We start from the raw sequence: 72089 nt of genomic DNA on the forward strand, positions 1-72089 counted from the left end.
AATAATAATAATAATAATAATAATAATAATAAACAAGTTCTAAGTTTCTTGTTCATCATGCATGCAGTTTCGTTATTTTCTTCAACTTCTAATGTTCTTGTTCATTAGTTTTAGGTTATTACTTCTTTTTGTTTTGGAAAAATTCCCTAGAATATGTCAACCTTTGGCCTCTCTTCTATAATTAAGGCTAACTTTTTGTTTTGGAAAAATTTGATAGTCTTATGACTTTAACCTCCAACCCATAGTGGTTATCTTCTTTGTTTTCCACCCATAGAGCAGGTGTGTTTTGTGCCCTTAAAGGCTTGTTTGTTTCAAGACCCAAGTGGTCATTTTTTGTTGTAACCCATAGAGGTCCTTTGTCGCCCATTAGAGGCTTTGTTGTGTCCATTAGCAGCTTTGTTGTGACCCATTAGATGGTCAATTTTACACCTATAGTGGTTGTTCTTCAAGACCCAATAGATGGTCTTTTCTATGATCATGGTGATGATTTTTGATGAGACTCATTGTAGTCATTTTCAAAGACCCAAGGTGGTCCACATTTGTTTTTGTTTCTTTCTTTCTCTCTCCCTTCCATATTCACTCTTCCTTATTTTCCTATCATTGCCATCTTCATTCCTTCCATTTAATCTCTTCTTCTTTCCTTTTCTTGGTATACATGAATTGTGTCATAGTACTTCACTTGGCCTTTGGCACAGATGGTATAAGTACACCTCATTGACTTGGTTTTCTTTTCATGCTTGGAATGTTATGCAACCCTTCCAAACTTGAGGGGAGACATGTTCTACAACTTACGTTGGAGTTGTGGTGTTATGGTATAGCTTGGTGGTTGATTCTGATGGTGTTCTGGTATAGCTTGGTGGTTGGTTCCAATGATGTTGTGGTATAACTGCTGTGTATAACAACAAATTTTGGGGTAAAGCTTCAAGAGTAGTGTTGCTGAGATCCGTTGCAAGATCATAACAACAAATATTGTTATTGCTCATAGCACACAAGGTGTTTCCGTGCCAATTTCTAATGCAGGCTCTTCAAGCCTCTTCTTCTCAACTGCTGTGGATATATTCAGCTATGTTCAACTATGTTCAGCTACTTGTAGGCAACACGATGCTTTCTTCACGGCACAATCACAGCAATAGTTCGCTCCTATTCAAACTGAAAATGTTCTTCAACCATTTCTAGTTTTGGGGGGGGGGGGGGTTGTTGGAGTTTAAGATTTAGTTAATGTTGTTAGTTAGGTTGTTAAGAGTTTCGTGGTATTGTTAGGTAATTTGTTAGATGTAATTCTAATATTAATTTTGTTACCTATTGTAATTAGTATAAATAGGTAGATGTTATAATATTCCTTCTCACCTTTTTTACACAATAACAAAAATGTAACCTTACATATCTTTATCTTCTCTCTCTTCTCTCCCTTGCCTTTCGTTACTGTTCTCCAAAGTCAAGATCATCAATGGCGTCATCTTTTACTTCCTATGATTTTCTTCCTCCCTAAACACAAATTCTAACACCATATAACTTGTACAATTGTGCAAAAAAAAAAATGTGTGTGAAAACAAAGCAGGTTCAATCATTTTTATATTTGGAAGGAGAAGGGAAACTGATTTTACAATTTAGAGGGGAAAGGTTAGGTTACTAATTAAATATAACATTGGTTAGATTAATGACATTAACATTTCTAACTTAGAGTTAATGGCAAAAATGCAACTATATAACTATATAAGCCTTTGAAATTACCATGCACGGTAGTTTGGGACTATTATAGAGGGGGGAAAAATGCTACCATAGAAAAAAAAAGCAAAAGTAGGGGGCAACCGCGGAGAAGAAAATGCTTTGTAATATTATGAATAGTGGACACATTTTCAAGTGAATGAGACAAATCAGCAAACATTCCTGGTTCAAGTTGTTGCTCGAACGTTTTCATTACTTTTCTAACAGTGTCCTTCACAATTTGGTCTTTATATGATTGCAAAAACTCATCTGAATGACTACACGACCCACATAATCTCCCTTACACTTTCCTATGATTGAACATTTCTTCAACTTTTCTGATTATTCATAACTTTATAATTTGCATCATCTCCATTAATTTGACTTTCCTTTTGAAACTTCTTACTACTTCCTCAGATCTTCAATAACTGCAACATATTACTACTTTAGGTAGTTTCATATTAATTGCAACATATTACTACTTTAGGTAGTTTCATATTAATTGCAACAATTTCCTTTTTGGTAATAGAAACTAGTTAGATGGACTAAATTACCGTACCCCTTCCTAAATCTAACTAAAACTTTCATCAATTACCTACCTGCATGGGTACTTTTGTACTTACTGTTTATGCTAAAATTTATCACTTATGATGAAATTGAAGTTTGTGGGACGTGTCAACCAGATGACGTTTAAGTCGATGTGACAAAAGAATGCAAAGGGGAGTCAAAGGGGATGAACACACAAAAGTGGTGACGCGGAAAACCCCAATGAAGATGGGTAAAAAACCGCGGGTGGTTGGAGATCCACCAAACTAATATAGTTCACTATCTTTCTTCGTGACTGATCGTCGTTTACAAGAATGCTTAGTTCACTCTAATGTCTTTCTTACAATGTTGTGTAAAAAAACATGTCATTGACCTCTCTCTACCTTTTATATTTTCTTCTTTCTTTGGCTTTTTATCCTAACGAATACAATAATCAATTCACTAATTATTACATTAATCTCTATGCTTGAATCATGGAGAATCTTCTATGCTCACGCTCCCGCGTCTTCAATGTTGTCCTTTCTAACGGTTGAATTTATGGCTTAAAATGCTCTTGCCTTATTGAAAGTTTACTAGCTCTTGCATACAAAAGCATCTCACTAAACCTTGGCTCAATTGATGTACATGGAGGACTCTTCATGGGAATGACTACTAAGGTGGTAGCATGTTTGCTAACCAACCAAGGTAGAGTGTAGGCGTGTGATAGCATGTCTATGAGGATCCTAGTTCTATTAGGATTCATATCTTTAATTGCTTTCTTAGTTCTAATTGTATTAGGAATCATGGTTTTGCCTACGTTCTTAAAACGATTGATTTTACATGATTCAAAGAGTCTAAGGAGTCTAGGACTTAGGGACTTGTCCTAAGCCTATTAGGTTTATGTTTTGTCAAGTAGTATAAATATGGAGTCATGTAGTTCGAATTATTTTACAGAATTAATAAGAATTTTCGAGTCTTTTGGAGTTAAACATTGATTGTTTACAAATCCTCTTGAGTGTTGGTGGCTTAGCCTTTATGCATTCAAAACCCTTAGTATTATTCCTTGTGGTGGCTTAGCCTTTATCATTGAATAATCTAAGTTCTATCCTGGTTACTTAGGTTGAGTTCTTGAAGTGTTCTTGCTTGAGTCTTTGTATTCTTGCTCGAATATTGGTGTTTTCTTGATTGAGTTTGGTTGATCTTGATTTAGTTACTTAGCTTCCGCAACTTATTTGATCTTAATAAGATTAAATACATCACTGCGACGGCGGATTCTTCATCAAAGGTTGATGAAAACGCCCCGTCTTGTGCTGGGTTCATAGCGTCAGATGTGCCACCTGACCCTAAGACTGAGAAGGAAACCCCAGCCACTATCTTGCCAGCTGAAGCGTCAAAGGTGAAGGAAGCTGAGAAGATCCCTGAAGTTTAATTTCTTAGTCCCTTACATCATGCCTGTATCGTTTAAACTTTTAATCAAACTATGTTTTAAGTCACTCAAGGGAGTGACTGTTTGTACTATACTTTTGGGTCACCTATGGGGGTGGCCATAACTCTTTTAATTTCTATCGTTGTTCTTTTTGGGTCGCCTATGGGGTGACCGTTTACTTTGTTGCTTTTGAATTTTAACATAGATAATCTTATGTCTCTACTGTGTGTCACATGCATGTGTCTCGGTCGTTATTCTGATGTTTCTAGAGGATTAGCCAGGCGTCCAATAGGCCATCTTTGGTCGCTCGGACGTATCGTTTGGACTTAATAAGAGTCATCATTGGTCGTTCAGACGTATCGTTTGGACTTAATAAAAGTCGTCACTGGTCGTTCAGACGTGTCGTTTTGGACTAAACGACTTTTAGAATACACATAGGAAATACATAAAACTTACATGTGCCCGTCGGGGAGATGGCTGAAATGTCATCAGCAGCTATGACTTTAAAATGACTGTGCCCCTGTCGTCGCGTCGACTGAGGCAATAGTGGAAATCGTCGGGACGTTAATAAGTTGAATGGGGACAATTTGCCTGCAACTTCAACAAGTACCCAGTGAGAGAACACTATGGTCGCTAACACCTAGCGACCCAAACATTATAGCATTACCAACTATTCTACATTTCTAAGTATATATATGTATCCCTTTTTTTTTTTTAAAGACTGAGAAAACAAACTCGTCACTTGGCTTTCAAAGTAGTATCGTTTGAGGTGTGTGGCATTCCAGCTTCGAGGTACGGAGCTTCCGTCACGTCGGACCAATTGGTAGGCTCCATGGCCTACTACTTTACTGATTTGATATGGTCCTTCCCACTTCTGACCTAACTTGCCAGCGTTAGCCTCTTGTGTGTTCTGGAATACTTTCCTTAGGACCCAATCTCCTTCGACGAAGGACTTGGCTTGGACGTTTTTGTTGAAGCTCCTCGTTACTATTTGCTGCTGTGCCGCCATGCGCACCAGCGTCGCGTCGCGCAATTCCTCAATGGTATCTAGGTCGTTAATCAACTCGTCGTTGTTCCGTCGCTCCGTTGCTAGGCTGCATCTCGCAGTTGGGACGCTCACCTCCGAAGGCAAGACAGCCTCGCAACCATAGACTAGTGAGAACGGAGTTTGTCCGGTGGCGGTGCGCGGTGTCGTGCGGTTAGCCCATAAGATGGAAGGCAACGCCTCCGCCCATTTACCTTTCTTGGCTGCGAGCCGCTTCTTCAAAGAGTCAATGATCGTTTTGTTGCTGGACTCAGCCTGTCCATTGGCTTGCGGGTATCTTGGCGTTGACGTTTGCAGCACTATGCCCCATTCATCGCAGAATCCACTAGTAGAAAAAGGACGATTTGCGTCGACCCATTTGCGTCGCACTGAAACGGAAATGACGCAATAACGTAATTTGCGTCGCATGCAAGGAGGAGTGCGACGCACAAAATGGGTATGTGAGCACCAGTACGAGGTATATGCGTCGCACGTGCCTTTGGTGCGTTGCAAAAGCTCAATGTGCGTCGGACCACCTGAAGCATACGACGCAGATCGTCTCCTCTTTGATAAAAAAAATTCACACTATGTGCGTCGTACTATCCAGTAGTACGTTGCAAAAGAATAAATTGCGTCGGACCCATGGTCCCATCCGACGCAAGCCCACAGCCCAATACTTAAAATATTCTAACATTACAGATTACACGCACTCCTCTCAAGTCTCACCCTCTAACCTAAAACTTCCCTACTCTCTCTCTCTCTAACCGCCGCTACTCCTCTCAAGTCTCCTGCTCACCGCCTCAATCTCTAACCTAACAAAAGTAGATCTCAAGTCTCCTGCTCAAACTATCTCTCTCTCCGGCGATTAATAACGACGAACCGGCGATTAATGACAAAGTAGATCTCAAGTCTCCGACGAGGCAACGCCAGCAACCACTGCCACCGACGAGTCCTTCTTGTATGTTCGATTTTTAATCGATTTTTTTTCCCAAATTAAACGGCGGTTTTATCGCTACTATCTTCTCAAATTCAACAACGAAATTTGAAGAACAACGAGATTTGAAGAAGTTCGAGAACGAAGTTCGATCTTACTTTGGCGATTTAGGTTTTTAATATATTTACTGTAATTTCTTTCTTTTATGTTCGATCTGATTTTGTTATTTTAGGTTCAGTTTTTTAATTTCGTTTTTGTATGTTAGATCTGAATATTCAAGTTTTTAATTTCGTTTCGTCTTTATCATATTTGATGAATTATATCAGTTTAGTTTTCATCTTGAATTGGGATTTTGATTTTTTTTTTTATCTTTTCTCATTTCAGCAATGTCGTATTGTGCTCGAGTATGAGTGAGTAGCAGCAATTGATAGCAAACAGGAAGAAGACACCAATTTTTTTATTTCAGCAATTTCCATATGGTCTGTAATTATTTTTTTTATTTTCTGTAATTTTCTGTAAATCCTGTGTTTTTTTAGTTTTTTTTCTTTGTAAACAGATGATTGGATTCATTTGCAATAGAACTTTTGTTTTGGACACAATGCAGATTTATTTTTGCAATAGTGTAAATTTAAGTTTTTTATTCTATTTGAGATTCTGATGTTTGAAGGAGAATTTTTTTTTTTGATATAAAAGGTATGATGTGCGTCGCATATAGTGAAGGATGCGACGCAAAAATTTTTTTTTTAACCAAAAAATAGCTGATTTGCGTCGCACACAGTGATTCATGCGACGCAAATCAGTTAAAAATGGCTGGGGATGGAATTGGGGGGCTGGCAAGATCCATTTGCGTCGTATCGTATAGAGGTGCGACGCAAATAGCTGAACCATCTGCGTCGTTTCTGCATACGACGCAGATCGTTTATGAGTCATTTGCGTCGAGGGCTTTGGCGTCGCACCAGAGTCCGACGCAAATAGGCGCCTCACATCCGACGCAAATTGCCTTTTCTGTAGTAGTGATCGTTTTGTTTCGTTGCTAATGAACTGCGACCCATTGTCGCATACTATCTCGGACGGGACGCCAAATCTGCAAATGATGTTAGTGTATATAAAGGAAATCACTTCCTTATCGCGCACCTGTTGAAAAGAACCTGCCTGAATCCACTTAGAAAAATAGTCAGTTAGTGCCAACATAAAGACCTTCTGACCTAGGGCTGGAGGTAATTTACCAACTATGTCCATGCCCCACTTCATGAAAGGCCAAGGTGTTAGAGTAGGATGCAAAAGTTCACAAGGTTTGTGCGTCATACCTGCATGTCGTTGACAACTATCACATTTGGCGACATACCTTATTGCGTCCTTGCTCATTGTTGGCCAATAATAGCCCTTGCGCAATACTCTATTAGACAAGCTGCGTCCTCCTGAATGATTCCCACAGGTGCCGTCATGCATGTCCTTCAGGACTTGCCCCCACTGCTCCTTTTCCAAACAACGTAGGTAGGGTCCTGCGGCAGACTTTTTGAAGAGTACTCCTTGAATGAGTACGTATCGCGACGCCTTGGATCGAATTCTGCGTGCTTCCGCCTTATCTGTTGGAGTACATCGTTAGCAAGGAAATCATAAAATGGCTTTGTCCAACTGACACTTACTTCCTCGTCGTCAGGGTCGCTTTTTGGTGCGGGATTATCAACATTATTGACGACCCCATGATTCGAGGCTGATCGGTCGTTGTTGCGACGGCGTCCCCGACACTCCTAGTCATAGCAGGGTTTGTCAAATGAATGATAGGGACGGACATAAACGAAACGTCCCTTAAAGAAGATCCAAGATTGGCCAATGCATCCGCTTGTGTATTCTGGTCCCTAGGTATCTGCAAAATGTCAAACGAATTAAACACTTTACTTTTACTCTAGCTATTTCTAAATACATGGCCATTTTAGAGTCTTTTGCTGCGAATTCGCCTTTGACTTGGCTGACTATCAACAGTGAATCGCTAAAGACTTTTAATGCTTTCGCTCCCATGTCCTCGGCTAACGTCATTCCGGCTATGAGCGCCTCGTACTCGGCTTCATTATTCATTATTTTAAATTCACAACAAATGGCTCGCACTATCTTCCCCCCTTGTGGTGACTTTAGCACAATGCCTAGACCTGCACCACGAAAATTAGAAGATCCATCAACAAACAATATCCAATAGTTGTCGTTCACTTGGTTAATCCTCGCGACTTCGTCTTCTGCGAGCTTTTCCAGCTCTGGGCTAAAGTCTGCCACAAAATCTGCCAAAGCTTGTGATTTGACAGCGGTTCTGGGATGAAACTGGATATCGTACGCGCTGAATGCTATTGCCCACTTGCTCATGCGACCTGTCAATTCCGGATGTCGCAAGACAGACTTGATAGGATAATTAGTAGAGGTGATCATGGGCCGGGCCGGGCCGCGGCCAAAAAAATTTGCCCATTGGCCGGGCCGGGCCTAAATTCGGTCCGAATTTTTGTGTCCAAAGCCCGCTATTTCAGGCCGGGCTTAGCGGGCTTTTGCGGGCCAAAACGGACCAGGCCAAAAAATAGACTAAAAAGTCGTTTTTAGCTTGCCCAAAGCCCGCCCAAAAATAAAAAAAAAAAACGACCGGGCCCGGCCCGCGGGCCGAAAAAATTCTGCCCAAAACCCGGCCCAAAAACGGGTCGGGCCGGGTCAAAATGATCACCTCTAATAATTAGTCATAACGACAACAGTATGCGTTTCGAAATAGTGCCTAAGTTTCTTAACAGCTACGACTATGGCTAAAATGAGCTTTTCTAATGAAGAATACCTGGTCTCCGCGTCTAGCAGAGACTTACTGACATAGAAGATTGGTAGCTGCTGGCTCTCCGCTTCCCGCGTCAGGACAGCGCTGACGGACACGTTACTTACCGCGAGATAGAGCTGCAACGTTTCCCCGATATTTGGCTTTGACAATGATGGCGGTGATGCTTAGTAGCTTTTAAGTTTTTGCAGTGCGTCTTCATGTTGTTGCGTCCATTCGAAGCCCTTGTTCTTTCTCAGGACGTCATATAATAGGTGACACTTCTCAGATGACCGGGATATGAAACGATTCAACGCAGCTACGCGACCAGTCAACTTTCGCACTTCCTTGACGCTTCGTGGGGACTGAATGTTGACGATGGCTTCTATATGGTCTTGGCTGGCTTCAATTCCTCATTGCGTCATGACGTACCCTAGAAATTTTCCTGCGGACACTCCAAAGGTGCATTTAGTAGGGTTTAATTTCATGCCATACCTTCGTAATACGTCGAAAGCCTCCGACAGATGTGAATGTGATCGCCTGCTTGCTTGGATTTGACGAGCATATCGTCGATGTACACTTCCATAGTGTCACCCAGTTGATCTTTAAACATTTGATTAACCAGCGCTGATATGTGGCACCTGCATTTTTCAAACCAAAAGGCATAACCTTGTAACAATATATACCTTTATCGTAACAACGCGGTCTTTCTTGGTCGTCCGGATGCATCAATATTTGGTTGTACCGGAATACGCGTCCATGAACGTTAAAACTCGTGACCGGTCCGTCGCGTCGACCATTGCATCTATATGAGGAGAGGAAATGGATCCTTGGGACATGCTTTGTTAGATCTGTGAAGTCGATGCAGACTCTCCACTTCCCGTTCTTTTTGCTGACCACCACGACGTTGGCTAGCCAATCTGGGTATTTACTTCGCGGATCTTTCCGGTATCGATCAATTTCTGGACCTCATCATTGATGACTTGGTTCCTTTCAGGAGCGAACTTGTGTCTTTTCTGCTTTACAGGCTTGTGAGCGGGGTCGACGTTGAGTTTATGCGTGATGACGTCAGGACTGATTCCTGTCATGTCTTCAGGGACCAAGCAAAACAATCTTGGTTAGCTTTCAAAAATCGACTAACTGACCTCGTATCTCTTGTGACAATGTCGCTCCGATTCGAACGACGCGATCGGGGATGGATGGATCGAGCATCACTTCATCCACGTCCTGCTCGCTGGGCGCGTCGGGCGTGACCCATCCTTTAATTGCTAGATAGTCGCTTTTGGGGGTTTGAGTGACGAACTATAGCATTCCCTTGCAGACTTCTGCTCGCCCTTTATTTCTTGGACGCCCCATTTGGTAGGAAACTTCAGTGACTGATGATAGGTTGACGGGAAAACTTTCATCTTATGTATCCATGGGGTACCGAGAATGATATTGTACGCTGATGGGCAGTCCACAACGTTGAACCTGGTTGGAGGTTGACCCTTTGGCTAGTGTGCAGTGTGATCTCTCCGACAGTATGTTGACCTCTCCACTGAAACCTACTAAAACAGTAGATTTTTAGTAATATCTTTATCACAGACCCATACCTTCGAGGGCGCTTTTGAATATGATGTTGGCTGAGCTGCCCCCATCGACCAACACTCGCTTCAACAAGCAGTTGCTGACAGTCAGGGATATGACTAATCCGTCATGATGCTCCACGTCGCAGACGTCGTCATTGTCAAAGGTTATCGCCATCGCTTCGAGCTTGTGCTCCTTCGCTGACCTGCAAGATTTATAAACGGCGGACGAGGGGGTACCCTCTCTTGCTAGCCTTTTGGCTGCAGAATACGTTAGTCCACATACATCAGATCCACCAGAGATGACTTAATTACCTTTACATGTGTGGGCGACGCAGGAGGGTCGGACTGCGCGTATTTCTTCCAAAGGACGCTTTACCTTTGTCGCTCAAGAGGTCCTTAAGATGCCCCTTATTGAGCATGAACGCAACTTCTCGTCGCAACGCAATGCACTCCTCCGTCTTATGACCATTGTCATGATGGAACTGACACCATTTTGACTGATCTTTTTGCGCTTCCGGACGGTCGCTCTTCTTCGGCCAACGAACTGGCGCTCCGATTTTAGATAAGGCATTCACAACGCCTCCGACGTCAACGGAAAATCCGTAGGAGTCTAAGCAGGGAAGGTTGGCGACTCCGTCCTTGCGCTGTTACCTGCACTTTCGACAACAGTCAGTAACATTGTTTACCTGGTTTGAACGGCTATAAGGGTGACTTCGCCAGTTGTTCTTCTTAGGGACAAAGGCCTTCCGATCCGCGGGAGTATCTGGTGCGCGTCGGGTGGATATGGTGTTGAGGATGGCATCGTCTTCCTCCAACCTCATCTGTGCTAATGCTCCGACTTGACTTCCTGAACGTCTGGCACGGTACTTCGTCAGAAGATTGTATAGCTTCGACCGCAAGATTAATCCTTTCCTGAAACATTCAATAGCAGTCTTAGTATCAAGATTTTAATGCTAATCATTTCTTTGTTAAAGCGATTATAATAATGCGAACGATTCTTTGGGTCCTGCACGACGCCATATAGGTCGCTCGTTTGCTTTTCAGGCTGCGACTGCCTTCAAACTTCTCATAGAACTTATTGACGAGGGTGGAGAAATTGCCAATGCTTCCTGGCTTGAGAGATCCCAACCACTTGAGAGCGGGACCGGTGAGCGTGGCTCCAAACGACTTGCACATGCATGCCTCTACCAAATGCCAGGGAATTGACGCTTGCCACATCCGTTGTTTGTATTGCGCGACGTGCTCGCCTGGATCGGTTGAACCATCATAAGTAGCAGCAGGTAGGCAGGTTGAGCTTCTTGGGGAGCAGGCCCTTGAGATCCTATCAACGAAGGTGATCTGCGTAGCCGTCGGGTGTCCACGATGCCTGGGTTGGGGCTCCGGGGAGCTGGGACATGAGCTTCATCAAGCGCTTGTTTTGCTTTTCGATTTGAGCCATGCGCTTTGTCATAAGATTCGCTTCTCCTCCCTTGGTCGTTCTCTTCATTGTTCAAGGGCTCTTCTCCTCGGGCTCTTCGTCATTTTCAGGCTCTTCATCATCGACTCAGAGAGATTCCCCAAAAGGGATGTCGTTCAGATTTTCTCGACCCGGGTTTCGAGCCCTTGGACGATGCTAACTCCTCTTGCAATTTCTGGATCCTCTCCTGCGATGTCGTAAGTCGGTAGTAGACGCTCGTTAGCTTGCTTATTTCGAGCATTTCTGCTCTCATTTGCTCGTACATGCCTTCGCATTTCCTCGAGGTTAGGTGTTTCTCCCATTTGACGGATTTGGATAGTAGATGGTCTGGTTATGCCCCACGGTGGGCGCCAAATTGTTTATGCTAAAATTTATCACTTATGATGAAATTGAAGTTTGTGGGACGTGTCAACCAGATGACGTTTAAGTCGATGCGACAAAAGAATGCAAAGGGGAGTCAAAGGGGATGAACACACAAAAGTGGTGACGCGGAAAACCCCAATGAAGATGGGTAAAAAACCGCGGGTGGTTGGAGATCCACCAAACTAATATAGTTCACTATCTTTCTTCGTGACTGATCGTCGTTTACAAGAATGCTTAGTTCACTCTAATGTCTTTCTCACAATGTTGCGTAAAAAAAACATGTCATTGACCTCTCGCTACCTTTTATATGCCTTCTTCTTTCTTTGGCTTTTTCTCCTAACGAATACAAAAATTCCATCTACAAGCAGCAGTACGTTAAAGCACTAGCAACAAACACCTGTGACTGGTACATGCATCCCAAGTTTCATTAATAATGAGATCAGTACAAAAGAATACCACAGAGGTATCACTGAATAGATTCCAGCTCTCCATTCGCCTTAAAGCGTCCAATGCCTTTGTCTTGTGATTTTCATCATATTCATCACCTTCCATAGATTGAATCTCATTCTTCACTTCTTGCATTCTCCCGTCAAGTTCAATAATATCAGATCCAAAATTGTATATATCAATGAAAGGTCACGATATTTGCAAATTTTTCTACACCAAAAAATTATTATACTCAAGCACAAGAAAGAAATAATGAATCCAATGGCTGAGAAAAACAAAGTAACAAACAAAAGCTTCAGTAGCTAAAAGTTTACCTTAACAAAGAGCAAGCTTAATTTTCCTTCGTTTGCAATGTTTAAACGAAAAAAGCTCATATATATCAATTTCTGCCAGAAGGATATCAATAGCCTCATGTTCTTTCTGCAAGGTTTAGAGACATTCATTGTGAAAGCACATTCAAAAGCAATAATATCATTTTATACCTAATTATGATCTACTAGATAACGATTTCTGCTAGAAGATTATCAATAGCCTCATCTTCTTTCACATTCGAAAGCAAAAATATCATTTTATACCTAACAATAATTTACTAAGTTCTAACTTCCAAACACATTCGAAAGCAACCTAATAACATCACATAGCAACATCAATAAATGGAGGGGGGAAACACGAGCAACAACATCAGCTGGCATATGACATGGCGGTGTGGCGTTAGTGACAATCGCACCACAGCAGCCCACAAACGAAGACAGAGGAACAAGACAATAACGTAATAACAACAAGCAATAGCAACAACTGCGAATAGCTACCACCACAACAATAACTAGAAAAATAGTAATAACATTAGAGAATACAAGACCAGAGCACTACCTAGTAGCGTCGACTTAAGGTGGCTTCATCACACTCGGGACAACAGTAGCAGTAGCACAGCAGCAACAACACAACAACAATACTAACACAAGCATAGGAGAACGGACGATACCAAGGTAAGATAACTTCATCCCACTCAACCACCGAGAGGAGAGAGAGGAAATACTACTGACCTCATCGAGGAGCACCACCAACGACACCAGCGAGTAACCACAACAACAGCGACACCACCGACAGAACATAACCGGCGGTAGAAGAGAGGAGTAGATGGCGGTAGCGAGCGCAACCACAACAACCGAACAACAGAACTGCACAGCAGTAATACGAAAGGAAATAAGAATAGCGGTGGCAGCACCGAGTCACCGGCGAGCAAGAATTGACGGCAACAAAAGCCACAACAAGAATCCGCTTTTATAGCGTCTGACATTAGCGTCCGTCAACGAAACCAGACGGTATTTGAAATTAGCGTCCGTATTTAGAAAGTTAGCGTCCGCTCAAATACCAGACAGAAAATACCGTCCGTCTACAGAGTTCAGCGTCCGTTTTTTGTCGGACGGTAAATTTAGCGTCCGCTAGGCAGACGCTAATTTGGGCCAGGCGGACGCTAAATACGCGGCTATAATATCAGCAAAACTCGACCCTCCAACCAGATTTCGACGACAACTCTACAGAACTCCAAACCCTAACCTCCACGTTCTCTCTCCGACGAACCGCGGTACATTTACTCTCTCTGGCGAATCGCCGCGCCTCCACTGTCGCCGGAGGATCGCCGCCGCCGTACGTTCACTTCAAACTAAGGTTTGCACAGTGCGGCCGTGCATTTACTCTTTCCGCATCTCTCTTTCGTCTCTATTGTAGCTCCGCCTGCCGCCGTCAACGCCCTTCCGCTGCCGCCGCCGGAGCATCATTGGCGCCCTTCCGCCGCCGGCGTCACTATCGCTTCTACAATTGCTTAAGGTATGAACTTCTACCTTATTTTTGTTAATTTTGGCTTGAATTCCTTGTTGATTGGGGTTTTTGGTATATTTGATTTGGTGTTGTTGTTGTGAGTGATGATTATTGTTGTTGGTGTTTTTAATTGCATTGTTGTTGTTGTTGGTGTTTTCAATTGCATTGTGGTTGTTGTTAAGTGAATTTGTTGTTGTTGGTGTAAAGTAAATTTGTTGTTGTTGTTGTTGTTGTTAAGTGAACTTGTGGTTGATAATTGAATCAAGAATGCACTTGCAATGGTCTCTTTGAAAGAGACAGAGAAAGCAACAAACACAAACAAGTTGATAACATATGACTTCAATCCCACTCCTAAGTCCTAACCTTACCTCAAATCAAAAATCCAAAGTTACATTAGTGCATCATATTTATGACTTTTAGTCTTTTACTAAAGAAACAATAAATTTATAATAGAACTCCATAACAAAAGTAATGGAGTATTACTACTAAAGTTCAAAGAAGTATTTTTGCCCTGCCCCACACTTTACTCCACCTCGTCTCTCTCAAATTCCTGCCAATACTATTCTATATTCCAATATGGACGTTAGCAAATCCAACAAATTAAAATTGATGGGATCATAACACATCAAAGGAATAAAGTTAAATTTGATAATAAATGGGAAAAGAAAGATGGAGATATGGGATCACTGATCCATTACATACACATCTGTCACAAAGTAATGTGTTTAATCATAAGTAATGGTCCAAACTATATCGGGCTAGAATTTACTGTATTTACCGATTAGTATTAATTATTAAATGGAATTTGGTTTGCATGATTACAATGTTTTGCTGATTACAAATTATGTTTAGTAATTCTTATTATTCATAAATTGTCTAATATTTGTCTACTGCATATCGTATGTACTTCTATTAACAAGTAATGAATATAGTGAATTGATATTTTCTAGTTGTATGTAGAGTTTTAAATTATGAAAAGGAAGGAACGTAGATGGATGTATAACAGACTTGATGGACGTTCCCTTAGAACTGAGTTTGTGAAAGGGGTTGATAAGTTCATTGAGTTTTGTTTACAACATCCACATTTAAATGACGGTGACAAGATAAAATGTCCATGCATGAGGTGTAATAACTTGCGTTACTTGGATGTGGACACGGTCAAAGTACATTTGTACAGTAAGGGTTTTAAACCGAATTACTTTGACTGGTTATGTCATGGTGAACATGCTACGGGGTCCTCTTCATCTTTCGCTCAGTCAAATCCGTATGTGGATATGGTTGTGGATGCTTTAGGGAATACTGAAGATCATGCCATGCTTGCCGGTTTAAACTCAGTTGAAGAAGAACCGAATGGTGAGCAAAGAAGTTTTTCGACCTTCTCAAGGCAGCCGAGAATCCCTTGTATGAAGGGAGCAAGATGTCCGTGTTGAAGATGGCTTCTAGAATCATAAGTTTAAAGTGTGAGTATAACCTACCACACAGGTGTGTTGATGGGTTTCTCAGTTTATTGAATGAGGTGATACCCCAGAACAACAACATGGGAAGAACTTCTACGACACAAAGAAAGTTCTAAAGGGTTTGGAGTTCCTCATGAGAGGATACATGCATGTCCTAAAGGTTGTATGTTGTTTTGGAAGGGCGATGCTCACTTAGATAAGTGTAGTGTATGCGGTAATGATCGGTATAAGAAAACTTCAAAGGACAAGCTTATTCCTGCAAAGTTGTTAATCTACTTTCCAATCACACCGAGGTTGCAGAGGTTATTTGCAACTAAGAACATCTCTCAGGAAATGACATGGCATGCCGACAATCCTCGAATGCAAGGTACCTTAGCACATCCAAGTGACAGTGAAGCATGGAAACACTTTGATAGAACCTTTCCCGATTTCGCCGCTGAGGCTCGAAATGTTAGACTCGGGCTGTGCACCGACGGATTTTCTCCATATGGTAAGTTCGGAGGGCAATATTCATGCTGGCCAGTTATCCTCACACCATACAATTTGCCTCCATCCATGTGCATGAAGAAACCATTCATGTTTCTTTCTTTGCTCGTTCCGAGGCCTAAAAATCCCAAAGGAAACTTGGATGTGTTTATGCAACCTCTAGTTGAAGAGTTGAAGCAGTTGTGGCATATTGGGGCTATGACCTATGATGTTTCAAGGAAGCAAAATTTCAACCTTCGAGCAGCGCTGCTTTGGACAATTAGTGACTTTCGCTCTTATGGTATGTTTCCGTGGATGGTCTACTGCTGGAAAGAAGGCATGTCCTTATTGCATGGATAAAAGCAAGGCATTCTTGGCGCTTGAACATGGGGGTAAAGTGACATGGTTCGATTGTCATCGACAATTTCTTCATTCTGACCACCCATTTCGAAGGAATAAGACTGCTTTTTGTAAGAATAGGGTTGAGAATGGCGTAGCTCCTCACATAATGTCTGGAGAGGAACTTGGGCAGTGCGTGAAGGACTTACCTAAAGCAACTGATGGTCCCGAGGCGCTGAACCGATTGAAGAAGGATAAAAAAGGTTGGTTGAAACAGAATTTTTTGGGGAGCTTCCATATTGGAAAGATTTGATTATCCGTCACAACTTAGATGTCATGCATGTTGAGAAGAATTTTTTCGACCAACTCATTAACACTATGATGGATGTGATGGGTCAAACTTCAGACACCCTTAGTGCAAGAAAGGACATGGCACGTGTTTGCAAACGTCGGGAAATAGAGCTTGTTGATGATGGTGTGGGGAATTTGGCCATGCCTAAAGCACCTTACACACTCGACAAGGCTCAGAAAAAGGTATTTTGTGAGTGGGTACGTGACTTGAAGTTTCCAGATGGCTTTGCATCGAACTTGAGTAGATGCGTTGATCTTAGTCATAGTAAATTGCAAGGATTGAAGAGCCATGACTGTCATGTATTCATGGAGAGGTTGTTGCCGGTTGGTCTAAAAGAATTGCTTCCTTTGCATGTTTGGAAGGCGATAACCGAAATAAGTCAATTCTTTCGAGACTTGTGTGCGTCCACAATCAAAGTCAGTGAGATGAAGCGCTTAGAGAACAACATCGCTGAGATCTTATGCAAGTTGGAAAAAATCTTTCCTCCATCATTTTTTAATTCAATGGAGCACTTGCCGGTTCACTTGCCTTATGAAGCAAAAGTTGGTGGCCCCGTCCAGTATAGGTGGATGTACCCTTTTGAAAGGTAACTGAATTTGTTTTAAGTGTCATACAATACTGAATTTATACATAAAGTGCTAATCCTTACCTTACTGACAGGTTGCTTAACCACTTAAAACGTAAAGTGGGAAACAAAGCACGTGTTGAAGGTTCAATATGCAATGCCTACCTAACTGAGGAGATAGGGAACTTCTGCTCCAACTACTTTCAGCCCGGGGTTGACACAAAATCAAGGGACTTAGGAAGAAATGTCAATCCTGATGTCGTTAGCACACATGGTCTTGGTGTCCCCGAGTTGTTCAGGAAGACTGCGGTCGACCGGGAACAGATGGTCGTTTGCGATGGTTGCAAGACAAGGAGTACGATCGAGCACATCTTTACGTACTTGCAAACAGTGGCATCTTAAGTGATTATGAAAGGTAATTTGGTGAGAAGTTGTAGACCCATTGAGTTACATTCTACTTGTCCTTTGCCTAACGTGTGTGACATTACTTACTCAAGGCGATTCGAGGATTATATTGTCAATTAAGACCGAACATTGCTAAGGATGATGTGTGGAGCAAATGCGAAGCCGATTTCCCTAGTTGGTTCAAGACAAATGTTAGTTTCGTACATTATTTGTTATAACCATCGAGATATATTCATGTACTAACTTAGTCCCTAAAATCAGGTACTTCATGCCATGACAAGTGACGATGTCACTCGAGCTCTTGCTATGGGTCCTTCCAGACAAGTGAGAATGTGGAATCAGTTCTTTGTGAATGGATATAACTTTCATACACAGGAATATGGCAAGAACAAGTCAACTATGAATTATGGTGTATGTGTACAAGCTGCTGATAGAGCTGATTACTTTGGCATTTTGGAGGAGGTTATCGAACTGGTGTACCATGGTAATTTGGTGTTTATAAGACAATTTTGTTCAAGTGCAATTGGATGGACTCGGACAAGGGTATGAACATTCATGAACAGTACAAACTTGTGGAAGTCAATCACACCAAGAATACCCAAAATATGATCCGTTTGTATTGTCGTACCAAGTTAGCCAAGTATACTACGCGTTGTATCCCAGTCTTAGGAGGGATAAAGTGCAATGGTGAGCTGTGTTTAAAACGAAGGCAAGGTCCGAAGTTGATGCCCCGGTTGATTTGGATGTTCTCCAGGAGGAAATAACTGATACCGCTGCAGTTCTTTGTGCTCCGGATGAGATACCAGATTATGATGCTGGTGACGACAACAATAATGAAGAGATCATGGAATTTGAGGCGCCGAATGAACAAGGAGAACCAAGTGAATTGAAAGCAGCGACGAGACTGGTGATTTGCTGACGATGATGATGACGAGGATGATTTGTTTGATGTCGTTTAGTGTATTTTGTTACCTTATGTAGTTTGCTTTTGTTGTAAGACAATATGTTTGTCATTTTATCGCTTTGTCGTATTCTATGTGTAAGACATATTATTTATTTTTATTATATGTGTTTTAGTTAATTATGTTTTTAATTTGAAGCTTTTTCCAAATTGATTAATTATGTGATTTTCAATATTTTGTACTACGGTTTTGTAATTTGTTTATGATTAATTTCATTGTTTATTGATTATAATATGTGAATAATTTCAAGCTTTTGCAGATGTCATCAGGTGCCGGATCTCGAGGTTGTCCTCGTGATGGGGGTAGTGGTAGAGAGGGGCCTGAGCCTCAGCCTGAGCGTGATGGCGAGTTGGAGAGGGACGAGAAAAAGGAGTTGGACCCCAATGGACTTTGGTAAGTTATATTATATATGAGCGTACTATTTTATTACTTTTAATAGATTTTCTTGGTGTTGTTCACTTGGTTTTGATTGCTTTTTATCAGGTTTGAAGACAACGGAGTCATTCGCGAGATGACTAAATGGTTCAAGCAACATTTCCATCATCCATGGAGGAACTGTCGCAGGTTGATGACGACACAAAAAACCAATGGTTCTATCTTTTCAAGGTGAAATCGTATTTGTTAAGTTTATAATATGTAAACTAACCCGTTGTGATTGGTGTTCTTATATATGTAAACTAACCCTTTATACTTAAGTTTATAATATTTAAACTAACCTTTTGTGATTGGTTTCTTATATACATGTAAAACACATATAAATGGAGGGAGGAGCTTCAATCCCAAGTGATGTCTACATTCGACAGAAAAATGGCCAAAAGATTGAAAGATAATCACCACTCGATAGTAAAGAAGAAGGGTGGTGTATGTCCGACATGGTTGTCTCTGAGCATTCACGAGCAGATGATGAAGAATGCTCAAGACAAGGAATTCAAAGCACGATCTCAGAAGGCTAGCAAGAACCGGCGAGGAGGTGACTTGACCAGCAGCGTACCTCCTTCTCATTGCCTGGGCTCCATTTCCTCAGCAGAGCGCGCCAAGAGATTGGTAAGTGTAACTTGTTTTGAATACATGTAATCCATAAACTTTATTTAATTAATGTGTTTGAACGTGTAGGCCGCACAACGTGGAGGGTAGCTGCCTTCCGCTGTGGACTTGTTCATGGACACACACATGAGGGATGAGTCTGGAACAAAGGTGCCGATCAATGACAAAGTCCAACAAATCAAGGTAATTGAAATAATATAGGATCATACATTTTCATAGAGATAGGATTATAGGAACATGAAACCCAAAAAAGGACTCGAAATGGCTTAGTTTCTCTTATTTTCAATGTTTAAGTGTGTTAAACTTGTTTAGAATCATACAACCAAGTAATAGAAAGGTTAAATGAGTATTGTAGGACTTGCATGAGGCATTAAAACTTGAAATAGGCATAGAGGTAGGATTATAGGAACATGAAACCCAAAAAAGGGCTCCAAATGGCTTAGTTTCTCTCATTTTCAATGGATAAGTGTCTTAAACATGTTTAGAATCATACAACCAAGTAATAGAAAGGTTAAATGAGTCTTCTAGGACTTGCATGAGGCATTAAAACTTGAAATAAGCATAGAGGTAGGATTATAGGAACATGAAACCCAAAAAAGGGATCCAAATGGCTTAGTTTCTCTCATTTTCAATGGCTAAGTGTCTTAAACTTGTTTTGAATCATACAACCGGCACCGACGCGCGAGAAGAGAGAGAAGAGGGAGGTCGATTTATGGGGTTGGGGTTTGTTTCATGGGGGAGACAGAAAGGAGGATGGGTTTGCTTCTTTTTTCTGGATTTTCAACAATAAGGGTTTGGGTGAGAGTGCCACGGGTCATTTGAGATAAGTTTGGGTTTTGGGTTTCTAAAAGCGACCGACAATATAAATGGAAGGGAAATCGACTTTGATTTCCTTAATTTGCGAAATACCGCTCAACTAATAATTAAATAACTAAAATCCAAAATATATAATAATAATAATAATAATAATAATAATAATAATAATAATAATAATAATAATAATAATAATAATAATAATAATAATAATAATAATAATAATAATAATAATAATAGTAGTAGTAGTAGTAGTAGTAGTAGTAATAGTAGTAGTAGTAAGAACCTCGTAAAATTAAACAAATAAATATATTACAAATACGATAATAAAATTCATACTCCAACTCAAATAAAATAAAAGTTTTTGGAACATAATAATTAACTTAATAAACGCTCTTAAAAACAGGGCTATTATAGACGGAGTGAGTGAGGTCATTGAAACCAATTGAGAGGTCGATGGAGTGAGTGAGGACGAGTGAGAAAGCGAAGGAAGGCGGAGGGACGGACGACGGAAGCCAAGGACGGTGGAGGTCCACAGAGGGAGGGACGATGCGCGCGAGAGAGGGTTATATTGAGAGAGAGTTCAATTGAGGGAAAAGTGAGATCGAATATTATTTTAATGTAGATATATTATTGGGAGGGTTATTTTAATGTTCCTAAGTGTTACTGTTTTAAAAGTGTTACCTATTTTAAAGTTATAGTGTTACTATTTTGCAAGTGTTACCTATTGTAAAATTCATAGAGTTACAATTTAACAAGTGTTACTATGAAATGTTACATTTTGAGAAAGTGTTACCTTAAATGTTACAAATAATTAAAGTGTTACAAAAGTGTTACTTAATATATAGAAAATCTACAATTTGAAAAGTGTTACCTAAATGTGTTACTTAAGGTTAATTATATAGTAGTGTTTTAACTGCAACCCTTGGCATAGCATCCCTTAATAATTTTGAACGGCTGCGGTTATTGACCGCATCGCTTAATAATTAAGGATTGCAGTTTTGGTCAAAATCACAACCCTTTATCCATTAAGGGCTATTGAAAGAGAGAGGAAAGATGTTTTGAAGGCAAAAACAATGTGCGGACAAGCAAAGGGATGTCAGAGAAAAAACACCCCAAACTTTGCAACAATTACAATGATGTCATGTGAACAATATATTTCATGCTTTTCAGACTCATATCACTATTCCTAAGCATTTTGGGAAACTTCTCGCTTTTAGTAGGTGTAAGATTTAAGATTATTTACTTGCACACAAAATAAGTTAATATGTAGATTTGAACCTATAACCTATAATTTGAAAAGTAAAGATATATTTTCTAGCTGTATACTATTTAATATCTTAACTATTGTTATTAATATCTCGATCCTCACCTTATGATTTCGTGACCCGAAAGGACCTCAATAACTCGATCCTACGTAGAATCTCAATTTAGTAGGATCTTCCGATCTCACTCAACTAAAAAGATTCACAAGGTAGAATCTTAATACGATTTCATGATCTTTTGATTCAACGATCTCACATATAATAGTTTCTACTATGAGATTCGGATACATGTTGCTCAAATCTTAAAGTATTGAACTACTATCTTTGTTTGAGAATAAAAAAAAATCATTATTAGAGTGTTAACTAAAAACATAAATACTATAGCGTAACTTTCACTCTTTATCCAATTTGCATAATCTCAAATTCTTACAATCCGATTCTACATGTCTCTATGATCCAAAGTAAGATCTTAGTCCTAACAATAATATTGGTTTTAATAAATAATAATAGAATATCAATCATACACTTAACATGTATATATACATAAATAATAATATTTGTTCATGTGTTGTTGCAAAAAAAAAAATATATGACATTAAAAAGTATCAATAATTAGTATTACAAACAATAACCTTGATGTATTTATCCCTCGGGCCAATTACTAGTTACGTATGCCAAAGACAAAAAGGCTTTAATCCAGTTGTTTATGGCTAACTGGCTAAGTCATGCATGTTGAAGTGAATGAACGACGAAAGGATAATAGGATTATAGGCAAGACTGTGCTGTCTGGTAGGGGAGGGTAAAACGAAATACAACCATTTTTGTACTTTTTAGTGGATTTGATCCTACAACTTAATTTGAGATTGTGTGATGGTAGATCAAACATTGCTTCGTAACTTCTACCTCGATTAACTAAAGGTGGTAAATAGGTTGTTCAAGTCAGGTACACGTCAAGTCATTTTAGGTCGGTCATGTCCATCTCAAAAGTCAAAGCTTTTTATTAGTTAGGTTTTATTTTATAATGTAACGGTGAATCGTCCTTTTATTTAAATGTTAAATATTCTTTTGTAATGTAACGGTAAACTGCAAACAAAGATTAAACCTTTTCATATGTCAAGTCATTTCAGGTAGGTCATGTTTGTGTCAACTTTATCTTCGGATTCAGTTCGAATCAGTTCTGGTGTAATCGGGCATATTGTGAATCTACAATATTTCAGGCCGATTGAGTTTGGGTTAGATGACTCGGGTATATATCAGGTCGAGCTAAGTCAAGTTGGGTCATTATTGAATTTTTTTGTCAGTCTTTGTTCAGGTCGATTTTTGTTCATCATGTTTTCATATTGTCAATAATTCCATTGAATTTATGTTTATATTTGAAATCTTGTACACAAAAATAGAGAATCGATATTTCATTTACTAGAGTTGAGATTATTACTCAATTACTACCAGTCTACCAGTCATGATTTTTTTCTTGACAAATGATATTACCAGTCATGTTTGAGTTATTCTAGTTGATGTAAAATTGTCTCAAGACACTAAGTGTGAGTTGTCTTCGACTCTAACTAATTTCTGTCGAAGTAGATCATAAATATTCAGGTCTATTTCAAGTCGAGTATTTTTCGTTCAAATTTTTTCATGCTCGGGTTATTTTCTGGTCTAACCATTTTTGGATGGTGGTCATGCTTATAATTTCCAGAACTATTTCGTATCGGATAGCTTCAATTTGGTTTAGCTTCAAGTACATGTTGTATTTGATTTTGGTTCAATTTCGAGTCCGGCCGGTTCAGATCAGACCACTTATTTCAGGTTTTCTTTCAACTTTGAATCATTGTTTCGGGATATAAAGATCCTAGGTCTAATAATCTAGGTACGAGTTAGTTTTGCCGATTGTACTATAAACTTTAAAAGATACTCATAGATGCTTATAGAACCATTTTTATCCTATTAACCCACACAATTGATCTTACTCACACTAGAGTCAAAAAGGTCAAATTTAAACGTGATTGTAAAACCTAAAAAATCACACATAATATATATTTCCTTTTATATTCAGAAGAATTTATGATCAAAATTTATACCTATCTGGCTATCTCCCACAAAAATAAATAGTTAGAGAGGGACGGATGGGCTATCGCATATCAACTCTGCAGCTTCCCTGACCCCTGTCGACTGGATCCAAACTCTTAATCACCAAGTAATACACTCAAAACCGAGTAAATATATATTTGTGTATATATAATATATTACTCTTTGACATTTAACACACCCTTCCTCTTTCCTTCCAACTCCAAAGGGCCCTAACCCCTTAAAAGGAGCAAATTTTAAAGGTTCATATAAAACCCACCTTCCATCTGCTACACATACCATCACATTCGGGGACACATCCCGATTATCCCATACGCCCATACACTCCATTTTAATCACAACCAACACTTAAAACAATGGAATTCTTCAAGAAAGCCAAGGCAGTTCGTCTTAGGAGCCAGCACCACAAGTACTTAACAGCCGCAGAAGACGAAGAAAGCGTCAAACAAAGCCGCAATGGCTCATCAAAGAGCGCACGTTGGATCGTCGAGCCAGTCGAAGGGAAACCCAATGTCATACGCCTTAAGAACTCTTACAGTTCAAAATATTTATCAGCTTCGGACGAACCATTCCTATTGGGGTGGACTGGAAGACGTGTCCTCCAGTCCTCCCCTAGGCTCCGACTCGACCCTGCAGTCGAGTGGGAGCCTATTAATGAAGGATCACAAGTCAAACTAGGAACACGCAATGGAAACTTCTTAAGAGGTAATGGTGGGGTTCCACCTTGGAATAATTCAGTCACACATGATGTACCATCTAGGAATTCTACCCAAGATTGGATCATGTGGACCGTTGATGTTCTTGAGGTGGACTATCAATCTATGGATGAGATTGAACATAAAGGGAGTATTATTAAGGAAATGGTGGGAAGTAATGTAGAGGATCATAGCTCATTGTCTAGAAAATCTTCTTATTCTTCTGCTACAGAGTCAACAATGGAGGTGGATAAAGATTTTTATGAGGTTCAATCACCTGTTGCTACTCCTAAGTCTGCTAGATCTGTGCGTACTTCTTCTAAATTTGAGGTGAGTTTTTTTTTTCAATTTCCTAATTTCCCAGATTTTGCTTAATTAAGGATATAAAAATTAGTAGTTTGGTTTAACATTGTATATTTTCATAATTGTGATTGAAAACTTTCACTTTCAACGCAATGTCATATGGCCCTTACCTCTTAGTAAGGATACTTTTGCAATTGGAGAGGACAACTCACATGTCCTACAAATTGATTACACTTTTCTTTTATTAAAATGAATGTCTTTTTGACTTTACAAAAATAATTGAAGTGTTTTATACAATTTTGATTGCACTACGACATCATGTGCATCTTTTTTGCCTGGATTTATGAGAACTGAAGTAAATTTTGGTGGAGTTGATTAGTACTGGTTTTAGCTTATTATACATATTAAGACCTCTTTAGTTCTAAAACTTATTTTCATAAGGTGAAGACAAGGCAACGTCATTGCACTCCCTTCATTACATTTATTTATTTTATGATTTTCAATCCAAAAAAAAATTCGGCAATAAAGAAATTTGATGAGAGAATTTATTAGAATTTTTTTTAAAAAAGAAGGGGTATTAATTAGTGTGTGGTTTGGTTTGAGTATGAATTAGCCAAAGTTGATGGAAATTATCTTCTTACTTGATAAGACTAGTAAAGTAGTCTCCAAGGTGGTTAAGAAAGCACTCAAATTAGTAGAAAAAGTATTTAGAGCAATAAAATGATGGAGAAAGCAAAATTAGGTGTAGATATTGGACATGGGTAAAAAAAGCATGTCATAAAGCCATCAATTTCTAGCTTAAATGATCCCTAATCTAAATAATCTTGCTATCCCATGTCCTTTTGATAACTTTAGAATTTGTCAAACTTGTAACACAATACATTAGTTATAACTTATAACAAGTTGTGTTGTCCACTCATTGTTCTAATTGATTCGATTTGGTTAATATATAAAATAAAAATCTAGTAATGGATGCCTTTTCATGGGACCTTTTGAGTTTTGATGAGTTGGCAATAATTGCAAACTTGATATCATGGTTAAATGAATTCTAAGTATATTCACAACTTGCATATCTATATTACTCTGTTATTATAAAGTCTTCGTTTGTCCTAATATTGTTGTCACATAGTATTAGTAGTATATCCTTGGCACAAATTTTAAAAGCAGTGAAAAGGTAGAGCGCAAAAATTAGGGAGGAAGGTCAGTGTGATGCCTAACATAGTAAATTGTATTCCTTCCGTTGTTTAAAAGTTTCTAATTTGACTTGTAGATATTTTAAAGTACATCTTTCATTGTGCATATCACTAATTATATTTTTGTGAAAATTATTAAAATTTGATATCATCAAAGTACTAATCGAGTCAAATCAAATAAGACCTCATATGACTGTTTTTTCTTATGTATTGAGAACTATTTGAAAGATTCTATATTATTCCAAATAGTGCCAAGATTCCAAATAGAAACATTGGTAAGTAACGGAGGGAGTGGAAATTCAACATAAAAAGGAAAATGCCATGATCATTAACCATTTCCGACTCCCCTGTTCCTCTGATTGACTGTTAATAACCACCTTAAACTTGCCTCTTCTGCTAATGTAATAACCTGAAAACTAATCATTTATGTTTTCTTCACATGTTGCCAGGTTCCATCAACTCCTAGTCCAAGGGCTAGTCGTACAGCATCAGAGAAATCCACTCCAATCTCTCCCCATATCCAAAATATGCGCAACGAGTCTCAGGTAGTTAAACCACTTCTTCACTAATTCTATCTTTGTACTAGTGTACTTAATCTCAATTCAACCGACGCTAACAAATTAATCTGTCATTTTTTTTTCTTGTTGGTATTGAACTCAGCATTCCAATTCTTTCAACAAGCTCAAATCCATGTTAAATGGTCTACAAGATCTACTTAATGACACTGAAGAAGTCGATACAAACGCAGAAGTGGAGTCAGAAACCTCTGCAGAAGTAGCCTCATACCACCCTCACCAACTCGACGTTATAATGGCCAAACAAACTCTTAAAGAAATGAGTCACATGGACTTTAAAACTATGTTATCCTCTGGAAGAGACAAGAAGTTGGAGAAGTCCATCAATATCCTTGTTGCTGATGCTAAAGTATCATATCTCGGCCAAGTCCCTAAGGAGGTCGCCAACCTTCAAGCCCAGCTTAAGTCTATGAGACATGACCATGAGTTGGCAAATAAACATTTGAGTGAATACACAACATTTTCTTCTAGGAGATTAGAGATTAAGGCCGAACTTAAGAAGGATGCGGCTAAGGCTCATGAGTTGGAGACTCGAGAGGATGGCTTCGCCAACATGTTGGTGACAGCAAGAGCTAAGAGGGATGATTTATTGAAGCAACTTGAGGAAGTTGACAGTAGGATCAGAGCTGCAGAAAGAAAACAGGCTGATAACGCGGTGGATATTGAAGAGCTTATTTCGAGGATAGAAGAGAAGAGTCAAACCCTTAGGGAGATGGAGAGGACAGACAAATCATGGCAAGTGAAAAAAGTTGAAGCCGAGAAGACATTGGAGAGTGTAGAGGAAGATTGGGTTAAGATGAAGAGTTTGCTTCAAGATGTTTGATTGTGGCTTTATCTATTTGAAAGATCAAACTTCCTTTTTTTTTCCTATGCAATTTTGGGTAATCCTGTATTATATTTTTTGATTTTTTGTACAATAAAGACGATTATATACATGTTCTACTCGTCCCTCTTCAATATAATAATCTTTTTGACCTAAGAGATCTATATATCATGATAAAGAATGGAATGTGTAGATATGTTCCAATCATGCATAATTATGCTATGGTCCTGTTAAACAATAATATTGTCTTCTGAAATTTATAGAACTCAGAGAAGTCCCATAGTCGTGCCTGCTTCAAAGAACCTTTAACAAGTACATCTTGAAAATAATAACATAACAAAGATTACAAGGACTTCCCTCCTTTGTACCCAAAAAGGAGAACCAAAAGAAAACAGAGAAATTACTTGTTGCCATTTCTATGATGTTATAAGTTGCAGAAGGAAAATAGAACAAGTTTTGACATAGAATAGTATATTTTCTATATTTGATTTGATTAAATTTCCAAATAGTTCTTGGCCTATCTGTAAGAGACGTTGAGGTTTCGAGATTATGAGATCAAATGTGTCTGACCTATTACGAGTAAAAAAAATTGAAATATTTATAACTAGCTAAAAGATTATACATTAAGCAATATCCAATAATCATTATCTGATTGAGTCCTGATTTTATTTTAGCTCCCTAAATAAATAATCTTCTATATATTATAAAATAATATATACTATTTTCTAAGATTATGCTTATTTGTGCTTATTTTAATAGTATCTAATAAAAGATTATGCTTTATTGACCTATTATGCTTATTATTTGTCTTTAATGAAGCATAAAAAAGTAGTCTTAGATAAAGTGTTCCATATTCTAGAATATTTCACGCAAGAAAAGTTTTCAAATTTGACAGTATTGATCAACCTAAATACATTAGTCATTTTGACCCGAAGTTTCCCACCCCTTTCCTTCCAAAGTAAAGGCTAAAAACTATGATCAACATAAAAGACCTTTTCCTTCCCACCTTTTCCACCTTTCTCAAACATGGAGTTCTTCCTAAGAGCAAAGGTCTTCCGGCTAAAAAGCAGCCACCAGAGCAAGTACTTGTTAGCTGATCAAGACGAAGAAACAGTCAAGCTAACACGCGAGATATCCTTCCAAAACACGCGTTGGTCCTACGAACTTGTTGAGGGAAAAACCAATGTCATCCGCCTCAGGAGCTGCCAGAGCTGGAAGTACCTAGCCGCGTCAGAAGAGCATTACCTGCTTGGCATGACAGGAAAGCGAGTTGCACAACGACCTTGGCTCGGTCCTACAGTCGAATGGGAGCCAATCCAAGAAGGGCCTTACATCAAACTCAAGAGTCATACAGGAACATTCTTAAGGGCAAATAAAGGACTTCCTCCTTGGAGGAACACCATTACACATGATCTAGCAGGTCATTGGACAGCATCTGAAAGCATGATTTTGTGGATTGTTGATATTGTTGAGATTGATCTTAAGTCAACAAATGGTGATTCTAAATTTAAGGAAAGGGATATTAGTGGAAATGGTGTTCCTTCTTTGTTAAGCAATGTAGTGGATCAGAAGTCTTTGTCATTGTCAAGCACTTCTTCTTTGTCAACTGGGGATGATGGCTCTGCTGTGAATGTTCCTTCCTCTATTGAGGTATCTTCAAACACCAAAATTCTCATGTTTTGTTTTTCTTCAATTTTATGAAATATTAAAAATATATTTATGATTAGTAAAAATCATCATGATCATCTAATAAATATTTTTATCAAGTTAATATGCTAGTAGCTTATATAATATGGAATTTAATCAGGTACGAAATCCTGCCCTGACAGAATCTGAATATATTTTGTTTTATCTAACATGTAATGATGTAAGATCAATCACAAATGATAAATTCTATACCAGATCTAAAAATCCAATTGTGTAAATTACCAAATGATTTCAGAGTTCAGACATGATTTTATGTCCAAGAAAGACAAGCACTCTGCCTTGTTCAGAATCTCAATTCGCTCACTGATCATTGCAATTATTTATGATATGGATGTTTGTACTGAATTCATTTTGGTTTTGGGGGCTCAAACTTATATTATGTCCTTAATCACAGCACTCTGCCTCCTTTAGCCAACTGAAGTCCATGTTAGCTGGTTTAGATGATGTAATTGATGAAGTAGATTCACAAGGAGAAACATCAGATACTGAAGGTGTTCTTCCACTAAAATTAAAGATGGCCAAACAAACACTCGAAGAATTGATGGACATGGATTTCGATGCCATAATGTCTTTAGGGAGATACAAAGAGCTAGAAAACGCGGTAAATATGCTTGTTGCTGATGCAAGAACATCGCTCCAAAAAACAATTTCTTACGACCTTACTAATCTACAAGAGCAACTTAAGGCCATGAAAATTGAACATGACTCGGCCACAAAGGACTTGGTCGAATATGCTACATTTGCTAATCAGAGAATGGAGATCAAGGCCGAGCTAGAGAAGGAAGTGGCAAAGGCTTGTGTGCTAGAGGGTGATCTCGAGATATGGTTTAGCAACGAGTTTGTAGATGAAAGTGATAAGACAGACGAGTTGTTGAAGCAACTAGAAGAAACAGAAAACAGCATCAAGGCTGTGGAAGTGCTCAAAACTAGAATCGAGAAGAAAAGCAAGAGATTAGAGGAAATGGAATTGGAGGAGGAATTATTGCAAGCAAGGAAAGTTAAAGCTGAAAAAAGATTAGACAAAGTAAAGAAAGAGTGGGGTAAGGCTAAGAGTTCATTTCAGAAAGTTTTGTACATTTAGAGGATTCCATTTTGCAGCTATTCATTTAATTCAAAGATATTTTTTCATTATTAGTAGTAAATATATATACTCCTACCATTCTATATATAACCTCCTGAATCTCTTTCTTCCAAAAATGAACATTGAGGATGAAATGTTTGAACATGTTATGCAAACTTTTGTACAAGACAGGCCACACCTTAAACAAATGGTGTGGCTAGTTAATAAAAAGGCCCAAATTAGGCCTTATAATGAAACCCACGTTCGCTAAAGAAAAGCCTAAGAGTAAATCCGTCTTCAAAGAGGTTACTTTTGATAGCACGAGTTACTTTTGAACATGTTATGATAAAATATTACTGTTTTGTGTTAGGAAGAGACAAGAGGAGAATTGGAGAGAATTAATTTTGTTATTAGAGAAAGCCAAAGGCACGTACGGCTAATAATTACATATATAATGATGCATCAGGCTATATTCATGGAAAAATTGGCACTTGTTGTGTTCAAAAAATAATTACTGTAAACCAAGCAAGCCATAAATTTTAATCACTGTCATTTGATCACTCCTTTACAGAATATGATTCTAACAACTTATGAACCTATATAGGTATAATACGAGTATTAATTTATTATAACAAGGTTTACTACATGAAGTATAATAAGAATAGGATTTTGAGAATTATTACGAAAAGATAGAGTTGATTTTCAGTAAATCAAGAAATTCAATAATACATAGTTTTTTTATGGCAAGCAACCGTCCTAAATGTTCCTCTTTCTACTTCATATTAACTTACTACTAGTTAGCATTATAAGATAGGACTTCTTATCTGATTATTATGGTCGTTATATTAGTTATTAAAATATTTGAAGTTTTCACCAAAGCGAAAGTATTGCTACATAAGAAAAAACATAGAGAGGAATTTGTATCTTAATTAGCACATTTATCTTAATTAAAACAGTCAAGTGTTGAAAAACGAAGAGGATTCAGGAACAGCTTCTTGATTGGCTTGTTATATAGACTAGATTATGGAATTCTCATTACATATCTATCTTGTAACGTTTTTATTCCTATTTCTCATCGGATTTTGATTTTCTTGTACTCATATTATATAAAGCACTAGCACCACAAGTGTAAGAATAGTGCCTTGAATGGTGCCTTAGCTTGAAGGTGTTTGGTAGAATCCGTGAAGAAGGAATGACATAAGGCTGACTTTGAATGCACATATCTCTCAATCTATAAATGGTTTTGATATGATTCAAATTGGAGGTGATAGCTTGTTCCAAGAGCTTTCCAACGATAGGTCATATGCTCAATTCCGCTAAGAAACGAGAAAGTTATGATCGTTTTACGAAGAGCTGACGAGAGCTGACCGCGACTCGCGGCCATAACCGCGACTCGCGGTTTTGTGGATAGATTGCGACGAGTGTTTTCATTAATTGTTATTAGACAGGTTAAATTTCCGATTTACCCTTAGGTCGTTTATGCGACTAAGATAGTCTATATATAACATCTGTAACTCTGTATTCCTTAGGTCATCATCATCATCAATAAAATATTCTCCCTCTCTCTGCCGTGGACGTAGCCAAATTGGTGAACCACGTAAATCTGTTGTCTGTTTTTATTGCTTTTGAATTCATTATTTGTTTCTCTCTCACATCCGTTATAACAAATTGGTATCAAGAGCTTTGGTGATCGATCTGTGTGAGAAAGATGTCTGGGATGAATGTCAAAATTGATAAATTTACTGGGAGGAATAGTTTTAATCTGTGGCAAATCAAGATGCGGGCTTTACTGAAGCAACAGGGGTTGTGGGCACCGTTGGCCAAGAAGGCAACGGATTCAGTCACTGCTGAGATGGAAATTCTGGAGGAAAAGGCGCATTCAATAATTATGTTGTGTCTGTCTGACGACATAATTACTGAAGTTGCGGAGCAGGAAACTGCTGCTGGTCTCTGGTTGAAGTTAGAGAGTTTATACATGACGAAATCTCTAACCAACAAGTTGATGATGAAACAACGTCTGTTTAGCCTGCGTATGCAGGAAGGTACGTCTCTAAGGGATCACTTAGATAAATTGAATACTATCTTACTAGATCTTCGTAATATTGATGTTAAAGTAGATGATGAGGATGCTGCTTTAATTCTGTTAGTATCTTTGCCTTCGTCGTATGAGAATTTTGTGGATTCTTTTATTGTTGGGAAAGATAGTCTGTCATTAGAAGAAGTAAGATCTGCACTTCACACTAGAGAGATTCGTCATAAGGCGTCTGGTACAAGTATAGTCGATCAGGCTGCTGGATTAGTAGCCAGTAGTAATGGACAGGAGAATTCGGGGGAAAAATCCAGGAAACCGTTTTCTAGAGGTCTTAAATCTAGTGATGTATGTAATTACTGTAAGGAAACGGGACATTGGAAAAGGGAGTGTCCTAAGAAAAAGAAGCAGGAGGACAAGAATGAAGGTTCTGCTGCTTTGGCAGAAACTAGAGGTGATTCTGAGGAAGATCTGGCCCTAGTAGCTAATAGTCAGTCACATTGTAAGGATGTGTGAGTTCTTGATTCTGGTGCGTCTTGTCATATGTGTTCGCGCAGGGAGTGGTTTATGAACTATAAACAGGTTGATGGAAGTGTTACTATGGCCAACAGTGAGGTCTGTAAGACAGTTGGTATAGGGTCCATCAGAATTAGGACATGTGATGGCAAAGTCTGTACTTTGAATAATGTTAGGCATGTTCCACAGGTCACAAAGAATCTGATTTCACTTAGTCTGTTAGACAAGAAAGGGTTCAGTTTCAAAGGTGAGGGTGGAGGGTTGTATGTCTATAGGGGTTCAAAGATGATTTTGAAAGGGGTTAAACGGGAGACATTGTATGTGTTACAAGGGTCTACGTTATCTGAGTCTGGGGTTGCTACATTGGCTGTTTGTGATAGTGTTGAGAAACGAGTGGAGCACAGAGGCACTCTAGGTTGGAGTGGTGGTTCACGCCAGGGAGAAATCTGTCAACACTTGCAATCTGAATCTGAAATTCCGTGTTCTTCGTCATCAAAGGGTCAGTCAAACTTGGCTCCTGGTCAGCATGAAATCTTTGGGAACTCTCCCCAAAAGGACGGTTGTGAAGACATGGTGGGTTTTGCACTGTATGTCGGAGAGGTGAATATTTTTGGGCCGTCCAAGGAAGGTGTTACTTGTGCTAGGAAAGAATATAAGGAACACATCTGTTCGAATCTGATTTCACAGGGTAAGTTTCAAGGTTGCTTGGACTTACCAGCTGATCGTGATTATTAGTGGCCCTTAGGGGGCTAATCTGGTCTGGGGTCCTTAGGGACTAATCTGTTCTGGTTGTCGTTTGGGACAAATCTGGTTGAAGGGAGATTCTGGGCGTTGTGATCAATGCATCTGTTTTGGAGTTTATGATGAGAGGATTCAAGTCAAGGTGGAGATTTGTAAGAATAGTGCCTTGAATGGTGCCTTAGCTTGAAGGTGTTTGGTAGAATCCGTGAAGAAGGAATGACATAAGGCTGACTTTGAATGCACATATCTCTCAATCTATAAATGGTTTTGATATGATTCAAATTGGAGGTGATAGCTTGTTCCAAGAGCTTTCCAACGATAGGTCATATGCTCAATTCCGCTAAGAAACGAGAAAGTTATGATCGTTTTACGAAGAGCTGACGAGAGCTGACCGCGACTCGCGGCCATAACCGCGACTCGCGGTTTTGTGGATAGATTGCGACGAGTATTTTCATTAATTGTTATTAGACAGGTTAAATTTCCGATTTACCCTTAGGTCGTTTATGCGACTAAGATAGTCTATATATAACATCTGTAACTCTGTATTCCTTAGGTCATCATCATCAATAAAATATTCTCCCTCTCTCTGCCGTGGACGTAGCCAAATTGGTGAACCACGTAAATCTGTTGTCTGTTTTTATTGCTTTTGAATTCATTATTTGTTTCTCTCTCACATCCGTTATAACAACAAGTCCACAGCAATACAACATTGAATAAACTCATGAACATTTAAGCTTCCCCTACGTCCTAAATATTTTTAGCTTAGCACTCCAAAGTCCAAACGTTTTTCATTTAGCTAGCATCACTGCTCACACCATCATCAAGAACTGAAGAACACCACTAAGACTACCACCCTATCGCGCCGACGACGATGACCACTCCTCGCATTCCTATCGGCTACAGATTTCGACCAACAGTTCAAGAAACTCTTATCAAATATCTTAAACCTAAAATTTCTGGTAAAATATTACCTGAGGCGGATAATCCAATACGCGAAGTGAATATCTATAGTTGTCATCCTTCTGAGCTCTTTAAAGATTTGGAAGACAACGATGAAGATGAAATCGAACGCTACTTTTATACCACGTTAAAGAAAGTTAACGAGAGTGGAAGAAACTACAATCGAAAGATTAATAAAGTTGGTAAATGGGACGGGGAGTATCCAAAGAAGATCCTTGACGTTCATGGCCAAGTTATAGGCTTTGATAAATATTTCAAATATGTACCAATAGAAATACAAGAGATTGATAAGACAATGGAATGGAAGATGCATGAGTACTCTATTAAACCAGAACTTTTACCGCAAGGTATTGCTGAAGAAAAGAAGAATTTGGTAGTATGTCGAATGGTGATGACAATGAAGGAGAATAACCAAGCCAAAAACAAGACTAGAGTGATTCGTTTGAGCAAAGCACAGCCTCTTTCTTGTAGTAACGCCGTCCCGAATATGATGATGATAGTTACGTGAATATGATGGTGGATATGTCACAAACGAATTACGACATACTCGGGAAGAACTTAGAAGATGATCTCGATAATTGGAAATATTATCATACAATGTTGTCCTAATTTTAATAGTAGTACCGATTATTTCACTTAATTCATATTGTAATTTTTAATTGTGTCCTATATTTTAGTTGTAGTTACAACTGACAGTGAGTGGTTTTTTGTTTTACCAACTCAATAGTGCATTTTCATGTTAGTGGTTAGTGGGAATTTGCTCTACAAGCATGACATCTCTCGTTCCTAGTTGATAGGCTTCAATTATGTTGTTTGGTGTTACTCTGTATTTCCATCTTCTAGTGCAATGAGCAATATTTCTTTTTCTATACTTTACTCTTACTGTTAGTAAGTCAGTTTCCCCAACATCTTTGGCTAGCTTAGTCTTGTCTCTATTGGTTTTTAAAATTAAGTATCAAAGTCTGAAATTATTTGGTAATTTACACTATTGGTTTTTATATTTCTGGCAAAGTATTTATGCTTGATCTTACATGTAAGATAAAACAAAATTTATTCAGATTCCGTCGTTGTAGGATTTTGTACCTGATAAAATTTCATATTATATAAGCTACTAGCATATGAACTTGATAAAAATGTTTGTATAGATGATTATGATGCTAACTATCATGAAAATATCATAAAATTTGAAGACTAACAAAATATGAGAATTTTTGGTGTCTTTGATGATACCTCAAAAGAGGAAGGAAGTCAAGGAACATTTATAGCATACCCTCGTAATCCCCAGTTAACAAAGAACATCTGCTTGACAATATATAACAGAGATTTTTGATCCACCATATTGCTTAAAAAAAATAAGGAACATCATTTGTACTACTGTAATGGTGTTCCTACGAGGAAGTCCTGTGTTTGCCTTGAAGTCTGAAGAATGTTGATTTATGATTTGAGAGTTTAATCAAATCCAATATATATAAGGGGATAAGAAGTTCATGTGGGAATTCTCAGAAAAATTTGATTAAATTTAATTAGATTAAGATTTAACTATCATGAAAATATCATAAACGAGGATAGGGATTAAATTGGGCAGTAATTTCTTTAATTAAAAAGTGATACATTTTTCTTTAGAATTTTGTTTTAGTATAATGCAATTCTTTTAAAAAAATATCCACTAAAAATTTGAAAGGAAAATTTTTAACGAGAGAGTCACGTGTGTAACTTTTGATTCTTGTTTTAGTATAATGTAATAGGTAGATAGAGATTGATCAAGTATTCTACTAATATATTTTTTGAACTAAATATGTATGTGTTTGATTTCCGAACTTGAAGTCTTAAGAAAAGTGATGGACATTTAATTCAAAAAAACGAACATGATAAAAAATATTTATATTAGTTGAAAAAAAAAATGCATGCACATTTAGTTTAAAAATTAACAAAAAATTCTCATATATTAAATCCTAAGTTATGTCTTTATTCAAGTTTAGTAGTTTAACTGACTCATATTAAAACTTTAGTACCCTGAGATTATAAGACAATCAACATTTTAGATTCGAGGCTATGTTAATTTTTTGTCAGAGCCATGTGGTTAACATAATTTGTTAAAGATAGGTACTCATTGTATATTATCATTAAACACGAATAATTTTAAGTTCAAACTATTGTCAGTAACTTTGTGTAATAAAAAATTTAGAAATTGCATAATATAGGGGTTTGATCCCGAGACCTCAAGTACATCTACTAAGGTCTTAACCACTAGGCTAAGTTGTATTTAGTGTTATTATCATAAAGTATTATATCAATAAATGAAATTTTTTCTTACCCGGTGCATAACCCAGACCTAATAACTAGTTAAGTATTGAATAGTGAACATCATGACCCTAACAGATCGAATTCTAAAAAGCCAACCCTCGGGCCATTAAAGTTGGACTTTTTAGTAACTTCAGGACACTAAAATAAAAATATGAGAAGTTTAGCCACTAAACTTTGATTAGGTAATACCTCAATGCCCTAAAGTTAGAATTTTTTATTAAAACAATTCTTTATGTATATATGAATAAGTAAGGAGGGTTGGGAAATATTTGTGGTTGGATAATGACATGTACTTCTGAATTTGACATTGATATATCGTCATAAATAAAAGTTGTATCTTTTCGGCTGAATAATGACTTGTAAAATGAATAGTCATGAGTTTGAGGCCTCTTACAATACTTTTTATCTACACGTTTGTGAGTAACAACTTTTAAAGAAATGGCATGACATATCGCCAGGTAAACATTTGAGAGGAGTCAGCGCATAAAGCGTGTCATTTGTGATGTATGAGCTTGCATGTTTTTTTAGTATTCTAAATGAAACAAAACTATATATTACTTGACGTTGATATCTTGTCACAAATAAATACACCAGCTTGATTGCAAAGGCGGATATCTTCCGTCTAGAGCTGTCGGTTTGGTTAATGAATTACTGGTTGAACTGAAACAACTGAAATTTAAATTGAATAAAACTGAACTGAGAGTAACTGTAACTGAAATCAACTGAAAAATGATGACTGAAACTGAAACAAACTGTAAATGAAAAACCAAAACTAAACTGTAACTGAACTGAAATCGATCAACTGAACTGAATTGAATATGTAACTGAATTAACTGAACTGATTCAAACTGAAATTGAAATCGAACTAAACTTAAATCAATTTAAGCTAAAATTGTTTTAAACTGACTTTTAACTTTGCCCGAACCAAATTCACATATTACCCAAATCCATGATAGTACTCCAATTGACATTTAATTTATCATGATAATTTTTTATTAAGACTTGAATCTATGACATATAACTTAAATTTCTTGATAATTTTCAACTATGTCAAGCTCGCTGCTTTAATACTCTTAACTCAATTGAAATTTTACTCAATTTAATACTCCAAACTATGTCAAGTGATTATAACAAAATATGTAACTTTTTTCATATTGGACAGTGGATGTATCTGGGTTCATGAAAAGTACATTACCTTTTAGATATCTTGGAGTACCCATCTGCTCTAAAAAGATATCTAAAGCTTAATGTGTTGTAATTGTGGATAAAATCACCGCAAGAATCAGGATATGGAGCACAAGGAACTTATAACACTGCCAGATCTCAGCTCATAAATTCTGTTTTCATGAGCTTCCACAGGTTTTCATACTGCCCAAGAATCAAGAGTATACTGAAGCAAGTGATGCAATTTTGCAAAGCATTTCTTTGGAGTGGTACTGCCTACAACAATAATAAACCTGTTGCAATTGCTTGGGAAAGTTTATGTATGCACCTGGAATGTGGTATGCTTAGGAAAAATATATATGGGCTATTGCATCTAAGTAAGACAATGTATGCATAAAATGGATTAGCTCAATTTATTTGAAAGTGGAGAATTGGTGGAGCTATGTTCCTAAACTGGAAACCAGCTGGTATTGGAAACAAATCTGTCAAGTGAAAGAAACATTGAAGAGTTTTTACTTTGAAGTTGAGATGGGCACAATAATGATTAGATACTCAATTCAAGAAGTGTATGAGAGGATCAAGGGAGAAAAGGAGAAAATCAATTGGGATAAACATGTTTGGAACAGGTTAAGTGTTCCTAAACATAGGTTTATTAACTGGTTAGCAATGTAGTACAGCTAGGTTGGCTCAAATATGGGATCAGTGACTCAGACAGATGCTTAATATGCAAGGATGCAGCTAAGGACCACACACACCTATTTTAATGTAAATATAGTGAATAATGTTGGAAGAGGATTAAGACCTTGTTAGGAATATCTGCTAATAGCACCACTTTTTTTTTTTGAGGGGAGCTAATAGTACCACTTTACAGACACTTGTAAGAGGGTATGCTAATTGCATAAGGACTAAATTTGTTAAACAGGTAATATATGCAGGCATAGCAACTTTTGGGATTACAGTAAGTGTAATATGTTGTGATGAAATGAAACTTACTTAATTAGCAAAAAAAAAAAAAAAAAAATTTGCAAACAATACTCTAATCACCCGTAAATTTATGAAGTTTATAAATATATTTTAGTATATATATTTATATTTAAATATAATTTAGTATTAAAATAATTAATTTATTTAAAAGTTTGACTATTTGAAAGTCAAAGGAATTATTTTAAGAATTCAAATAGGTTAAAATATTTTGTTTAGGGATGCTTTGAAAAACATTTGAAATACTTTTTGGATTTGAAAAAGAGTCTAAATAGGCTTGAGAAACCCAAATACTATTTAGATTAGAAGAGGGATTTCTAGTTCTATTAGGAGATCCAAACATCAATTTTACTCATCGTTAACTCTATTTAAGCACAATTGCCTTTTCCTAAGCCCACAAGGAAAACACTACATGAATTCATTAAACCCAAATTTTCCCCACATATAATTTTCTCTCTCCTCACTCCCAAAAGAATTGGCGCCCCTATTTCTCCCTCTTTCTCTCTCATGGTTTCTTCTCTCTTTACTTCCAAGCAATGCTTTCTTCCTCAGCAAGTAATCTTCCCTCCTCAATCAAACCACCGCCGACTAACGCCACCGTTGCCACGTCACCACCGCTGGGACCTTTTTCCTTCTGTTTCTTTGTTTTGGTTTGATTACCTTTTGTCCTCCTTAAGTTCTATTTAAAGATTGTATTTTTAAGAATTGTTTTTAGTTTGATTATGTTTAAAAGCTTTAGTTTGATGATTTGATTTTGAATCTAACATTATATAATTTATGTATTGAAGAAATAAAATTTCAGATTTATTTATTATGTTTAGATTGGATTTTTAAATATCAAAGCATGGACTTTTATAGTGTCAAAGATTGGAAAATCATAGTCATATGTTATAAACTATGGAATTGATTTTCTTATAAGTTTAAGTATGTTTAAGCGTGTTTAATGGGAGTTTTAATATATTATATGTTGCTGAAATTTTAAAAAGGATATTATTAATGGAGTTTTAAAGATTTTAATAACTATAGTATGGTAGTACTATGCTAGAAAGTGTTAGTAATTGAAGTTTTAATGATAGAAACGACTTTTAAATATTTTAAAGGATATTTAAAATTTTTTAAGGTTGTTGGAAATTATTTGAGGATGGATTATGAATTTATATTGGTTGTTTTAGGCGGAGAATTTCCCTCTAAGCGACTTTTAAGACTATTAAAGTGGCCTATCAGTTTGTTTACACAAGGTACGTACATACTTACGTATTGATTGATGTAGTATCATGTATAGGAACTATGTGAGTTCATATATGATTGTTATTATGTTGGATTTTGCATGTTTTATGTCATTGTGTGAATATGTTAATTATGAATATTATATTATCAGATTTATATCATGTTTGTATGGAAGATTGATGCAAGTATGTTAGTTAGAAACTTTATTTTATTAATTCACATGGGAAAATTACTATATATATATACTGATATGGATCATGATTCAATCATGTTCTTTCCTTTTATGATTATTTCACTACTCTATGAGGACCGAGGACCTTATGTGGCAAGTTGGTCTTTTTATCTCTATTATATAAGGGAACTAGGGGGAGACACCAAAATATAAAACTCCTATTTTTCCCTCACTAAATATTGAAAATTACATGAAACGAAAAACTAATTACTCTCTCTTCAAAAAAAAAAAGGAAATGAATCCATACATCAGTGACATTACCGGTAATTTCTATTATGGGATACAAGTAACTACATTTAAAAAAAAAAATAGAAAAAAAAATAAAAAAACATTAAGGAGTACAAGTAACTACTTCATTTTTCAAAAAAAATTTAATTGAAAAAAGGCCAAAACAACACAATTGAAACATGTATTTTGAAATAAAAATTCCTAAATTAGGGGAAAAAATCCCATGAACTCCCACTATTCAAATAAATTGTTGCTTCTCTTCTTCTTCCATAATCTCCTTCCTCTTCTCCATCCAAGAAATTTAACCGGTTAATATATTGCTCTTCCTTTACCTCTGTTATATATAAAAGAGACATTGATTAACTCGGTTAGGATTTTTGAACCCATAAATGTCCCTGAGTCTGACTCACAGGTTCGCGTCCTCACTGATGCTAACTAATTACTCCCTCTGTTTCAAAATATAAGGCATTCACGCTTTACAAAAATTTGCTTTGACTATAAGTATCTCTCAAATACGATAAATAAAAATTATTAAAATTATATCATTGGATTCGTCTTGAAAAATACTATAATAATATTGTTTTTTAAAATTTTCTATCAACATAAATCGAGAGTAAATAACGGTCAAAGTTCGACCTCGAACATCGTGCGTGCCTTATATTGTGAAACGGAAGGAGTAGTAATTTGTCTTTTACTAATGAGTCAATCAAATGGTTTGCCGACGTCTGGGATTCGTTCAAGGATGAGATGGAGGATTTAGGAAAATCATCTTTAGGATAAAATAAATGGATAGCCGAGCTTTCTCCTATTGGCTATTGCTAATGTTGTTGCTGGGAGATGTTCAAGGTAAAACATTTATTTTCATATTAGCCAGTATTGCGCTATTTTTACTTAACTAGCAATCGAAATGTATGCATGTGGATGATATTTTTGTCTTTTACTATTTCTTACATTTTTTTGGCTGCTCAACTTGATACTAATAGATTGATCACTTCTGAAACAATATGATTTAGCCGTTTTGGTGTGTTATTTATTTAGTTTGTCTTAATTTTTTGATGTTCCTTGCTAAAACTTAAAAGTTGTACAACAAGTAAACATTATGAGTATTAAAACATGGGTTACAATGTTCTTGAATTTGCTACTCCAAAACTTGGGTTTTAAATTTCTGATTTTTTTTTTCTGGAATGTGGAGAAATAGAAATGTGTTTGACTTTAAGAATTTTTTCCTTGAATAATGCAAAAGTGGGTTTTAATTCCAGAAATATGCCCAAAAAAAAAAATTCCCTGCGTACCGTCCACGTAGGATGGCACGCGAGAAACTATTCTTTTTTTGTTTTTGCCCACGTAAACCGCTACTCATAGTAGCAGTTTATTTTAAAATAAACCGCTACTTTAAGTAGCGGTTTACCTAGGCAAAATGTTGCATGCACATATCAAATTCTGGAGTTGGGGATTTCAGTAAACCGCTACTTCAAGTAGCAGTTTATAAAAATAACAAAAACAAAAAAAAAAATTAATATTAACCGCTACTTCAAGTAGCGGTTTTACTTACGTAGAAAAAAAAAATCTCGCGTGCCGTCCTACGTGGACGGTACGCAGGGAATTTTTTTTTTTTTTTGCGCATATTTCTGGAATTAAAACCCACTTTTGCATTATTCAAGGAAACAATACTCGACTTTAAGGTTTGAAGTTTTTGAGAGACTAAAATGGGTTTTTGAGGTGGGGGGAGAGTTGTGGGGGTGGAAGAGGACATAGAGTTGTGGCTACGGTGGTCGAAGGTTAATAAATAATTTTATTCACTCGCTTATTTTCTTTACTCAATTAATCTAATTTTGATAATAATTACGCACGCATCGCGTGCATATAAGACTAGTACCTTTGAAAGGTAAGTTGGTCGTTGGCTAGGTTCAACAAATAAGGAAGGTTGAATTAAAGAAGGAATTAATTTTGGGTTGTAAGTTGTGTGATCACTTATCTAATCCTAAGAAAAAAATAAACATTATGATTGTTTGATCATGTATTATTTGTGTTGCTTGTGTGTCATAACAAGTAATAAATGGTAAATCACGTAAAGTGAAACTTGAATAGTAATAAGCTTTAGATTGGTGCACTTCTGAAGTATATTGGACAAACAGGAGTTGGGGTACCTGGCGAGCGTGCCATGACTTTTTATGGGATCGAATTGATCACCGTTTCTATTTTTATTTGAAAGGTTCCTCGATATTGTACGTCATGGGAATATGGTGTCGCGCCCGTATTTCGTCTTCCAAAGGGAGGGCTGGTTTAGTTTTTTTTTTTTTTTTTGAATAGTAAAATTAATTCATTAATAAAAAGTCATATGACATCTACATAAGTAATCGAATCAAACAAATACATAAGTTGAATCAAACAAAAATTTCCTTCATAAAAACTATGATCGTCAAACAAATCTTGCAATGTGGAACATCTCCCGCTTATATCGCTGGAAAATACAGCCTTGTTGGAGAGACAATCTAACGATCCCTTGTAGCCGTGAGGATGATTTCCGTCGGATTCATCTGACCGTATTCGAAAAATTGATAACCTTTGTGATCCCGCATAATTCTTCACCAACAAAATAATTTCACGACAATCCATTAGATCTAGTATCCCGGATTGTAACCCGTAGAAATTCCCCCTCTAAAAGAGGAGAAAAACCCTGTCTTTCGAAGGAGGTCGAAAAACCTTGTCTTTCGAAGGAGATCGAAAAACCTTTTCTTACGAAGGAGATCGAAAACCCTTTCTTTCGAGGGAGAAATCGTTATTGGAAACCTACAAACAAATAAAAAAAACAAAGGTGGGGGCTTTCCAACGGTAAAAACCGATGGAAGCCCCTTTAAAAATCAACAATGGAGGCTAGGGTTTTTGAAAGTAGAGAGGAGAGAGGGGAGAGAGAAAATTTTTTTGCGGCATGAGTACCAGGGAGGGCTGGTTTAGTTAGACAACTCGGTCCAATGACTATTCCATTTAAAGTAATAAGAATATTGTTAAAGTTTAATTAAGTAAAAGTTATCTGCAAGTTATTATGTTGTTATTTATTCCTGTTTATTAATTATTAGTATCATGTTAGGATTGTTTATTTAATAGTAGTACTCAGCTTTGTTGATTACGTGTTTTTGTTTGTGTGTGTTGATCATGGCTTTGTCTTATTGTTCTTGTGATGATCCATTTTTGGTGAGCAGACTCTCTAGTGCATTGTGTGAAGATGATGCATCATTGGTTCCGGGAATGGAGAGCTTGTGTAGATTATCGATTATTTATCGTACTTTGGTTGACATACTTTATATTTAGTTTGGTTTTAAATTAACGTTAACGTTGTTCGTTGGTTTTTAGAGTTGACTCTGTTGTAATTAAGTTTCAATTCTAAAGTTAGTTATTATGTTTTCTGCTACAAAATTCTGAATAAGTCGATACGTTATCATACAGGAGATAATGCTTTGATGATTCTCTAATTTTTATATTGAAAAGATATTTTGAAAAAGAGAGAATTATTGGGGTGTTAAAAAGTGATATCTAGGAGCTTTACACTTATTTTAAAATTCAAGGTGCCTAACTAGCTAATTATTTAAAATGAATTTCTTAGAATTGAGTTCCTACTTATTTGTTGTGTTTAAATTAATTTTTGAATCACGTTATTATTCGAAAATTAGTATTCAAAATTCATTTTTCGAAAGTTATATAAGCCTCAAAAAAATATTTATCATACGAAATTAGTTCCAAAAAAAAACTTTTTTTTCTCGAAAATGTTGGTTCCTAATTTTTTTTTGTTATTATTATTGACGTTTTTTATTTATTTATTCGAATATTATAAAATATTAGTATCCATTACTTTAATACTTCTAATTTATTTTATCTATTTATTATTTTGTGAGAGATGGTAATATAGGAAGGGCGTATAGGATAGAAATATTATATGTCTGCATTAAATAGTTAGTTCAGCATGATTATATTTTCTTCCCTGCTAACTGTTTAGATTTTATGCCTATATTATTGGTTGTGCTTACTTATTGTTTATTCCTGGAAATTACATTAAGTGAGAGTACCAACTATTTATGGAAGTGTGATTATTTGTTGTAGATCCCTTGCCATGTTTGACAAACAAGATACTAGAGTAGGAAGCTATCACAACCCTATTGTACTGAGTAATGATGAAGGTGATGGAGATTATGAGCCTGATAATAATAGCTACACCAAACTAGAGTTGATTATGTGTAGTGTGTTAAGAGCGGGAATGGATAGTTATGACAAGGTTCTTCAAGAGTTTTGACCGTGCTAGAGGACACACCATAAGTGACATCTACCATGTTGTTTTCGGACACGAGAGTGATTCGAAGTCGGAGGAGGATGAGTCTCAACCTAAACGAAGATCCACGAGACCTAAAAGATATGTCTACTATAACACTGAGGACATAGACGAGTTTGAATATGAGATCTTCACACCAGAGTTGTACAAGGAATCTAAGGATAAGACTGATAATGTTTCACCTTATATTATTATTTATGTATTTATGTTTAGGAATAATGTTGGATAGTTGGCCAACAGTGTTTAAATTTATTTTATAGTACTTCTGTTTTGTTATAGGAAAATATAATATTATAGTCAAGCCAATTGTTATAAACATCCTATTGGAGAAATAAAATTAAATATTTATTTATTCGAGTGAGCAAGAATTTATTTTGGGAACATGATTGGGAATAATTTTTATTTTATTTTATTATTATGATTATTGAATTCCTATTTGTTGTTATCCACATGTGTATTTTTGATGTGAATATTTTCTTATGAATGATTATGTGGTTGTAATAGGAATATTCTGTGGTGTATTGTGATTATTGCTTGAGAAATTATTTGTTTATGCGATCTTGTTTGATCAAATAAAATGTTACCTTCCTAGAGAATGGCATGTAAGTTATAAATTGAAAAAAAAATAATTATATTAGGTTATAGAATGGTAATAATAACCGACTTAGCTGTTTTTATTCGCCTCTTGGCAGAAAAACTGACTCTGGAAAGAGCTGAGTGTCCCGATTCTGCTAGTGACATGTTTGAGAGATTAGCTAAGGTTAAGCCACAATTCTTTAAGGGGCAAGCTGATCCTATGTTTTTAGAGAATTGGATTAGAGAGTTCGAAAAGATCTTTGGGGCTGTGAATTGTCCTGAGGGCATGAGAGTGGGTCAATCTGTGTTGTACCTTAAGGATGAGGCGGACTTGTAGTGGAGAGAAAATGGAGCTAGACTGAGTGTCGTGGAAGGTTTTACTTGGGATTCTTTTATTACTACCTTAAGGGGGAAGTTCTACCTTGCATTTTTGAGGAAACAGAAGGCCCAAGATTTTATCAACCTTAGAATGGGTAGTATGACCATCTCCGAGTACTATAGCAAGTTCGTAGCACTGTCGAGGTTTGCACCTAAGGTAGTAGCTACTAAGGAGTTAAAGGCTCAGAGGTTTGAGCAAGGTCTGACTAAAGATATACAGTTGGGGTTAAGGGGTGAGACTTTCTCACCACTAGATATTGTGTATGGAAGAGCCGCCCACATTTATGGACTTCAGTCGAGGCGGGACAAAAAGAACGATATAGTAGGTGAGAAGAGGAAGGATTTCAATGCTGGGAAAATCAAGGAAACTTCAAGAGGAACAGAAATGGGAATGAGAATTTCCAAGGGTGAAATAATCAGGGAAACAATAATGGTCAATCTGAGATAGTGTACCACTGTAAGAAGTGTAATAATAACCACCCTGATAAAGAATGTAAGGGAGACCCAGTAACTTGTAACTACTGCCAAAAAAAGGATCATAGGGAGTATAAGTGCTTTGCTTAGAAAAAGAAGGAGCAGAATGGCAATGGGAGTGGTAACCAGGTCAGATCGGGGTTCAACCAGTCGGGAAACCAAGGTTCTAAGCTTGTAGGGTCGCAGAACAACCAAGGGAATTTCAATAAGCCCGCTAGTGAGAATAAAACCAGAATAAGGCTCCAGGTAAATTGTACGTAATGAGTGCAATGAAGCTGAAAGATCTGCCGACGTAGTTTCTGGTACTTTTTCTATTAACTCCATTCTTATTAAAACTTTGTTTGATTCGGGGGTGACCTCTTCTTTTGTTTCATCGTCTATCATTAAGAGTTTAGGGTTAGTGTATTTTAAAGTAATTGACTTGCCTATTATTATACCTACTGGGAGATCATAAGGTGTACTAAATTGTTTAAAAATTTGCCTCTGAAGATAGGAGACTGTGGATTTCCTTCGGATTTAATAAAGTTCAATTTGGGAAACCTAGATGTTATGCTTCGGATGAACTGGTTAGGTTTCTACAAGGCCAGATAGACTGTGAAGTTCAAATGGTAGTCTTGGGAAACCCTTTGGGAAAATTGACCTCCTATAGACATTTTGGGAAGCCGAAGAACTTTGAGATTATTTTTGCAATGCAAGTGAGGAAATTGATGAAGTAGGCATGTGAGCTATTTTTCTGTAGTGTAGAGGATGTGAGTAAAGAAGTTAGGGTGAATATTAAGGATGTTCCAATTGTGAATGAGTTTATGGATGTATTTCCAAGTGAGATTTCGGGTATGCCGCCTACGAGAGCTGTTGAGTTCACCATAGACTTAGTTCCTGGAACTGCACCTATATCAAAAGCACCTTATAGAATGGCGTCGCCTGACAAGATTGTGGTGGTATTCATTGATGATATTCTGATATATTAGAGGAATGAAGTAGAGCATGATGAGCACTTGAGGATTATATTGGAGACACTTAGGAAAAATCAATTATATGTCAAGTTCTCTAAGTATGAGTTCCGTTTGGAGAAAGTAGCATTTCTGGGTCACTTTGTGTCTAAGGAAGGAGTCTCTGTAGATCCTGCTAAGATTCAAGCTGTGAGTGAGTGGCCAACTCTAAAGAATGTGTCAGATATTAGAAGTTTTCTAGGTCTAGCTATCTCCGAGAAATCTCTCACAAATATTGATTTCCAAGGTAGTTGGGAAGACCAATTAGACTTGATTGAGTTTTCATATAACAATAACTATCATGCGAGTATTAAGATGACACCTTTTGAGGCACTGTATGGATGAAAGTGTAGAAGTCCCATTTCCTGGAATGATCTTAGTGAAAATGTAGTATTTGGGACAGAGTTTATTGAGGAAACCGTCAAAAATGTCAAAATAATTCAAGCTAGAATTTAAGCTGCTCAAGATAGGAAAAAGAGTTATACCGATTTATAACAACGAGAAGATGAGTTCACGGTAGGTGATAAAGTGTTTCCGAAAGTATCACCAACTAAGGGAGTGATGAGATTTTGGAAAAAAAAAGGAAGTTAAGTGCTAAACATGTAGGCCCATATGAGATTTTGGAAAAAATTGGGAAGGTAGCTTATAGGTTGGCTTTGGCAATGAAGTTTGAAAAAATGCACGGTGTGTTCCATATTTCCCAACTCAAGCGTTATATCACTGATGAGCTTCATGTTCTAGAGCCTGAGAGGATCCAGATCGATAGTAGCCTCACATACGAGAAAAGACCTGTGGAAATTCTTGACAAGAAGGTGCGTAGTACACGCAATAAGAATGTCAATATCGTGAAAGTGCATTGGTCTAACCACGAGTCTGAAGAGGCAACGTGGGAAGCGGAAGAAGAAATGAAGAAGAAGTATACAGAATTGTTCCTTGAGGTGAGTTACGAAGGCGTAACTCGTTTTCTTTAAGGGTTGTAGAATGCAATAGAATTTCACGCTTTTTACCTATTTTTATGATATTTTTATGCTTATTTTGGCGATTTGCACATGTTGGTGCAAAAATAAATAGCTTCTCTGCATGGACATTGTGTTTAGGAGTAACACGAGTGCGTTCTAAAGTTGGTAAAATGTGCACATGAGTGGCACAAATATTTCTCAAATGAAAGTTGAGTTCAAAATTTTTGGAAATATATGAGTTTTCATGTCAAGTTTCGGGACGAAACTTCTTTTAAGAGGGGTATACTGTAATCCCCCATAAATATATGAATTTTATAAATATATTTTAGTATATATTTATTTATATTTAAATATAATTTAGTATTAAAATAATTTATTTCTTTAAAAGTTTGACTATAAGTCAAAGGAATTATTTTAAGGATTTAAAGAAGTTAAATTATTTTGTTTAGGCATGCTTTGAAAAACATTTGAAATACTTTTTGAATTTGAAAAAGGAGTCTAAATGGGATTGAGGAACCCAAACACTATTTAGATTAGAAAAAGGATTTCTAGTTCTATTAGGAGATCCAAACATCAATTTTACTCATCATTAAACTCTATTTAAGCACAATTGCGTTTTCCTAAGCCTACAAGGAAAACATTATATAAATTCATTAAACCCAAATTTTCCCCACACATAATTTTCTCTCTCTTCACTCCCAAAAGAACTGGCGGCCCTATTTCTCCCTCTTTCTCTCTCATGGTTTCTTCTTTCTTAACTTCCAAGCAACGCTTTCTTCCTCAACAAGTAATCTTCCCTCCTCAATCAAACCACTGCCGACTACTGCCATCGCTGCCACGTCACCACCATTGGCGACCTTTGTCCTTCTGTTCCTTTGTTTTGGTTTGATTACGTTTTGTCCTCCTCAAGTTTCATTTAAAGATCGTGTTTTTAAGAATTGTTTTTAGTTTGATTATGTTTAAAAGCTTTAGTTTGATGATTTGATTTTGAGTCTAAGATTATATAATTTATGTATTGAAGAAATAAAATTTCAGACTTATCTATTATATTTAGATTGGAGTTTTAATTATCAAAGCATGGATTTTTATAGTGTTAAAAATTGGAAAATCATAGTAGTATGTTATAAACAATGAAATTGATTATTCTTATAAGTTTAAGTATGTTTAAGCATGTTTAAAGAGAGTTTTAATATATTATATGTTTCTGGAATTTTAAAAAGGATATTATTAATGGAGCTTTAAAGATTTTAATAACTAGTATGGCAGTACTATGCTAGGAAGTGTTAGTAATTGAAGTTTTAATGATAGAAACGCCTTTTAAATATTTTTAAAGGAGGTTTAAAGTATTGTAAGGTTGTTGGAAATTATTTGAGTATGTATTATGAATTTATATTGGTTGTTTTAGGCGGAGAATTCCGTCTAGGCGACTTGTAAGACTATTGAAGTGGCCTATCAGTTTGTTTACACAAGGTACGTACATACCTACATGTTGATTGATGTAGTATCATGATTTTAAGAAGGAATTTATGTAGTATCATGTGTGGGAACTATGTGAGTTCATATATGATTGTTATTATGTTGGATTTTGCATGTTTTATGTCGTTGTGCGAACATGTTAGTTGGGAGAATGATATTATGAAATTTATATCATGTTTGTATGGAAGATTGATGCAAGCATGTTGGTTGCGAACATGTTAATTAGGAGAAGGCCTTATTATGATTGAATACTCATGATTGTTATTATGATTGAACATGTATATATATATACACACACACACACACACACACACACATATATATATATATACACACATATATATGGATCATGATTGAATACTCATCTTGTTCCCTTTTATGATTATTTCCCTACTCTATGAGGACCGAAGGCCTTATTTGGTAAGTTGATATTTTTATACCTTTGAGATGTAAGTTGGTTGTTGGCTAGGTTCAACAGATAAGGAAGGTTGGATAAAAGAAGAAATTAATCTTGGGTTGTAAGTTGTGTGATCGCTTATCTAATCCTAAGATAAAAATAAAAGATGTGATTGTTTGATCATGTGTTGTCTGTGTTGCTTGTGTGTCATAACAAGTAATAAATGGTAAATCACATAAAGTGAAACTTGGATAGTAATAAGCTTTCGACTGGTGCACGTGTGAAGTATTGGACAAACATGAGTTGGGGGGTACATGGCGAGCGTGTCATGGCTTTTTCAGGGATCAGATTGATCATCGTTCCTATTTTTATTTGAAAGGTTCCTCGATATCATAGGTCATGGGAATACAGAGTCGCGCCCGTATTTCGTCTATCAAAGGGAAGGTTGGTTTAGTTAGACAACTTGTTCTAGTGACTATTTCATTTAAAGTAATAAGAATGTTGTTAAAATGTAGTTCAGTGAAATTTATATGCAAGTATTATGTTGTTATTTATCCCTGCTTACTAATTATTAGTATTATGTTTGGATTGTTTATTTAATGGTAGTACTCAGCTTTGCTGATTATGTGCTTTTGTTTATGTGTATTGATCATGGTTTTGCCTTATTGATCCTGTTATGATCTATTCTTGGTGATCAGACTCTCTAGTGCTATGCATTGTCATCTAAAAGTGTGAAGATGATACATCATTGGGTTCGTGAATAGAGAGCTTGTGTAGATTATCGATTATTTATCGTACTTTGGTTGACATACTTTATATTTAGTTTGGTTTTAACTTAACTTTGACGTCGTTGGTTGTTTTTAGAGTTGACTTAGTTATTAGTTAAATTTCAATTCTAAAGTTAGTTATTATGTTTTCCGCTGCAAAAATCTAAATAAGCCGATACGTTATCACACGGATGATAATGCTTTTATGATTTTATATTGAAAAGGTATTTTGAAAAAGAAAGAATTATCGGGGTGTTACAAATACTTCGTGTTACTACATATAATCTCAGGCACGAAAAATACACATAATTAGTAAGCTATCTAAACTGAGAAAGTTAAATCACTATGTCCAATGATTATAAGTTATATACAAAATAGTCATTGAGCCGCCTTTTGATCAAGTCTTCAATACTTGTATTTTTTCTGCTCATCAAACATCACACTAGTAGAAAAATACCCATCTGATGCGGTCAAAATCGGGCTTACTGATGCGGTTTTGATCCGCATCAGATAGGCCCGCAGCAGCTAACCAAAAAAGCTGAGGCAGTTAAAAAACTGCATCAGTATAGTAAGAATCTGATGCGGTTATGAAGAACCGCATCAGATTGTGTCTCTTTTGAAAAGAAAAAAAAGTTGCGTGCAGCCTAACCAAAGGAGGGAAATGAAACCAAAAAGTAATAGAAGGCAAAATATGTAGAGAAATTAAATAGAAATCTGAATATACAAAATTAGTAAATAACGAAACTATAAATTAGTAGAGAGTGATTTACAAAAATCACCAAACCAAAAATAAACAGAAAATGACAACTAAATTACATTATAATTACAAAAAAAAATACAAAAAAAATTCCAAAGTAATTGTAAAAAAACACCACCAACTAAACGAAACAAAAACTAAAGAAATTGAACATATATCCACCAAAAATTTATACAACAATATAACCAAAAAAAATAGAACAAAATACCGAAATTAAAAAATAAAAATAAAGTGAAACCCAGATGTAGAAAAAAATCTCAAAATAACAATGACAATAAAAAATCATAAATGAAATTAAAAACTTAAAACTAACCTAACCAGAAACGAAAATAAGAAAGTGGAACGAAAATGAAATTAAAAACAAAAAAAATAAACCCAACCCTAGATCTAGCGACGGTTTGTGGCGATGGTTGTTGACAGCGACGAGCAACGGAGGATGATGAAATCGAAGACGGTTGGCGGTGTTTGTGGACAGTTCGTTGGCGGTGCGTTGAGATCGAAGACAGAGGATGATGAAATCGATGATGAAAACGAGAGGAGAGACGAGACGAAAGCGTTGAAGATGAAAATGACGACGAATTTTTGATGAGAGGGAAGAGGAGAGGACGGGAGCCGTTTTGTGAAGTGAGAGGGGGAAGAGGAGTAGAGTTAGGGTACGGTTATGAGAGAGAGGGGGGAAGGGTTATGAGAGAGTTATGACAGAGAGATGGGGGAGGGGTTATGAGAGAGGGGGAGAGGTTAGGCCACACACGGAACATGAACCACGTAAGGAAGACTAACTTAAGAAAAGTACGAAAATCTGATGCGGTCCACCAAACTGAATCAGATTTTAGAAAAACCGCATTAGTTTTTGTAATCTGATGCGGTCCACAAGAAGACCGCATCAGACTGTTCTCTCAGCTTTCCCTCCCATTTTTAATGATAATTTTCGGATGCGGTTTTACAAAAATCGCATCTGTTACTAAGTGACATATAAGGTTTTTTCCACTAATGTCACCTACAATTACAAAGATTAAAAGAACTATAAGGATAATTTTATGAAAACGAATTTAAGCTTATACTTATAGATACCAAATACAAAAGTACCTGCTAATGCTAACATTAGCATGGTTGCAGCACACATACAACAATCTAAACACTTAATGTTCTTTTTTTTTTACTAACTCAATGTCTTCTACAGACTACAATGGTCAAGTCCAAACATGTGATAGTTTCACGAGAGGAAAAAATATTTCAGGAATTAAATAGAAATTAAGACATAATTTAAGCAGAGAATTTGCAATTTATCACCATTCTATATCTAAGCATTATTCACAATACCCATATGATCAGTATCAATCAGAAAATAGGAAGCACTATCAATCCAAAAACATCAACTTCCATCAAAAATCTAATATAAAACAAATGATATTTCATGCAAGCATTTTTACAAACACATAGGGAGCAAAACAAAAACTCAAAAAAAAAGCAAGAAAAGAAAACTTACATATGCACCAAACTGACAATTAAAACACGAAAGCTATCCAGATGAATATTAATCTATGCAATTGTCAAACTCATAATAAAATTTAAAACAACCAAAAGATAAGTTTGTCAAAATTATTGAAAATTGTAAAAAGATTACAGTAGAATTCCCGAAGAATTGAGAAACCTATTAAGTTTCCACAAATCTAAGCATAATAAAAGAAAAATATAAGAAACCTATACGATATTGTAAACTAAATGAAAAATTAAACTACAAAAAAACAAAAACATACACATGAATCTTGAGTAAAAACGAGGAAACACTTCTCGAACAACCTTGAAACGAATGCAAAATTTTATCCTAGATCTGGTTGAAGGAGATAGAGAATGAATGGAATAAAGGTTATAGAGGAGTATTAGAAGAAGAGCTTTCCTTTTTTTATTTCAAAGTTTCATTTCATGGCTAACCGGGAAGATTCCGCTCATTTTAATTTTTTGCGACAAGATTTTGAAAATCAATGGTTGTGGAAGGTGGGTGAAGCAAATCAACGGTGGTAGATGAGGATATGTGTTTTCTTTATTTGGCCAATCACAAGTCACTACTACTACTTGTTTAGGTCTTATATTAATACTTAAGTTATTGGTTATAAACTTATATTAATCTACAGTTATTTCTTCTATTAAGGTAGATTTCATATAACCTTACTTATATAATTATTTATTATTACTCAATTTAAAATAATTTGATGGTATTCACTTAAGTGAACTTATATAAGTTATAACAAGCCTTAATCAATTATAGACGTTAGCTTACAGTATACTTTATATACGAATTCTCGCTTCATATCAATATCTAACTAATAAGCAATAAGATTTACTACGACATAGTAACAATAATTAACTACTTGTTTTAATCAATTAGATGATTTGGGTTTCGAAACGAAATTCATTTAAAGACGATTACCTTATATAGAGTATTGTTATCCTCTATTAAGTTAATTAATTAACTTACATTGATAAATTTGTTGATCCTATCCAATAAGAACTCATTTTAATTCAATTGGATGTTAAGTTTCGAAATGAAGATAACATAATGATGATTATCTTAAACGAACTTACGCCATCTTGAATTAGCTAATTGACTTACATTGATACATAGATCTAATCCAATATCTATGAATTTAACTTAGAGACAATTAACTTAAATGAAGCAGTGTTGTATTGAACCAATCTACCGAGTTACACTGGTCTACATCTGTTGCAACTAAATTAGATGCTTTTGGTTCCGAAATGAATTGAACTTAAATAAAGATGATCAACTTAAGTAGAGTATTGTTATTATCTTGAACTAGTTTATCGACTTACATTGATACACTCATTCCAATAACAACATGTTTCAATTTAAGTAAATGTTCTGAGTTTCAATTACTTTACCGACTTATGTTGATACATTCATCTAATGTAACACCAATTTCGTTTAGTTTGGCTAAGATACATGAGTTTCAAATTGAATATAACTTATTAACGATTAACTTAAATGGAGTATTGCTATCTTGATTTAACTTATCGATTTTCACATAGATACCTTGAACTAATCCACTATTGACTTATTGTACGTCGATTATATGTTTTCAGTTTTCAAATGCATAGAGCTTAATGACTAGTATAGTTATATTAATCCATTGATCTAATATAGTAAGAGTAAGACATTAATCTAATCGACTTTTTAAAAAATGTCTAACTCGTCTTTCGAGGAAGTTTATAAAAATTTATACTGATATGAAACGTCCTTTTTAACCAAACATGATGTAATTTGTATATATACAACTAAAAGTTTGAATGTCGACTTATATAACGTTGTCTTATTCCAAATTGTCGAATATATCAGTCTTGTACACAGATATCGATGTCACTTTCATACACTTTTTTGTCAAGTATAGTACAATCGTTGTTTTCGAGGCAAGTGTCAGACTACACTTATTTGCTACGTTAATTGTAACCGAAACCGAAAAAACAGGTGGTCAAAACCTGACATGAAGTTCCATTTTTATCAAACAAATACAAGAAAATTTTTTTCCGAACCAATGCGATTACTGTCGAACTTATGTGATTTTTGTCAATAACTGAAATAAACTGAAAATAAATGCAACGTGTTTTAATTATCTATGGATTCAACCGCTGTTTGGTTTAACTGTTTGGATAAAACTGGTTTAAACTACAACTGAACTGAAACTAGAAAGAAAAATAACTAAATTAAACTGAACTGAAAAGTAGTTAACTGAACTGAACTATTAATAATTTTAATCGTTATAAACTAAACTGTTATGAACTAAAATATTTAGATATAACCATAACTAAACTGTTGAACTGAATTGACACCTCTAGTTATGTCCTATAGAGAAGTAATTGCAGGCCGATTTTTTAAAAATAATGGCTAAATTGAATAGCTCATCTGTGTAAAAACCAAAGCAAGCTCATTTATTATTCTCTCATTTTAAAGGATGTTGTTATGGCTGAATTTTTTGACAGGATGGCATTGACGCGATGACGCGATGATTCAATGACGTAGTATCATCTGATGTAAGGCCACAGAAGCTGCAAGCCAAAGACATAGCGGAGGATGTACAAATTAAGAGTTGTGCATTGAATGGTAACGGTCAAGCCAAACAAGGCAAGAGCATTTTAAGCCATAAATTCAGCCGTTAGAAAGGACAACATTGAAGACGCAGGAGCGTGAGCATAGAAGATTCTCCATGATTCAAGCATAGAGATTAATGTAATAATTAGTGAATTGATTATTGTATTCGTTAGGAGAAAAAGCCAAAGAAATAAGAAGGCATATAAAAGGTAGAGAGAGGTCAATGACATGTTTTTTACGCAACATTGTGAGAAAGACATTAGAGTGAACTAAGCATTCTTGTAAACGACGATCAGTCACGAAGAAATATAGTGAACTATATTAGTTTGGTGGATCTCCAACCACCCGCGGTTTTTTACCCATCTTCATTGGGGTTTTCCGCGTCACCACTTTTGTGTGTTCATCCCCTTTGACTCCCCTTTGCATTCTTTTGTCGCATCGACTTAACATCATCTGGTTGACACGTCCCACAAACTTCAATTTCATCATAAGTGATAAATTTTAGCATAAACAATTTGGGCCCACCGTGGGGATAACCAGACCATCTACTATTCAAAATCCGTCAAATGGGAGAAACACCTAACCTCGAGGAAATGAGAAGGCAGTACGAGCAAATGAGAGCAGAGATGCTCGAAATAAAGCAAGCTAACGAGCGTCTAACTACCGACTTTACGACATCGCAGGAGAGGATCCAAAGTTCAAGAGGAGTTAGCATCGTCCAGGGTTCGAAAACCCGGCGTCGAGAAAATCTGAACGACATCCCTTTTATGGGGAATCTCTCTGAGTCGGATGATGAAGAGCCTGAAGATGACGAAGAGCCCGAGGACGAAGAGCCCTTGAACAATGAAGAGAACGACCAAGGTGAAGGAGAAGCGAATCTTATGACAAAGCGCATGGCTCAAATCGAAAAGCAAAACAAGCGCTTGATGAAGCTCATGTCCCAGCTCCCGGAGCCCCAACGCCAGGCATCGTGGAACACCCCGACGGCTACGCAGAGGCACCCTTCGTTGATAGGATCTCAAGGGCCGTGCTCCCCAAGAAGCTCAACCTGCCTACGTTAGCTGCTACTTATGATGGTTCAACCGATCCAGGCGAGCACGCCGCGCAATACAAACAACGGATGTGGCAAGCGTCAATTCCCTGGCATTTGGTAGAGGCATGCATGTGCAAGTCGTTTGGAGCCACGCTCACCGGTCCCGCTCTCAAGTGGTTGGGATCTCTCAAGCCAGGAAGCATTGGCAATTTCTCCACGCTCGTCAATAAGTTCTATGAGAAGTTTGAAGGCAGTCGCAGCTTGGAAAAGCAAACGAGCGACCTATATGGCGTCGTGTAGGGACCCAAAGAATCCGTTCGCGATTATTATAATCGCTTTAACAAAGAAATGATTAGCATTAAAAATCTTGATACTAAGACTGCTATTGAATGTTTCAGGAAAGGATCAATCTTGCGGTCGAAGCTATACAATCGTCTGACGAAGTATCCGTGCCAGACGTTCGAGGAAGTCAAGTCGCGAGCATTAGCACAGATGAGGTTAGAGGAAGACGATGCCATCCTCAACACCATATACCCGACGCGCACCAGATACTCCCGCTGATCGGAAGGCCTTTGTCCCTAAGAAGAACAACTGGCGAAGTCACCCTTACAGCCGTTCAAACAGGTAAACAATGTTACTGACGTTGTCGAAAGTGCAGGTAACAGCGCGAGGACGGAGTCGCCAACCTTCCCTGCTCTAGACTCCTACGGATTTTCCGTTAACGTCGGAGGCGTTGTGAATGCCTTATCTAAAATCGGAGCGCCAGTTCGTTGGCCGAAGAAGAGCGACCGTCCGGAAGCACAAAAAGATCAGTCAAAATGGTGTCAGTTCCATCATGACCATGGTCATAAGACGGAGGAGTGCATTGCGTTGCGACGAGAAGTTGCGTTCATGCTAATAAGGGGCATCTTAAGGACCTCTTGAGCGACAAAGGTAAAGCTCCTTTAGAAGAATACCGCGCAGTCCGACCCTCCTGCGTCGCCCGCACAGTAAAGGTAATTAACGTCATCTCTGGTGGATCTGATGTATGTGGACTAACGTATTCCGCAGCCAAAAGGCTAGCAAGAGAGTGCACCCCCTCGTCCATCGTTTATAAATCTTGGAGGTCAGATGAGGAGCGCAAGCTCGAAGCAATGGCGATAACCTTTGACGATGACGACGTCTGCGACGTGGAGCATCATGACGGATAAGTCATATCCCTGACTGTCAGCAACTGCTTGTTGAAGCGAGTTTGGTCGATGGGGGCAGCTCAGCCAACATCATATTCAAAAGCGCCCTCGAAGGTATGGGTCTGTGTGATAAAGATATTACTAAAAAATCTACTGTTTTAGTAGGTTTCAGTGGAGAGGCTCAACATACTATCGGAGAGATCACACTGCCAACGCTAGCAAAGGCGTCAACCTCCCAACAGGTTCAACGTGTGGACTCCCGTCAGCGTACAATATCATTCTCGGTACCCCATGGATACATAAGATGAAGGTCGTCCCTTCAACCTATCATCAGTCACTGAAGTTTCCTACCAAATGGGGCGTCCAAGAAATAAAGGGCGAGCAAAAGTCTGCAAGGGAATGCTATAGTTCGTCACCTCAAACCCCCAAAAGGACTATCTAGCAATTAAAGGATGGGTCAGCGCCCGACGCGCCCAGCGAGCAGGACGTGGATGAAGTGATGCTCGATCCATCCATCCCCGATCGCGTCGTTCGAATCGGAGCGACATTGTCACAAGAGATACGAGGTCAGTTAGTGCTTTTTGAAAGCTAACCAAGATTGTTTTGCTTGGTCCCATGAAGACATGACAGGAATCAGTCCTGACGTCATCACGCATAAACTCAACGTCGACCCCGCTCACAAGCCTGTAAAGCAGAAAAGACGCAAGTTCGCTCCTGAAAGGAACCAAGTCATCAATGACGAGGTCCAGAAATTGATCGATACCGGAAAGATCCGCGAAGTAAAGTACCCAGATTGGCTAGCCAACGTCGTGGTGGTCAGCAAAAAGAACAAGAAGTGGAGAGTCTGCATCGACTTCACAGATCTAAACAAAGCATGTCCCAAGGATCCATTTCCTCTCCCTCATATAGATGCAATGGTCGACGCGACGGCTGGTCACGAGCTTTTAACGTTCATGGACCGTATTCCGGGTACAACCAAATATTGATGCATCCGGACGACCAGGAAAAGACCGCTTTGTTACTGATAAAGGTATATATTGTTACAAGGTTATGCCTTTTGGTTTGAAAAATGCAGGTGCCACGTATCAGCGTGGTCAATCAAATGTTTAAAGATCAACTGGGTGACACTATGGAAGTGTACATCGACGATATGCTCGTCAAATCCAAGCAAGCAGGCGATCACATTCAACATCTGTCGGAGGCTTTCGACGTATTACGAAGGTATGGCATGAAATTAAATCCTACTAAATGCACCTTTGGAGTGTCCGCAGGAAAATTTCTAGGGTACGTCGTGACGCAACGAGGAATTGAGGCCAGCCAAGATCAAATAAAAGCCATCATCAACATTCAGTCCCCACGAAGCGTCAAGGAAGTGCAAAAGTTGCGCGTCGCGTGCGTGCGCTAAATCGTTTCATATCCCGGTCATCTGAGAATGTCATTTATTTTATGACGTCCTGAGAAAGAACAAGGGCTTTCGAGTGGACGCAACAACACGAAGACGCGCTGCAAAAGCTGAAAAGCTACTTAGCGTCGCCGCCATTGCTGTCAAAGCCGAATATCGGGGAAACGTTGCAGCTCTATCTTGCGGTAAGTAACGTGTCCGTCAGCGCTGTCCTGACGCGGGAAGCGGAGAGCCAGCAGCTACCAATCTACTATGTCAGTAAGTCTCTGCTAGACGCGGAGACCAGGTATTCTTCTTAGAAAAGCTCATTTTACATAGTCGTAGCTGTTAAAAAGCTTAGGCACTATTTCGAAACACATACTGTTGTCGTTATGACTAATTATCCTTCAAGTCTGTCTTGCGACACCGAATTGACAGGTCGCATGAGCAAGTGGGCAATAGCACTCAGCGCGTACGACATCCAGTTTCATCCAAGAACGCTGTCAAGTCACAAGCTTTGGCAGATTTTGTGGCAGACTTTAGCCCAGAGCTAGAAAAGTGCAGACGACGAAGTCGCAAGGATTAACCAAGTGAACGACGACTACTGGATATTGTTGTTGATGGATCTTCTAATTTTCGTGGTGCAGGTCTAGGCATTGTGCTAAAGTCACCACAAGGGGGAAGATAGTAGAGCCATTTGTGTGAATTTAGAGCACGAATAATGAAGCCGAGTACGAGGCGCTCATAGCCGGAATGACGTTAGCAGGGACATGGGAGCGAAAGCATTGAAAGTCTTCAGCGATTCACTTGATAGTCAGCCAAGGCAAAGGCGAATTCGCAGCAAAAGACTCTAAAATGGCCATGTATTTAGAAATAGCTCAGAGTAAAAGTAAAGTGTTTAATTCGTTTGACATTTTGCAGATACCTAGGGACCAGAATACACAAGCGGATGCATTGGCCAACCTCGGATCTTCTTTAAGGGACGTTTCGTTTACGTCCGTCCCTATTGTTCATTGGACAAACCCTGCTATCGCTAGGAATATTGAAGACGTTGTCGCAACGACGACCGATCAGCCTCGAGACAATCGTGGGGTCGTCAATAATGTTGGTAATCCTGCACCAGAAAGCGACCCTGACGACGAGGAAGTAAGTGTCAGTTGGACAAAACCATTTTATGATTTCCTTGCTAATGATGTACTCCCAACAGATAAGGCGGAAGCACGCAGAATTCGATTCAAGGCATCGCGATACGTACTCATTTAAGGAGTACTATTCAAAAAGTCTGCTGCAATCCCCTACCTAAGCTGTTTGGAGAAGGAGCAATGGGGGCAAGTCCTGAAGGACATGCATGATGGCACTTGTTGAAGTCATTCAGGAGGACGCAACTTGTCCAACAGAGTATTGCGCATGGGCCATTATTGGCCAACAATGAGGAAAGACGCAATAAGGTATGTTACCAAATGTGATAGTTGTCAACGACATGCAGGTATGACGCACAAACCTTGTGAACTTTTGCACCCTACTCTAACACCTTGGCCTTTCATGAAGTGGGGCATGGACATAGTTGGTAAATTACCTCCAGCCCCAGGTCAGAAGTTCTTTATGTTGGCACTAACTGACTACTTTTCTAAGTGGATTGAAGCAGGTTTTTTTCAACAGGTACGCGATAAGGAAGTGATTTCCTTTATATACACTAACATCATTTGCAGGTTTGGCGTCCCGTCCGAGATAGTATGCGACAACGGGTCACAGTTCATCAGCAATGAGACAAGACGCTTCTGCGATGAATGGGGCATAGCATTGGTAACGTCAACGCCAAGATACCCGCAAGCCAATGGACAGGCTGAGTCCAGCAACAAGACGATCATTGACTCCTTGAAAAAGCGGCTCGCAGCCAAGAAAGGTAAATGGGCAGAGGCGTTGCCTTCCATCTTATGGGCTAACCGCACGACACCGCACACCATTGAGAGGCTGTCTTGCCTTCGGAGGTGAGCGTCCTAACTGCGAGATGCAGCCTAGCGAAGGAGCGACGGAACAACGATGAGTTGATTAATGACATAGATACCATTGAGGAATTGCGCGACGCAGCGCTTGTGCGCATGGCGGCACAGCAGCAAATAGTAGCAAGGCGCTTCAACAAAAACGTCCAAGCTAAGTCCTTCGTCGAAGGAGATTGAGTCCTAAGGAAAGTATTCCAGAACACACAAGAACCTAACGCTGGCAAGTTAGGTCAGAAGTGGGAGGGACCATATCAAATCAGTAAAGTAGTAGGCCATGGAGCCTACCAATTGGTCCGACGTGACGGAAGCTCCGTACCTCGTAGCTGGAATGCCACACACCTCAAACGATACTACTTTTAAAGCCAAGTGACGAGTTTTGTTTTCTCAGTCTTTAAAAAAAAAAAAAAAAAGGATACATATATATACATAGAGATGTAGAATAGTTGGTAATGCTATTATATCTGGGTCGCTAGGTGTTAGCGACCATAGTGTTCTCTCACTGGGTACTTGTTGAAGTTGCAGGCAAATTGTCCCCATTCAACTTATTAACGTCCCGATGATTTCCACTATTGCCTCAGCCGACGCGACGACAGGGGCACAGTCATTTTAAAGTCATAGTTGTTGATGACATTTCAGCCATCTCCCCGACGGGCACATGTAAGTTTTATGTATTTCCTATGTGTATTCTAAAAGTCGTTTAGTCCAAACGACACGTCTGAACGACCAGTGACGACTTTTATTAAGTCCAATTGATACGTCTGAACGACCAATGATGACTCTTATTAAGTCCAAACGATACGTCCGAGCGACCAAAGATGGCCTATTGGACGCCTGGCTAATCCTCTAGAAACGTCAGAATAACGACCGAGACACATGCATGTGACACACAGTAGAGACATAAGATTATCTATGTTAAAAATTCAAAAGCAACAAAGTAAATGGTCACCCCCATATGCGACCCAAAAAGAGCAACAATAGAAATTAAAAGAGTTATGGTCACCCCGACAGGTGACCCAAAAGTATAGTACAAACAGTCACTCCCTTAAGTGACTTATAACATAGTTTGATTAAAAGTTTAAACGATAGAGGCATGACGCAAGGAACTAAGAAATTAAATGTCAGGGATCTTCTCAGCTTCCTTCCCCTCTGATGCTTCAGTTGGCAGGACAGTGGCTGGGGCTTCTTTCTCAGTCTCAGGGTCAAGAGGCACATCTGACGCTATGAACCCAGCACAAGACGGGGCGTTCTCATCAACCTTTGGTGAAGAATCCGCCGTCGCAGCCAAGTCCTCCTCATCCATAAGATCTTTCATTGACCCCATTAATTGGATGTATAGGTCAATGTCCTTCTGTGGCGTCCACGACGCCGTCTTCTTCATTAAAAACTGGTACATCAGCTTAGCCCTGACCCTAGTCGTCACCTCAGCCTCGAGCATGTCCAGCTCGTTCTTCTGTGCGTCGACACTCGCTTGGAGCATCGTGATCTCATGACGAGAAGACTCCTCCAACTTAGTCGCCCTCTGCCTTATCTCTTCTAGCTCCTCCCCATTCTTCTGCAAAGTCTTTTTCATGTCTTCCATGGCCTTCTTGCAAGACTCCACCTCGTCGCTTTTGGACTTCGCGTCCAATTCAGCCTTCTCCATTCTCTGCTTCATGGTCAGATGACCCTTCAGCAGAGAGGAGATCTCCCTCTTAGCCATCAAGAGATGCTGAGAAGACTGCACAAAAGATTTGATACGCATCATTTAGAGAGTCACAAGTTATTGTCGTAAGTAGGCATAATGTCTGAAAAAGGAAATCGGAAGTCTATACCTGAAATAGGAGTTCCAGCCCATCCGACATCATGCGAGGAAGAGTATGTTCCTTGATCCTTTCCATTGCGCTAGGAAAAAGGAACATGTCTGCTTCAGGCCATATGGACCGTTCCAAAGACATGAAGTCATTTGGAACTGTCACAGAATAGGAAGGACCGCTTTTGTCTGGGGGGGCCAGGAAGTCAGTTTTGCGCGTCTTAGAGGCAACGTCCAGCTCGTCGTCCAAGTGAACGACAACCGCTGTGTCCTTCTTAAATAATGCTGACGCACCCTCAGTAGAGGACTCCCTCTTGCGCTTGCGCAGCATCTCAGCCAGTGCCTGCCCATCCAGACTCCCCCTAGGACGCGATTGAGACGAACCTGTCCGGAAGTGATTAAGTCGTTAGTATACAACCTTCCATGGTAGAATCCTACTAAAGAATAAAAAGCAGAGGAATAATCTAAATTAGATAGACTAACCAGAGGCCATAGATGAACAACTGTCTTGAGAAGCAAAAAGAACCCTTCTGAACTGCCTGTCCTCCTCTGACACCTTCAGAAACTTGTCACAGAGACTCTGAGACTCGTCGCAATGCGACAACAGTTTTGGATTAAGACCTGCAGTATAAACGATGTAAGAATGGTGTTAACAACACATCACGAATTTAGAAAAGCTGAAAATAAACACACCTTCAGTATTCCAGCCACCAACCAGAGACGCCTCGGCTTCCCCTAGCGACGATCTCTTCACAAAAACAAACCTGTTTTTCCAACCTCTGTCATTTGACTGTATCCCCCCGACCAGAGGTTCTAACCTCGCCTTTGCATGTAAAGCTATCCTATTTTTTTTTTGGGGACACGACTCTGGGGGTTCGTCAGGTTCAGCATTTCTAATGACAGTACTCTCAGGCAAATTTCCTAAGTCTAAAAACCTTAAAAGGTCCTCTTCTGACATCGTTGACAGTTCGTCCTCATTTTCTACCCTTAATTCTACAGCTTTTTCTTTCCCTTTCGATTTCTCTTGGTTTTTCACAAAAGTCCTTATGCTGCGTCTACTAGGCGCCATGAAAACAGTAGAAGTAGTAGAGCGAATTAAAGGGAAAAGCGCAAAAGTATGGAATTACCTGGTGTCAAGCGATCGATTTTTCCGACGGAGAGAATAATGAAAGTTAAGGAAATTGCCTTACTTAAAGAGACAGAAAGATTTGAAGAAATTGGAAGTGAGGATTGAGTTATTTAAAAACCGCCTTAGTTATTTATGCCAACTAGAAATAATCATGACAATTGGACCAACGGTTATAATTAAAACGACAATTTAAACAAAAACTACCTTTTGCAGTTGGTGACTCTTGAACTACCAAAGATAAACCGCCCAAAGCAGATCTACTGTCCCTCCATGCGTTTCTTTGGAAATTTTCTTTCTTTAAAATTGACAAGGGCGAGATTTCTCGCGATTTGTGATATCTTGATGACTTGTGTAGAATTTCATTTCATTTGTTGATTTTTTAACAATTGTTTCATGGGCTTTGTGTCATCCCAATTCAACAATTGGGGGCAAACTGTTATGGCTGAATTTTTTGACAGGATGACATTGACACGATGACGCGATGATTCAATGACGTAGTATCATCTGACGTAAGGACACAGAAGCTGCAAGCCAAAGACATAGCGGAGGATGTACAAATTAAGAGCTGTGCATTGAATGGTAACGGTCAAGCCAAACAAGGCAAGAGCATTTTAAGCCATAAATTCAGCCGTTAGAAAGGACAACATTGAAGACGCAGGAGCGTGAGCATAGAAGATTCTCCATGAGTCAAACATAGAGATAAATGTAATAATTAGTGAATTGATTATTGTATTCGTTAGGAGAAAAAGCCCAAGAAAGAAGAAGGCATATAAAAGGTAGAGAGAGGTCAATGACATGTTTTTTACGCAACATTGTGAGAAAGACATTAGAATGAATGAAGCATTCTTGTAAATGACGATCAGTCACGAAGAAAGATAGTGAACTATATTAGTTTGGTGGATCTCCAACCACCCGCGGTTTTTTACCCATCTTCATTGGGGTTTTCCGCGTCACCACTTTTGTGTGTTCATCCCCTTTGACTCCCCTTTGCATTCTTTTGTCGCATCGACTTAAACACCATCTGGTTGACACGTCCCACAAACTTCAATTTCATCATAAGTGATAAATTTTAGCATAAGCAGATGTCAAGCCCATAATTATATTAAACCTAAAATTTGGTGAAATACTACACGTGATGTTGGCAGCTATTAGAGGGTAAATTTTCTAGTCCTCTCTCTAGGCGACTAGGGTTTGAGCGTGAAGTCTAGGGCATCCTCTCCCTTGTCTCGATTTCTCCCATTAATCCCACATTGGGATTTGAGTTAACATGGCTGAAGAGATTATCAGTAAGTGTTCTAATTTACGAATAACTAAAAATGAAAATTCTTTGGTGTCCCTAGAGGATACCCTAGATGATGACGTTACCAAGACAATAGATATTGTGATGGTTGGGAAAGTAATTGCGTCTTGAACCTATAATTTTGATGCTTTAAAGCGTACGATGAATCAGATTTGGGCAATACCAAAGAATGCTTTATTTCGGCAGATTGAGGATGGTTTGTTCGTAGTGCAGTTTGCGTCACTGAGAGATAAAAACAAAGTCTTAAATGGCCTTCCATGGAATTTTGACAACCACGTGGTTATGGTAAAGGAGATCGAAGGGGGAAGGGTTTCGAACGTGGAATGCCGGAGTATGCATGAGTTTCGAGATGTGGTCGACAAGATGGGGTTAAGGGACCTTGGGTTTTCAAGATCTTGGTACACTTGGGAGAGGGAAAAGAATCCACGCACTAGAAAACGAGAACGTCTTGACCGCTATCTAGCTTCATCGAGTTGGGTGGATTTGTTTCCTAGGGCGGATGTAGAACATGTTATACGGTATAAGTGGGATCACATTCCTATCTTGGTGAGATTGAGAGGTAGGGAGCGAAAAAAGAAGGCAAAAAAGAAAAAGTTTCGGTTCGAGACAGCGTGGTTGTTAGATGAAGAATGTGAGGAGAAAGTACGGGATTTGTGGGAGGGGTCGGTCGGTGCTGGGTGGAATGATCGTATAAAAATGGTGGTGAATGATTTGAAGATTCGGAGTTCGGGGAGATTTAGGGACCTCAACAAGAAGATTGATAATGTGGAGGAAAGAATTAAAATGGTTCAACAAGGCTCGACAGCTATCGATAATGAAACTGAAGATTCTCTGCAAGCTCAACTCAAGGATTTTCTTGATAAACAGGAAGCTTTCTGGTTCTTGCGATCTAGAGTGAATGATATGAAAGATGGTGATCAAAACACGAAGTATTTCCATCATAAGGCCTCATAATGGAAGAGTCGTAATCTTATCAAGGGTCTCTTTGATAGTTATGGCATCTGGCGCGAGGAGGATGATGATCTGGAGGGGATTGTGACTGGGTATTTTACCTCCCTGTTTTCGTCCAGCTCACCGTCCCAAGGAGCGAGGGAAGTTGTACTCGTTGCGGTTAACCCAAGTATTACTAAGGAGATGAATGATAATCTGACTAGAAGATTTACGAAGGACGAAACCTTGTAAGGCCCTGGGACCGGACGGTATGCACGTTGTCTTCTATCAGAAGGTCTGGCACAATTTAGGTGATGATGTTTCTGCAGTCGTTATAGGGATTATTCATGGCACTCGTCCTCTAGATACATTTAACTAGGGATGGCAACGGGTCGGATCTGGACCGGGTCCACTTGGACCCGGATCCGTATCCATTTTCAAACACTGGATCCAGACCCGACCCGGATCCAACGGGTCTGAAAAAGTTGGACCCGGATCCAAATCCGACGGATCTTACGGATCCGGGTCTAAAATGGATCCACTTCATTTTATGTAATCTTACCAACTTTTTAATATTAATATAATTTCCAAAGCTATAAAATTGTTCACATCTGTAATGGGAACAATACTCTTGTATAAATTATAATAAGCACAACATACAATACTCTTGTATAATAAGCACGAAACACAAATGACAATACTCTTGTTAGTCTTGTATAATATGACTCACTGTCATAGTGTCATTTTAACACATTACAAGATTTACAACACACATACACTTACAAACAGCAGGGCGCAAACCACACCGCCATACATACGCATACAAACAGCTTAACAGCAGAACACACATACAAGGATACAAACATGGATTGTGGTGCACTCGAACTGTCGAATAGGGTGAATGGTGGTGCGCCCCAAAATCTTTCCGGTGGATGGTGTTACGCACAGACGTGGATGTCGCCGGGAGGGGAGTGTGAAGGGGAGGCGTGAAGGCCGAAGGGGAGCTAGGGTTTAGGAGGGAGGCCGGAGGCGTGAAGGTGAGTGAAGCTGCGTGAATCATTCTGTCATTCTTGAATGAAATGAAATGCTTTAGACTTTAGAGCCTAGAGGCTTAAAATCCCACCAGCCCAAGTCCAAACTATATATTTTTTTAAAAAAAAAGGGATCCACGGATCTGGGTCCGGGTCTCGGCACAGATCCGGACCCGGATCCGTGATCTTACAGCAGGACCCGGATTTGACCCGAATCCAACGGATCTAAAATTTCAGGACCCATATCCGCAAAAACGGATCCGGGTCCACGGATCTGGGCCGAGTCCAGGATCCATTGACATCCCTACATTTAACAAAACTAATATCGTTCTCATTCTGAAGGTGAGGTCTCCAACGTTGGTTTCTGATTTCCGCCCTATCAGCTTGCGTGATGTCATTTACAAACTAGCTTCAAAGGTTCTCGCTAATCAACTCAAGGTGATTTTGCCATAGGTGGTGTCGGAGAACCAAAGTACTTTTGTTTCTGGTAGGTACATTACTGATAATGCCTTAATTGCTCTTGAATTATTTCACACAATGAAGTGTAAGTCCTACGGGAAGAAGGGAAGTATGTCCATGAAGCTTGATATGAGCAAGGCTTATGACCGAGTCGAATGATGTTTTCTTAGTGACTTGCTGATGAAACTAGGGTTTGCGGAGTCTTGGTGAGAATTTTAATTAGTTTTGTATCTTCGGTGCGGTATTCTTTTCTGTTGAATGGTTATGTGTGTGGTTCAGTATCCCCTTCCCGGGGGCTCAGACAAGGGGATCCGCTATCTCCATATCTCTTCATTCTTGTTTCTGATGCTTTTTCTACTCTTATTAGAAAAGCTATCGAGAATAAGAGCCTTCACGGGCTTAAGGCAAGTAGAGGTGATCCTGAGATTTCTCATCTCCTTTTCGCTGATGATAGTTTACTCTTTGCTAGAGCTGATCAACAGAAATGCAATACAATAGTTGATATTCTCAAGCAATATGAAGCTGCATCTGGTCAAAAAATTAATATTGATAAGTCGGAAGTATCTTTCAGCAAAGGGGTTAGTTCTGTTCAGAAGAAGGAGTTGACGGAGTTTCTTTCTATGAAACATGTTGAAAAGTATAAAAAGTACCTTGGTATTCCGACAATGGCAGGGAGGTCAAAAAAGTTTTTTTCCGGAGATTTTGGATCGGATTTGGAAGAAATTGCAAGGATAGAAGGAGAAATTATTATCCCACGCGGGCAAAGAAGTGTTGTTGAAAGCGGTAATCCAAGCTATTCCCTCTTATGTTATGTGTGTTTATAAGTTCCCAGCTCTAGTGATTCAAAAAATATCGACCATGGCCAAGTTCTAGTGGGGATCACAAGGCTCAACCGGTGGTATGCACTAGAAGAGTTGGATGGCATTATGTAACCCGAGGTTTTTGGGCGGGCTCAGATATAGGGATCTATCGGTTTTTAATGAGGCAGTACTTCTTGGAAGGAATGTGTGGAGGTTAGTGAAAGGTGGAGATACTCTCTTGGGGGCGTGTGTTCAAAGCCAAGTATTACCGTCATTCGGATTTCTTCGGCTCGTCGTTGGGGGCTTGTGGTAGTTACGTCTGGACGAGCTTATGGGGAACGAAATTCTTAGTGAAGGAGCGGATTCTATGGAGCGTGGGTAAAGGCACGGAGATTAAAGTTTGGGAGGAGCCGTGGGTGATCAATGGTGACTCTTGTTTTATAACGAGTACAAGGGTGGAAAGGATTGAGCATGTATGTGACTTGATCCAGTTTGATTCGATGGAATGGGATGCGAATCGCATCTTGAGCTCCTTTGATGATCAGAATGTGAGAGCGATCTTGGTCATTCCCCTTAGCGAGCGACTCCCTGAGGATACCATTACTTGGGCCTACTCTGATAACGGGATGTATACCGTCAAGACAGCATACATGATGGGCAAATCAGGTAACCTTGACCAGTTTTGTAAGGCTTGGGTATGCATTTGGGGCTTGGACGTATCCTCGAAGATCCGTCATTTCCTATGGAGGCCTTGTAGCTCCTTCCTCCCTACCCGTGCTATGTTGAAGCAGCGACATATTATTGATGACGACTCCTGCCCCTTATGTCATGCAGTCCCAGAAAATATTTTTCATGCTCTTTTCAGTTGCCCAGGTGTTGTTGATGTGTGGGAGATAGCTAACTTGGCCCAATTTATCCCACAAGGTGACGGGCATAACCTGCTGGAAGCTTGGAATGGGTGGGAGGATCTGGAGGACGCAACACTGATCAGAGTGGGGTATGTGGCGTATTACATATGGTTCAAGAGGAATAAAGTCGTCTTCGAAAAGCTTGATGAGCCGAACAGTGTGGTGGTTGAGATGGCCACTAGAGCAGCTACGGATTTCGGAGCTTATAACACGAAGATTTATGGTGGCAGACCTTCACCACGGCCCAGTGCTGGTAGCGTCATGTTTAATGCGGATGCCTCTGTCCAGGATGATGGTTGGGTGGGGATAGGTGTGGTTGCGCAGGATTGCAATGGTGAGATCATTCTTGCTGCGACCCGTAGAGTGCGTGCATGGTGGCCCCCTGCTGTAGTAGAAGGGAAAGCTCTATGTTTAGCTATCAAGCTGGGCCGAGCGTATAACTACAAGGATGTTGTTTTCGAGACGGACTGCCAAACTCTAGTTTATCGTCTTTCTTTGGGTGATACTTTCTTTTCTGATTTTGATTCTATTCTAGATGATGCTTTATTTTTTTAGTAGAGTGTTTATGTCTTGTAGTTGGTCTCACGTGATGAGGGATGACAATAGTGTAGCCCTTCATCTAGCTAGATTTATTCCTTTTGGTGTTGAGCAAAGATGAGAGAATCATTGTCCTCTAGATGTGGCTCCTTATGGGTTGATGAATCATTTGTCCATGAATAATGATAGCACCAATCTTTCCCCTCAAAAACAAGTTGACAGCTCATTTCTTTTTTTTCTATTTTTTCAAAAAAAACTTTTAGCCTTGGTTATTTTATTTTCTCTCTCCTCACTTAAGACTAAATAAAAAAACCCCAAAATTATTTCTCACTCACTCACCCGGCAAAGTGTTCTTGAACAAACACCAGATCCAATTTTCCCAGGAAACCGTCGAGCGCCTCAAGGTATTATTTAGTCGATAAGATGTAATTCTTTATTTATTATCTTCTATTGTTATACTCTGTATTTAGTTTTAATAAATTAGTATAAGTAATTGAGTAATTTTACATTTGAGTGAGTTTACATTACATTACATTATTTGGAACTTATTTGTCTGTTTTGGGTTGTGAATCAGTGAGTTAATTGCTAAACTAGTGAATTACTTGATCTTAACAAATGATTAATGAAAAATACCCCTGATTTCTTTTTTTTTTTTGGGTTGTGGATTAGCCAAAGCTGTCGAATTCCAGGTGAGAGATCTGGGTTCGATCCTTATTGGGACTCTTCTTTAGGAAATTTCCCCTTAATGAGGAGTCTAAGAAAACGCAAATTCCCCTGTCCACACACAGGCTACAGCTAATATTGTTTGTTGACAACTTTGACAAAGTCAATTAGACCATATCCTTAGTACACGCTTTCCTCCACTTTTCTTACAATTAAAGCCTAAAATACTGATCATAGAAACACACCCTTGCTAAGAAAATGGAGTTCTTCCAGAGAGCAAAGGTCTTCCGGCTAAAATGCAGCCACCACAGCAAGTACCTACTAGCTGACGAAGATGAGGATCGAATCAAGCAAACCCGCGACAGCTCCTCCAACAGAGCCCGTTGGTATTACGAGCTTGTCGAGGGGAAGGCCAATGTCATCCGCATCAGGAGCAGCTGGAACCATAGGTACTTAGCAGCATCTGAAGACCCGTTTCTGCTCGGCATGACAGGAAAGAAGGTTATACAAACTATTAGACAGGGTGCCATTTTAGAGTGGCAGGTTATTAAACAAGGCTTGTATATCAAACTTATGAGTCACACAGGAAGTTTTCTAAGGGCCAACCCTCGTGTTCCCCCTTGGAGAAATTCTGTTACTCATGATGAACCTGCTAATTGGACCGCCACTGATCACATGATCTTGTGGATCGTTGATATTGTCGAGATGGATTATAGCTCAACTGGGGCACAACATGTCAAGCAGGGAATAAGTAGTGTTCAAGATCAAAAACCTGTGGTAAGTCATTCTTACTAGATCTGTTTCTTTTTTTCTGCTTTTGACTTTGTTTAAGAAGTTGAATCAAAAAATTTATAGTTTGTCTTCCAATTGAAAAACTCAGAATTCTGATTCCTTCAACAAACTCAAGTCCGAATTATCAAGCCTAAATGATGATCTTCATAGCCCCAAAAGTCAAGGAGCAAGTCCGGATACAGTTTCCGGGTATGGCCAGGAATCTACCTCAGATGAGTCAGAACATATGCACCAAATTGAAGTTACAATGGCTAAGAAAACATTCAAAGAATTAAAAGACCTTGATTTCCATACCATTCTATCTTCAAACAGAGATAAAAAGCTTGAGAAGGTCATTGAGGTGCTTATTGCTGATGCACAGATGTCATCCCAAGGCGATGTCCCTAGTGATCTTCTCCATCTCCAGGAGAAACTCGAGCTAATGAAGAGTGAACATGA

The 72089-nt window shown here is 38.2% G+C and overlaps 4 protein-coding genes across 5 annotated transcripts in view; all 4 read left to right on the forward strand.

The window, feature by feature from the left end:
- The first annotated feature begins 23808 nt into the window (after nt 1–23808).
- LOC104887420 (hypothetical protein) lies at nt 23809–27543 on the forward strand. Its single transcript, XM_010672043.3, has 3 exons — nt 23809–24821; nt 26437–26532; nt 26648–27543. The coding sequence occupies exons 1-3, from the start codon at nt 24153–24155 to the stop codon at nt 27383–27385; spliced, it is 1503 nt and encodes a 500-aa protein (XP_010670345.1). The 5' UTR covers nt 23809–24152; the 3' UTR covers nt 27386–27543.
- Nucleotides 27544–28304: 761 nt separating this feature from the next.
- LOC104887419 (hypothetical protein) lies at nt 28305–30226 on the forward strand. Its single transcript, XM_010672042.4, has 2 exons — nt 28305–29035; nt 29487–30226. Exons 1-2 carry the CDS (start codon nt 28412–28414, stop codon nt 30171–30173), a joined length of 1311 nt encoding a protein of 436 aa, XP_010670344.2. The 5' UTR covers nt 28305–28411; the 3' UTR covers nt 30174–30226.
- Nucleotides 30227–34309: 4083 nt separating this feature from the next.
- On the forward strand, nt 34310–34906 carry LOC104887459 (NAC domain-containing protein 105). Its single transcript, XM_048638374.1, has one exon. It carries the CDS (start codon nt 34310–34312, stop codon nt 34904–34906), a length of 597 nt encoding a protein of 198 aa, XP_048494331.1.
- Nucleotides 34907–70450: 35544 nt separating this feature from the next.
- The window catches only part of LOC104887417 (uncharacterized), a 2226-nt gene continuing 587 nt past the window's right edge, over nt 70451–72089 (forward strand). Inside the window, exons 1-3 of one of the 2 annotated variants that reach the window (XM_048638277.2) lie at nt 70451–70600; nt 71133–71636; nt 71740–72089. The exon at nt 71740–72089 is cut by the window's right edge and continues 587 nt beyond it. In XM_048638277.2, the coding sequence (XP_048494234.1) occupies nt 71346–71636; nt 71740–72089 (641 nt within the window). In that variant the 5' untranslated portion in view covers nt 70451–70600; nt 71133–71345. Of the gene's footprint in view, nt 70601–70865; nt 71637–71739 lie in introns of both variants that reach the window. The other variant, XM_048638276.2, reaches the window with a different exon arrangement.

The sequence above is a fragment of the Beta vulgaris genome, chromosome 2 (genome assembly GCF_026745355.1).
Source record: "Beta vulgaris subsp. vulgaris cultivar EL10 chromosome 2, EL10.2, whole genome shotgun sequence".
NCBI lineage: Eukaryota > Viridiplantae > Streptophyta > Magnoliopsida > Caryophyllales > Amaranthaceae > Beta > Beta vulgaris.

Bases quoted from the DNA above. Each gene is read 5' to 3' on its own strand.
- LOC104887420 (XM_010672043.3), top strand. From the start codon at position 24,153: ATGGAATTCTTCAAGAAAGCCAAGGCAGTTCGTCTTAGGAGCCAGCAC. The intron at 24,822-26,436 runs GTGAGTTTTTTT...ACATGTTGCCAG, and splicing joins GTACTTCTTCTAAATTTGAG to GTTCCATCAACTCCTAGTCC. The intron at 26,533-26,647 runs GTAGTTAAACCA...TATTGAACTCAG, and splicing joins ATATGCGCAACGAGTCTCAG to CATTCCAATTCTTTCAACAA.
- LOC104887419 (XM_010672042.4), top strand. From the start codon at position 28,412: ATGGAGTTCTTCCTAAGAGCAAAGGTCTTCCGGCTAAAAAGCAGCCAC. The intron at 29,036-29,486 runs GTATCTTCAAAC...CCTTAATCACAG, and splicing joins ATGTTCCTTCCTCTATTGAG to CACTCTGCCTCCTTTAGCCA.
- LOC104887459 (XM_048638374.1), top strand. From the start codon at position 34,310: ATGACCACTCCTCGCATTCCTATCGGCTACAGATTTCGACCAACAGTT.